This window comes from Microcebus murinus, chromosome X, assembly GCF_040939455.1.
Source record: "Microcebus murinus isolate Inina chromosome X, M.murinus_Inina_mat1.0, whole genome shotgun sequence".
NCBI lineage: Eukaryota > Metazoa > Chordata > Mammalia > Primates > Cheirogaleidae > Microcebus > Microcebus murinus.
In genome coordinates this window covers 60,733,227-60,805,315 of record NC_134136.1, presented here as the reverse complement: position 1 = coordinate 60,805,315, position 72,089 = coordinate 60,733,227, and the positions used below count along the sequence as shown (strand labels likewise).

The 72,089-nt window shown below is 40.3% G+C and overlaps 1 protein-coding gene across 1 annotated transcript; it reads left to right on the top strand.

Annotated features, from left to right (window-relative positions):
* The first annotated feature begins 49,722 nt into the window (after nt 1-49,722).
* On the top strand, nt 49,723-71,535 carry MOSPD1 (motile sperm domain containing 1). The gene is made up of 6 exons (XM_012764801.3): nt 49,723-49,855; nt 61,056-61,310; nt 61,424-61,499; nt 62,822-63,039; nt 68,096-68,257; nt 69,959-71,535. The coding sequence occupies exons 2-6, from the start codon at nt 61,157-61,159 to the stop codon at nt 69,988-69,990; spliced, it is 642 nt and encodes a 213-aa protein (XP_012620255.1). The 5' UTR covers nt 49,723-49,855; nt 61,056-61,156; the 3' UTR covers nt 69,991-71,535.
* The last annotated feature ends 554 nt before the right edge of the window (nt 71,536-72,089 follow it).

Genomic DNA, 72,089 nt, shown 5'->3' with positions numbered 1-72,089 from the left:
GCTTCAGGGAAAATTCAAACCATACTTTCCCCTAAACTCTAAGACACAACAATCGTCAACACAGAAGACTCCTGTGATCAAAACACCACCAAGCAGCAGACACCAGCTGGGTGTTTTCTAATTCAATTCCAACACTATTTACCTGGAGATACCATCAGATCCCACAGGGTGAGGGCTCAGTCCCCAAAACTGTCCCCTCCTTCAGATGACAGTCACAAGTCCAAGCCTCCAGAACTTCTGACTGACTAGCTTCAAGTTGGGGTTTTCTCTTTGGGTTCAGTTAATTTGCTGGAGTAGCTCACAGAACTCAGGGAAACGCATTTACCAATTTATTATAAAGGATTTTACAAAGGATACAGAGGCAGAGATGTATAGGGTGAGTTATGGAGAAAGGGGCACCAAGCTTCCATGCCCTCCCTGGGTGCACCGCCCTCCAGGAACCTCCATGTGTCCAGCTGTCTGGAAGCTCTCTGATTGCTATCTCTTGGGTTTCATGGAGGCTTCTTTAAGTAGGCATGATTGACAACTGTGTAAGAAATGTGATTGTACAAAAAGCACATGATTTAAACTGAGCAAGACCTGTCTGTTCAGATTCTTCCTGGCATGTCTGTGCAGCATTCCTTCCTCCAGAGTGTGGGACAGGACCCTCTCTGGAATGAGGGTCTTATGATCCACAATCAGATTAGAGTTCTGCCTTGGGCAGGTAAAAGGATATCAAGAGAAGGTCAGAAAGAGAGAGCCCATCTCCTGAGGCCTAAAGCACCCTAACATTATAACAAGGACTATGGGAATTATGAGCCAGGAACCATGGATGAAAACCAATATATATATCATAACACTATAGGATCCTTACTCCTTCTCACTTGCTTACCTTTGGGCAAGAGCAGTCACTACTGGATCACAGGAAATCTTCTCATATCTCCTAACCTGGTTTGTGTGGGCATTAATCCTTTATCTTCCAGAAATCCACATCCTTGTCAGCATCCTGTCCTCATTGCCAAAACTGTCAAGCACTGTGCAGGACCTAAGATTTTATTCTACTTACAAACTAACAAGTTAGCCTATTATTGTTTCATGGATGCTGGCAGAAGACATGAGACTACAGAATCAGAGACAAGGGACTGTATTATTCACTGTAAAAGTAGTCGCCAGAGTGTGTATGATCTTGTGGAAGTCCCCATACACCTCAAGTCCTGTGGGAGTGATGCAAAGGGCCCATCATGGGTGCCTGCATATGCAATTGACTCTGATATAGGAGAAGAACACTGAGCTTGGGGAATTCACTGCTTTTATGACAAGCAGACACGAGCCTGCTCTTGGTCTGCAGTGGGACAACTCACTCTTCAATACGGTTCACAGCAGACACAACCCTGAGGAATGGCCAGAGTAAAAAGAGTAGTTGGGGCCTTACTCAACAAGAATATGTAGGAATACACATGACCCATGGTGAATCTTCATGGTGAATCTCCCAGAAGAGAAAGACCAGGAAAAAATATTGTGAATCACCTTTCTAGCAAAGCACTTATATCCAGAATATAGAAAAAACTCTCAAAACACAACAGTACAAAACAACCCAATTTAAAAGTGAGCAAAAATCTCAAACAGATGCTTCACTAAAGAGAATATACTGGTGGAAATTAAGCACACAAAAAGATGTTTAACACCTTTCCATTAGGAAAATGCAAAGTCAAACCATGATTAGATACCACTACTATCATCGTGGCTAAAATTTAAAATAATACCAAGTGCTGGCAAGGATGTGGAAGAACCAGAACTCTCATATATTGCTGGTGGGAATGGAAAATGGTACAGCCACTCTGGAAAACAGTTTGGCAGTTTCTTACAGAGTTAAACATACACTTACCACAAGATTCAGCAATCCCACTCCTAGGTATTTACCCAATGAATTGAAAACTTATGTTCACACAAAAACCTGTGCACAAATACATATACCACCTCTATTCATAATTGTTAAAAACTAGAGGCAACCCAAATATTGTCCAACAAGTGAATGGATAAACAAACACTGGTATATCCATACAGTGGACTACGACTCAGCAATATTAATAAAAAGGAATGAACTATTGATATACTTAACAACTTGAATGAGCCTCAGAGGCATTCCGCTGAGTTAAAGAAGCCAGTCTGGAAAGGTTGCATGCTATATGATTCCATTTATATGGCGATCTTGAAAAGACAAAACTAGAGTGATGAAGACAAGGTCAGTGGTTGCCAGAGTGTAGCGGTGGGGAGGGGGTGTGACTATAAAGGGATTACAAAAGGAAGTCTTTTGGGGGGTGATGGAACTGTTCTGTAACCTGAATGTTAGAAATCATAATACTATATTCCCCATCTCAGAAAAAAATCCTGCCTTTCCCAGCTTCTCTTGCCACTAAGGTGTAGATATATGACTTAGGTTCTGCCAATCAGATGTGACCGTGCCAGGCTTCGGTTTAGAATTAAGCTAAATGTGGACAGAGGCAGGGCAGGGGGCATCCACTTTCTTGGTGTGTGGCAGCAGAGTCTGATTCCAGGATCGAAGCCAGTAGCAGCAGCTTCCTGTGGTGGTAGCAGATGAAGCATAGTTCTGAGTTCTCTCTGGCTACTCCACCAGAGCTGGTCCCAAAAGCCCAGCCTACAGTTTGTTCCATTAGCTTTTCCACAGATTCTGTAACATGTCTAATATTCTGTAATAAATTTCTGCTAATTTAAACTCGATAAGAGTGGATTCTGTTGTTTGAAAGTAAAAACACTAATGAACATATTTATGTATGACTAATGGTATTGCTCAATTCCCAACCCATGGCCTGGTTTTCAAACATACCATTTAATCATAATAACCAGTTATTAACCATGACAAGCAACAATTTCCAGAGGGGAACATCTGGATGTCCTTTTAAGATGGATAAAGAAGGAGCGATGAGTCTTTAAATGGCCTAAAACTCCCTAACAATTCTCTGGCACTTGAAGTGGTAAAATGTTGATTCCAAGTAGATTGGTTGATTGACTGCAATGAAGGCCACAGCAATTCCTCCCATCCTGGGATACGTGGCCCTTTGCACTGTGACCTTGCCTCTCATTCCTTCAAGAGATAGAATCTGTTTCTTCACTCCCATGAATCTGAGCTGTCCTTTGACTTGCTCTGACCTGTAGCATGTGATGGAGGGGACATTGCGGGAGATCTGAGCCTATTCAAGAAGGCTCTGAGGCTTTCACTCTTGTTCTCTTTAAACCCAGGTCAAGAAGGCTGGGAGTCTAAATTTTCTGGGAGCCTGAAAATCATAGAGGCCCCTGAGCCATACATCAACCAGAGTTCAAGGTGAGGCCAGACAGGATTTTTTTTTCTTTTTTTGTTTTTGTTTTTTCCCAAGGCTACCCTGCCTGGCAAACACTGACTTGTATGTGACTCTGACACACATGCCCAGTGGCTCCGGACCCTGGCACTCTAGGGTCCTGCATTGCTGGCAGCTGGGCAGTGACTCAGAGTTTTCCAGGAGGGCAAAGAAAAGCTCCTGAAGCCCATGTTCATACACGCGGTCCACAAGCCCCCCTCGGGGCAGCAGGGCGTGGGGGTGGGTCTGTGCCCTCTCCAACACATCTGCCAGGTTGCCTGTTGCCATTTTCTGGATTCTTGCTCCCTGGAAAAGCTATCTTGCCTGTCCACGCTCACCACCACTCTGTTGTATAAAGGCATCCTGAGTAGACAGGGCTGAGAGGGAGGAAAGAATACACATGGTGGTTTCCCCAGGCCCTGCTCTCCCTGAACTGCGCCATGGAACTCACATCCTACCAGAGGCAGCCCTGTCCATTTTGGCCCATGAGACCCCATCTGCTCTGTCTTGTGGCTGGCGTCAGTGTCACACCCCCCTCATGCTTCACGGTCTGCTACCAATGGTTACAGGTACACAGATTTCTACATGTTATGGTGTCATTCAGATGGCATGAAGAAGGCATGTCCCCGATGAAAGAGGTGAGGGCAAATGAATGCACTGGATGCATTAATGGGATGAGACTGGGGCCATGTTTCTCTCCTCATACAATTACTTTCATTGCTGTTGTTATGAAGTTGTTTTGCAGCAAGTTTTTCTTTTAATTTATAGGTGTGAAAAAGCATGTCCTCCTCAACAAATACTTCTAGACGCAATGCCAGTCTATGATGACAAATGCAGTCCTAAACATAATTAACATTGGAGGCACTGTCCAGAAGGTGTAGTTAACCCTTCAGGGCTATGTTATCTCCTGACTACTCAAGAATTCAAAGAAAAGCAGTGACAGGAGTCGTGAGGGAGGTATTTTGGAGGCTGGAGACATTCTCTGCTCATTACAAATTTCCCACAATGAGGTTACACCTTGCATTTAAAATCACATATTTTGAGGTTTATAGCCTCCCAACTATGGATCTGTATGAGGATGGAAGGAGTGTCCAAGGCTTTTGTTCAAGGACTTGGGTGACATCATTTCTGTCTGACCTTTCCCATCACAAGCAGTGACTTAACCTTGGTGTATGTGTGCGTGTATGTGTGTGTGTGTGTGTGTGTGTGTGTGTGTGTGTGTATGAGAGAGAGAGAGAGAGAGAGAGAGAGAGAATGTGCGCATACTGGGCCAACTGCACTGGCATCTGCTTTCATGTGGTGAGATAGGGAATAGACCTCCTACTAATGCAAGTCCACCTCAGCATTTCGGAGTTGCCAACCCAGAAAGAACAGTGTAGGAGTTGAGTGTGCCCTTTACAAGATGTAGGAAATCATCATTCCAGCAACCTTCTTGTCAGCTTCCCTTTACCTTACCCCACCCCAGTTGACAAAAGAAGAAACAGTAGCTAATAAGCATAATGGAGAAAACTGTTGAACTTATCAGTAGCCAATGAGCATGCCTCGTACTATCTATCATATGCTACCCTGTTTCTTTCCTCTCTGACACTTCCCCCAATCCCTAACTACTTGTTCAGCAGTTTACTTGGTTTTTGGCATGCCCTCACCTCCCTAGAACGTGACATGGAGGAGAGTGGGGACAATATCTGCCTGACTCCCTTCTGGATTCACAGTGCTTAGCACAGCACATGACAAATAATCCATGCTCAATAACTATTCCTTTAACATTTGATTGTTGAAGAGGTACTATTTAAAACAACTGTGCACTGGTGTTCTAGACCTATAATAAATAAACAAATAAATAAATAAATAAATATCGTGATACAATATGTTCCCTGTCAAATTCATAAAGATTTCAAAAGATATAAATAATGTCACAAATGAGAAGGCCACCACAGCCTTCTCTCACAATGCTGAGGAAAGTGTAGTTGTCCACCTCTTTCTGGAAAACAACTTGGCAATACATGTCCAAAACCTAAAAGGATTACATTGCTGTAGAGCCAGAAATTGCTCTTTCAGTCATTGCTGAGCCAAGCTAAGGAGTTCATCAACAGTGTGAAAAAGGAAAAAAAAAAAATAACTGAAATGAAGTATATTGTCCATATTTTTATAATAAACATTAGAAAATAATTCTGCGGAAGAATTTTAATACTTTGGAAGCTGGGTGTGGTGGCTCACACCTGTAATCCCAGTGACTCAGGAGGCTGACACATGAGCACCACTTGAGCCCAGGAGTTCAAGACCAGCCTAGGCAACAGAGAGTGAGACGCCATCAGAAAGAAAGGAAAGAGGGAAGGAAGGAAGGAAGGAAGGAAGGAAGGAAGGAAGGAAGGAAGGAAGGAAGGAAGGAAGGAAGGAAGGAAGGAAGGAAGGAAGGAAGGAAGGAAGGAAGGGAAAAAAAATTAATCAGGTTTGGTGGCATGTGTCTGTAGTCCCAGCCAGGTACTCAGGAGGCTGAGGCAGGAGGATCACTTGAGCCCAGGCATTCAAAACTTCAGTGAGCTATGACTGCACCACTACACTCCAGCCTGGGTGACAGAGACCCCTCCCCCCAAAAAATAATATTTACTACCTTGGAAAGATCTTCACATTTTTTTACAAAATAGAAATATGATAATATGTAGAGAAATATCACATTTAAAATTTTTTAATTTACATTTAGGTAGAAAAATAATGTAAACAAAATGCATAAATGTTCTGAATGGTTATCTGAGGTATGGGATATCAGGAGATTTTTATCTTCTTCTATTTGTTTATCTATATTTTTCGTATGTTCCACTTTTGTATTAATAAGAGGCGATTAGAATTTAATAAAGCAGCTTTGCCCCCTAGTGGAGCATTCATTAAGTGTTTGCCTTTAGTCTGAGGGAAGAATGTTGTCATACACTCAGATTGTAGAGCAAGCAGATAACACTGCAGGTTTTAGCCCAAGGCAGAACTTTCAAGAAGATTTACACGTCCTCCAGTAGGACAAGTGGTTATGTCTTAGAGGAGCATTCTTGTAGGACTCTAATTGCTACCTTTAACCATATGATGACGATATGCTCTCAGCAGCCTTAAGACACAGAAATAGCCACGGCTGGGAGAGGAAAACAGGTTCCAGGATCAGCTGGGATCTGTGACCGGCCTCTGCAATCAGTGGGCTAAAGAGGGCAGGCGATTGGAATTGGGGCAGAACCTCAGGGTTGGAGAAGAGGGGACTCACTGAGTTGAGAGTCAGCGGGCAGAATGGATTTAATGACTGCCTAACGGGGACCAGTGAGTGGCTGGGTGTGAAGAGGACCCAGGATGAGTGGGAGAAGGTGGTGCAACTGCCAAGAGGGCCAAAAAGAGCAGAATACAGGGAAGAGGAGCTCAGTCCTGGGCCAGCAGCTGCGGAATCAACCCTGGCAGCCAAAGCTTTCTTGTGGACATGTCCTACCTCATCACGATGTCAAGGACCATCCCACCCCACCCCAGGCTCTTCAGGGCCCAAGGTTTCCTCTTGAAAATCCCTGAAAGTCCTTAGAATTTTCCCTAAATAGTAGTTTCCCAGATGATTTCTATAATTCACTGAGTGTAACAGGGAAGAGTCCTCAGTGGGCCTACCACTGAGGCTGAGACTGGGGCTGTCCCTACCATAGGTTGCTGGCTAGTGAGGTTTGACCAAGGAGAGAAATATACGGTTAGACTCAGGGTTTAATGGCCTGGCAAGGACCCAGACAGCCAGAAGCAACATGCTGCTAGGATGGCTCCTAGAAGCTAGGGAATGAGGGGGTGGGGAAGACAAACAATGGCCTATGGTAAATGATGAGTGCATACCAGAACTGATATTGTGAAAGGATTCAGAAAGTTCAAAATGTCAGGGATGTGGAAATGTCACAATGGAATGATAATGTGAGGCCAGATAAACTGCCTGACCATGTTATCCTGGAGGCTCAGAAGACATTCCTTCACCAGGGATGCCTTGGTGAGCAGGCACACCAGCTTTTTTCATCCTGCAGGCCAGGATCAACAGTAGATGCTCCAGTGGAACTGGGCCCCCTAGTATCACACAGAAGCCAAGCAGTGATGTTTAACTAACCTAGGCAAGATTGAAGTAATTACTATATTGGGCCATGTTATAAGCTGAACCTCCCAAAATTCATATGATGAAGTCCTAACCTCCAGAACCTCAGAATATGACTCTATTGTAAGATAGGATCTTTAAAGAGGCAATCAAGTTAAGATGAGGTCATGTTGAATTAGGGTGGCCCCTAATCCATTATGACTAGTGTCCTTATAAAAAAAGGAGATTAGGCCAGGCACAGTGGCTCATGGCTGTAATCCTAGCACTCTGGGAGGCCAAGGCAGGAGGATTGCTTAAGATCAGGAGTTCAAAACCAGCCTGAGCAAGAGCGAGACCCCGACTCTACTAAAAATAGAAAGAAATTAATTGGGCCGGGCGCTGTGGCTCACGCCTGTAATCCTAGCTCTTGGGAGGCCGAGGCGGGCGGATTGCTCAAGGTCAGGAGTTCAAAACCAGCCTGAGCAAGAGCGAGACCCCGTCTCTACTATAAATAGAAAGAAATTAATTGGCCAACTGATATATATATAAAAAATTAGCCGGGCATGGTGGCGCATGCCTGTAGTCCCAGCTACCCGGGAGGCTGAGGCAGAAGGATCACTCGAGCCCAGGAGTTTGAGGTTGCTGTGAGCTAGGCTGACGCCATGGCACTCACTCTAGCCTGGGCAACAAAGCGAGACTCTGTCTCAAAAAAAAAAAAAACAAAAAAAAACAAAAAAAAACAAACAAAAAAAAAAAGAAATTAATTGGCCAACTAGAAATACATAGAAAAAATTAGCCGAGCATGGTGGTGCGTGCCTGTAGTCCTAGCTCCTTGGGAAGCCGAGGCAGGAAGATTGCTTGAGCCCATGAGTTTGAGGTTGCTTTGAGCTAAGCTGATACCACAGCACTCTAGCCTGGGCAACACAGTAATACACTGTCAAAAAAAAAAAAAAGAAAAGAAAAGAAAAGAAAAGAAAAGAAAAGAAAAGAAAAGAAAAGAAAAGAAAAGAAAAGAAAAGAAAAGAAAAGAAAAGAAAAGAAAAGAAAAGAAAAGAAAAGGAGATTAGTACACAGATAGAGACAGGGGGAAGGCCATGTGAAGACACAGGGAGAAAATAGCCATCTGCAAACCAAGGAGGGAGGCCTCAGAAGAAATCAACACTGCCGCTAACCTTGATCTTGGGCTTTTAGCCTCCAGGACTGTGAGAAAATAAAGTTCTGTTGTTTAAGCCCCCAGGTCTGTGGTATTTTGCTATGGTAGCCAGAGCAGACTAATAGAGGCTGCAAAGGTAGAGTAGCAACCAGAATGCTTTGATCTGCAGAAATCTGTAACAATGGCTGATAGACTTGGTGTTGTTAGGGACAAGAGAGATGGGCAGCCAACTAGGGTGATAGTTGACTTGTATACTCCCTAGAAATTTAAAGCTGGGGAGCAAAAAGGCTGAGGTTAGCCTCTGCAATAGAAAATCATGATCCTTCATGCAGTTTCCAGATCTAAGTCAGTTCACAAACCCAGACCCCTATAATTGAAGGGAAGGACGGGCACCCCTGAGGAAGAACTCTGCCAATGCTACCAAAAGTATTATATATATGAATATATATATATACATATATATATATATGTAATATTCCCCCAATGCTTCCCCCAAAGACACCAATGTCCAGTCACCTCCAGTTATACTGGGAAGAGGGTTAAACCAAGCTGATCATTCACCAAAGCCAGCACTCATAGGCAGTGGAGGATAGAAATATGAAGGTGGATATAGGACAATAGGATGTCAAAGTCAGAAAAGTCATCAGCAATGAGTATTCAGAAGCCAGACTTCAATTTTAGGCAGTAGGTCAAAGCAAGTTAATACTCAAGAGAGTAGAAGCAAACACAATTCTGGTCAATTTTGTTACCCAATTGTTAAAGTTCAACATATAATATGAATTCATGGATGCTAAAGGAATCTACAGATATTTGGGAACAGCCCTATCTTTTGGGGGCTGACACCAAAGGACAATTATCCCTTTCCACACCAATCCATTGGTTCTCATCAATACAGTCCCTGGACTGTACAAACTTGAGTTTTGACCTCATTTGCATTTCTTCCATTTTTACACTTTTTTGGAATGGTGCCATGTTCTAAGGTGACTCAACAAGCTAGAAAGTATCTTGATTTAATAAAGCTACCTTGTTAATTTAAAATGCAAGAAGCTGGAGAAAACAGATGTCTTGCATTAAGAGGATTCAGATTAGCCAATATTTTCATTCAAGAAAAAGAGATTATAGATAGTGGCTATGCCATTTTTTTTTCAAATTCTTATAAACCTAATGAGCTTTTATTGCATTTCCTAGCATCCACCTTTCTACACAGAAAATCCTAAGGCCTGGGGAATCCCTGATGAGACAATCTTAGCACTGCTTTCATAGCATCTGTGAAATTGGACTGGATTAAAGGATGGTGTTGCTCCTGGTTTTAAAATCTTCACAAATGAATGCTGAGTGTTTGCTGCTATTCATTATATAAATGCTCTTAAGTAAGGAATTTTAGCACTGACATTAACAAAATTCCTGTAACTACTTTAGTAAATCATAACCCATGCAGATACTTAGTAAGAAGTTTAGAGTAGATATTTCTTTCTTTGGTAGGACTACAGTAAACATCTGTATAGGATTATTGTTTTCTATGGAGAAAGAAGAGATTTTATTCTGTACATAAACTGAGTGGCACATGATTTTTTACATCTACCAACTTATGCCCTCATACTGAGGTGACGTTTGATAGAAAGCATTTATGTCAGATCTCAGGGCAATGCCCGGTTTACTGCAGTGGGACCAAACAGACTGTGAGGAGCTGATAAGTGGAGCTGGAGTCTTCCCACGAGGAGTGGGGACAGGGGGACGGACCCAGCTGTGCAGTCTGGCAGACAGATGCAACACAAGAATAACCTGGACAAGGAGTCAGCTTTAGATTTGGGAGTATGGTCAGAGTGGGCTGAAGAGTTCCAACTTGAAGTGACAAGAAGCGTTTTGACAGAATCTTAGAGCAGGAAACAAGCTAGAAACTCCTCAGGGTTATTCTGAGAAACCAAGTCCCTGGTAGCCAAAGGAAGAGGAAGGTCACCAAGTGGGAAAAATACAGGGGCCTAACACTTATACTGGATACCCTTGAGTCCCCACCGGAATCTCACTCCTATGAATACTGCATGATGATGCCTTCTCCCACCTCTCCCTGCCACATGCAAAGAAGGAAGGCAGGTGTAGAGGAAGGAACATAGCTTGCACAACCAAGCAGACCTGGGTTCAAATTGTGGTTCTGGCATTTATTTACCTGTATGACCTTGGACACAAACCTTTTCTGGTCTTCAATTCCCTCATCTATAAAATAAGAATATAAGACTACCTACCTTCTAATAGGATGTTTTTAGGATTAATGGAGGCAATGAATGTATAACAAGTTTATTGAGGTATCTCACTTCATTGGGGGTATTACATCAAATGGTTTTCTTTCTTTCATGTTTCCCAGTAAATATCTTCAACTGTACTATGCTCCTGATAGAGGCCTAGCACCACATTCTTCTAATGTGTGAAACTCTTTGCCCCATACTGTGGTACTTTTGGGCAAGATTATAGGCTCCATACTTACCTATCTTTCTGGGACAATTCTTGGGCTTGCAGGCATATGCCATATATATCTTACTTTTTCCTCAAACTCAGCAAATCAAGGGGCCTGTCCCTGGCCTCCTCTCCACCTGACAGTCCCCTAGGCCTCTCTCTCTCCCAAAGTCTCTGCCTCTATGCCCCAGCAGCATCAGGCACAGTGCCAGTGTGGTGGCTTTGCAACTTTCAGAGAAAGAATAAATATGAGTACCTATCTTAGTAAGAAGGTGGGTCACTTCCAACAACCCTTATTTTTATGAATGGTTTTCTTCAAGATTCCCCTCTCAGCCGGGCGTGGTGGCTCACGCCTGTAATCCTAGCACTCTGGGAGACTGAGGCAGGAGGATTACTCGAGGTCAGGAGTTCGAAACCAGCCTAAGCAAGTGTGAGACCCCGTCTCTACTATAAATAGAAATAAATTAATTGGCCAACTAATATATATTGAAAAAATGAGCTGAGCATGGTGGCGCATGCCTATAATCCCAGCTACTTGGGAGGCTGAGGCAGGAGGATTGCTTGAGCCCAGGAGTTTGAGGTTGCTGTGAGCTAGGCTGACACCATGGCACTCACTCTAGCCTGGGCAACAAAGCGAAACTCTGTCTCAAAAAAAAAAAAAAAATACAAGATTCCCCTCTCTTAGGTTAGAAGAAGGAAAACACTGCACAGCCCCAAACCAGACCTCTTATTTCAACTGGGTGGCTGGGGCACAAAGCTGGTTTTTCCATTGGAAGATCAGGGGGCTGGTGGCCAGGCCTAATAGTTGCTGGTCCTCTGAACTTAGAAGGTGGGGTACTAAGTGCCCTTTGCTTTAAGCTTTGGGCCTTTAGCTGGGGCTCCAAGAGAAAAGAGAAATTATAGTGATAGAAAATACATCAGTGGCTACTGGGGCTCAGAGCAGGAGTTAGGGAGTTGACTGCAAAGGGATATGCAGAAACTTTTGGGGGTGATGGAAGTGTTTCATGTCTTGTTTTGGTAGTGATTGTGCAATAAAACTCATTGAACTATGTACCTAAAAAAAAGATGACTTTTACTGTATCTGAACTATAACTTAATAAAAGAAAAAAAAAACAGAAAACGGGGGAAATATCTTTGGGCACTGTTTTAGTCCATTTGTGTGTGCTATAGCAGAATACCACAGACTGGATAATTTATAAAGGACAGCAATTTATTTCCTCATAGATCTGGAGGCTGGAAGTCCAAGGTCAAGGTGCCAGCATCTGGTCTGGTGAGGGCCTTCTTGTTGCAGCCTCACATGGTAGAAGGGAGAAGGGCAAGTTAGCAAGCCTTCCTGAATCCTCTCTCATAAGGACCTTAGTCCCATTCATGAGGGAGAAGCCCTCATGGCCTAAAAGGACCTCATAAAGGCCCTACCTCTTAATACTATCACATTGGCCATTAAGTTGAATTTTGGAGGGGACACATACAAACTATAGCAAGCACCTAACAATGTCCTATCACAAGGTAAAGTGCTTAGTGCCTGGCACAGTGTTCAAGAAATGGTAGCTTCTGGGCCAGGCACAGTGGCTCATGCCTGTAATCCTAGCACTCTAGGAGGCCGAGGTGAGTGGATCACTCAAGGTCAGGAGTTCGAGACCAGCCTGAGCAAGAGCGAGACCGCATCTCTACTAAAAATAGAAAGAAATTAATTGGCCAACTAAAAATATATAGAAAAAAAATTAGCTGGGCATGGTGGCGCATGCCTGTAGTCCTAGCTACTCGGGAGGCTGAGGCAGGAGGATGGCCTGAGCCTAGGAGTCTGAGGTTGCTGTGAGCTAGGCTGACGCCATGGCACTCTAGCCAGGGCAACAGAATGAGACAAAAAAAAAAAAAGAAAGAAAAGAAAAAAGAAAAGGAAAAGAAATGGTAGCTTCTGGCCCTGAGGTGGGCCAGCTCTGCTGTAGCTCTGCCAGCACTGTCACATCACAAAGCCATCTTTACCTCTCCTGGGCTGTCCTTCAAGACTCACTGCTTCTAGTTGCTTGTCCCTGTTACCTGCAGCTGCTAGTGAGGCGCCATGAATGTCCCCCCTGGTGAGGATGCTATTTCTGTGGGCCTCTGGCAAAAGGAGTGCCTACTTCAGCATTCCTGCTTGGGTTCCTGAAGGGTTAGAGCCAGAGTGGAGTTGAAGAAGCCTTCGGAGAGGCCTGAGTTACTGACCACTGAGAAGGCCTGCCCAGGACAGGGCAGATTGCCCTCAACACTGCCCGTCCTGGTGTCCTTAAAGAGAGGTGCGATCTCACTCTGAACCAAGACCCTCTTATTCTCATTGCAAGAAGCCTTGTACTTGGCACAGAAGATACAGTGAGATAAAGCGAGAGAAAGAGGCTTGTTTTTTGCTGACTCCTAACTCAGGACAGTGGCATGCAAGGCCTTACTTATGGAGTGTGCCTCCCTCTTTTCATCAGAAGCTTTTACGTGATTTATATAAATATTTCAAGCTCAGGAGGCTTGATACTTTGGAAAAGGAAGCCTTGTCCAAGGCTTTAGAGTAGCGGTTATAGAGTAAATGCATGACCATCTGGGGCAGGCAAGTGGTTTCGACAAGTCAGATGTCAACTGGGCTCAGACTATCACTTGAAGATCCAATGTAATTAGCCTAAATCCCTGTCCCACATCCATAAGCACCCCAACATCTATCTGGGCATTCTAGGGAGAATCTACCTTTCTCCTAACCACACGCCATTGGCTCTGAGTTCTCACTTGGGCTAAATTAGCTCAGTAAACAGATGTTCTCCCTATCTTACGTTTAGTGACACTTTTCCCCACACGGAGACAGTGGAGTATATAGAAGTTGGGAGCCCAGCCCAGGCTGCACATTGCCTCACCTGGAAAGCTTTGGAAACTCCCAACATCTAGGCTGCACCCCATGCTGATTGCATCAGAATTCCTGGAGGTAGAACTCAGGCATCAATAATTTTTAAAGTTCTCTAGGCCAGACGGGGTGGTTCACGCCTATAATCCTAGCACTCTGGGAGGCCGAGGCAGGCGCATTGCTCGAGATCAGGAGTTCGAAACCAGCCTGAGCAAGAGCGAGACCCCGTCTCTACTATAAATAGAAAGAAATTAATTGGCGAACTAATATATATAGAAAAAAATTAACCGGGCATGGTGGCACATGCCTGTAGTCCCAGCCACTCGGGGGAGGCTGAGGCAGAAGGGTCGCTTGAGCCCAGGAGTTTGAGGTTGCTGTGAGCTAGGCTGGTGCCACAGCACTCACTCTAGCCTGGGCAACAAAGCAAGACTCTGTCTCAAAAAAATAAAAAAATAAAAAAACAATAAAGTTCCCTAGGTGCCTATGTTGTGCAGTCAACGTTGAGAAGGAGTGCTTTCCAAGTTCGGGAAAAACTGAGTTTATTCCTGGCCCTGCCATTTACAGGCTGATGGACCTTGAATAAATGACCTATGTTTTTTTTAAATCTCCATTTTTCATTTCTAAAAGGGTTAGTATGAGGAGTCCATGAGTTAATCCAAGTAAAGTATGGTATGTGGCAGAGTAAACACCTAATAAATGGAAGCAGTTAATGTATTTTCATAAGACAGTCTATTGCCTTTATTAGTGATGGATGAAGAACAATTTCATACCCTTAAAACCACTAGCTCAGAGAGCTAGTGCTCTGAATGGAGGAATAAGAGAAGATAAATTCTAGTAACAAATATTTATTGAGATTCTAATTCATACTAAGTTTTGAGGAAACGAAAAGAAATGATGTGATCCATGCTCTCCAGGGACTTACAAATCTAGTTGTGGGGAGAACAGGTGTACGCACAAAGAAAGAGAACTTTCTTACAACCTTAACTTCATAGCCTTCATAATTTCTTCTTCATAACCTTAATTTATGCTACATACAATAAATAAATTCAAACTTTGTGCTGGAATGGCCAGGAGAGTTTTCACAGAGAAGGATGACCTTGGCTTTGACATATAGGTAGGATTAAAACTGGCAAAGACAAGTGGGGGAGCTTCTCAGGGAGAGAGAGGAAAGGGCTAAGTAGAGATCCAGCGGCTGGAATACAGGTGGGTGGAATGGTCTGACTGAAACAGAGGGTTTGGCACAGGAGCTAGTGGGGGATAAGAGTGTAAAGGCAGGTTTGAGAAGAACTTGAATCCCAGATTAAGGACTGTGGACTTTATCCTGTAGGTTCTTACAGTGGGGTTGTGTGTGGGCGTGTGTGTGGTGTGATGGAATCCTCTGAGCATTGATTGAAAAGCTATGTACACGGTAAGGGCCGGGGTCAAGGATACTAATTAACCACATCCCTTCCCTATGGGATCTGAACCAATAGAGAAAGATACACAGAATCAGCAGATGGGAATCAAAGCATGAACTTTGTTAATGTTAAAGCTGTGTTGGAGAATGTAGAATGGCCCCAAGGCCAAAATGGACTTTCCACTCCTTCCTCCTAAATTAGACAGAATTAGTCATCTAGTCAAAGGCAGGAGAAGCCCTGACCTGGTCACAGAAGCAGGAAATGGAGAGAATATTTTCTACTTGTACAAATAAATGGAGCAAGAGGCCAAATCTTTTATTTGCAGTGTCCTTGAACCTATTAACCCGGCCCAGAATTGAAACTAGTGGAAATCAGGCCATCATAAACATTAGTTATTCCTCCAGTAGGAAGAATCTAACAAGGGATAGAGAGGGAGTAGAAATGTCCCTCCCCTCTATGGAAACATGAGTACTAAGGTAATAAGAGTCTCTCTCAACAAAAACAATGGACACTCTTCAAAGAAAAATGATAATTTCAGGAAGTAAATGGACTCTCTAGAAGTTTGTGGACCCCAGAACAAATATCCTTGATGTAGAGAATACAATTACAAGGTTTTTTTTTTTCAGTAGAAAAATGAAGTAGCAGATTTATTCATGATAGCCAAAAATTAGAAGCAACCAAAAGTCCTTCAATTATTTATTTATTTATTTTTATTTTTTTATTTTTAGTTGTTATCTACCCCAACGGACCTTCAATTTTTTAAATAATGAAACAAACCATGGTACATCCATAACATGGGATACTAATCAGCAATGTACCCCCATAATATCCTGAAATAAAAAAAATAAGAAATAAAAAGGATGAAGTATTGATACAATAACCTGAATAAATCTCTAGAGAATTATGTTGAGTGAAAAAAGCCAATCTCAAAAGGTTATATACTATATGATTCCATTTACATAATATTCCTGAAATGACAAATTATAGAACTAGAGAACAGAGTTGTGGTTGCCAGCACTTAAGGACATTGGAGAAGGGAGGGAGATGGCTGTGGCTATAAAAGAGTAGCACAAAGGATCTTTGTGATGGAACTATTCTGTATCATGACCGTGGTAGTGGTCATATGTATCTACATATGGGATAAAATTGCACAGGACTAAATACACATACACATAAAACTGATGAAATCTGAATAAGATCAGGGGATTGTGCCAATGTCCATTTCCTGGTTGTGATAGCGTTCTCTAGTGACACAAGATGTGACCATCGGGGGAATTTAGATGAAGGATGTATGAGATCTCTCTGTTTTATTTCTTACAACTACAGGTGAATCTACAATTAACTCAAAGTAAAACATTTTTTAAAAGAGCAGATTTCACAGAGCATAACGTGAAGTATGATCCTTTTGTATTAATGCCTTCAAAAGAATATATACATATATATATTCTCCTGTATGCATACAAATTTCTAGAGGTGCACACATGATATGGTTAATAGTAGCTGTTTTGTAGGCCTGTGGCAAGAAGGAGACATACTTTTCACTGTACATCCTTTTATACTCCAAATTATTTTTAACAATATGCATATATTCTTTTTAATTTTAAAGAAAAATTAGTTGAAGAAAAGAAATTGTTGTAGACGCTGGAATCAGATGTGCCACTTTATCATCAAAGAACCAGCATCAGATTCTTCTTTCTTTGCTGCATTCTAAGGAGTGACTGATCTTTTTATTATTGGATAAGACTAATGGCCTGCTAAGCAGCCACAAGCTGGGACCCATCTTCGATGGACAGTTTTTCTGTAATCAATACCCTTTATGGTTAAAAGCAATAGTTCTCCTCTAGTTTAATTGAGAAAACATTAGGTGGCTCTATAGGGGATAATATATAAAAAGATCAATATATGTAAATATTTTTAAGAGTGTTCTATTTATTTCTCTTTAGTTTCTTAACACAAAAGAAATGCATTGCATAAGTAAACAGAAATAAAATTTTCTGGGAAACAATAAATTGGGAGGGAGAGCAGAATTCCCACCTAGTCACATCCCTAGTCAAGTCAAGAGCTGGTCTTCAGCTCCCATCTGGCTGTGATCTCAGACAAAATCCAGAAGAGAATGCTCCATGTGTTATGCCCAAGGACAGTGAATGCCACAGTCCTCTGCTCAGAGCTGGGCTAGACCCCAAGGCTCACTGAGCACAAAGTCTGTCCTATCTCCTTGTTACATCATTTTCACAATATCCTTGGGTGATGCCTATTCTTTTCACAGTGCTATAGGAAGGGCTCCAACACCAAAGAGCCAGGCCAGCCATTTGCAAAGAGCCATTTGCCATCAGACTAAGGAACTGACTGGGGAGAGTGTGAAAATGTTGATGTTTGCTCACTTGTACTCAGAGCCCAGATCAAAGCACTGATTTGATCTTATGGAAGCACTGACTTCTGGTGCAGCAGTGTAACTTCTATACTAGGAGGTAGGACTGCACTCAGGAAGGTCACTGTAAGAGCAGCAGACCCTAAGAACAGTACCCTAAGACCCAGTCTTGGATTAAAGGAATTTTATCCTATTTTAGTCTCTATTAGAAGAATTTTATTTTGTTTATTTATTTTTTATTTATTTTTTATTTTTTTGAGACAGAGTCTCGCTTTGTTGCCCAGACTAGAGTGAGTGCCATGGCATCAGCCTAGCTCACAGCAACCTCAAACTCCTGGGCTCAAGCAATCCTCCTGCCTCAGCCTCCCAAGTAGCTGGGACTACAGGCATGAGCCACCATGCCCAGCTAATTTTTTCTATATATATTAGTTGGCCAATTAATTTCTTTCTATTTATAGTAGAGATGGGGTCTCACTCTTGCTCAGGCTAGTTTCGAACTCCTGACCTCGAGCAATCCGCCCACCTTGGCCTCCCAGAGTGCTAGGATTACAGGCGTGAGCCACCGCGCCCGGCCTAGAAGAACTTGAGAAAATCAGATTTTGGCAGCAACAGTTAAGGACAGCCCCACTGCCCTCTGCACTTGTAATAAATAATGTCTTCCTCTTTGGGTCCCACTGTGCTACATTACGGTCCCATCTAGGGAGAAGGAGGAAGTAGCACAGAGTCTCTTCAAGAGGTTGTTAGGTTTATTCCAGGTGGAAACCCAAAAAGTTTATATAGGACGGAATGCGGTTAATGGAAAACTTAGGCTTGTAAAACAATAGCTGCGGGAGTCTGGAGAGTCCCCAGACATTGTAAATCTAACAGATAGCTGCGGCCAGCATTCCTCTCCCCCACCATAGGGATGAAGTGTATCCCTCTCTCTCTCCCTCCTGATAAGGTCAATGCCAGAGCTGCAGGATGGATGTGACTGGAGCAGGGGTCCTAGGAGCTGATTGTTTGAAAAAGAATTAATTACATGTGACTGTTCTGGCCCACTTACTTACTCCTCCCAGAGAAACCCTCTATAAAACCCAAGGCTTTCCCCTCCCTCTGCGTGGACACTTTTTTGCCTCCACCTATCAGCACCCAGATACTCAAAATCAACAGCATTTTGTTACACAAAATGTAGGCTCTGGACCTACAAAGGTCATTTGCCAAGATTAGAGGAAATATAAAATATGTTCTTTGCAGCAGCAAGAGATTCTTTCAGCCTTTAGTTCTTCATGCCATAAAGCCAGCTTTGCTTGAATGGAAAGGTCCACCTTGCTGGTTGGTCTGCTAAGAGCTGGAGAGAGGCCACATCCCTGCAATTGGCTGTGGATGGAGAAGCAGTGGGATGGCAGGCAGACAAGGTCACCAGACCAAACTGGCCCATGGCTGGTAGAAGGGGCAAGCCTCTGATTAGGTTCTAGAGGTGCAAATGGTCTATATGCCCCAGAAGCATCACAAGGAGGAAAATCATCCAAGAACAATAGATGGGCAAGTGAGAATCTGGCCAGACCTGCTGTTTCCTGCTGATCAAAAAAGGAAGGAATGAAAGTGACAGCCAGGAATCTGAATGGGTGCTGGGGGGGGGGGGAGGTAATCACAGGGGAGCCCCGGCAACAGCTGGAGGTCCCACTTAGAAGAGCGGCAGTAATTCAGCCGATTAGCTAAACCTATAATTTTAAAAGTCCTCTGACAGTGGGTGTGAAAATAAACCCCAGGATCACCTTGCTATAGGACCAGTGGAGGATGTACTGATTCCAGACACGCTGGGGCTCAGAGGGAACCCCAAGCCTCATGCGAGTCCTCTGGACCCTAAGATCTGAATGTGGGAGTGACACTTCCCTTGTCACATTTGGTGGTTTTCCATTTAAACACACATATTTGCTTTTAGTATTTTTTATGCTTTTTTCTTTCTGCCAAATATGTTCACATAAAAAAGGGTCTTTTTCTTCCCTTCTGCTTCTCCTGGACAAGATGAAAAAGACCTCAGTGAAATCCCAAAATTAGACATGGGAAAAACTTCTGTTCTCTCTGCTTACTCAGTGATGAGGACAAAATCGTCTGTGCCCTACAATGGAAGAAGGAGCTTGTTCGTGTGCAGCTAGCACATTGCTGCAGCCACAACACTACAGGCAGTGAGAACACCTGGAATGTGTCCTTTCTCTCCCAGCCACACTCCACAGTTTCCAACAGGCTTGGCTACTGCAGCCTCCTCATGGCAAATTGGCTGCAAGATGGCTGGAGAATAAGCAGGTGGGGAGGGGGCCTTCTGCAAATGATACTTTTGTGTCATCAGCCATGGGATCAGAGGGCCTTCTGTCCTGGGCTGTGCCTCTTGATGACCTAGGCCTGAAGGTCACAAGGACAGCACAATGAGGGATGATTTGCGTTCCTGGAAAAACTGTACCTCCAGCAACCTCACGTTTCACTCCATCTTCTGGTCTACTGCCTCTGTCAACAAGGATTGTCCCTGAAGGACATGCCTATGTTTGTTCAAAAATCCCTGACTTTACCACTGTACAATTCATTCATGTAACAAAAAACTACTTATATTCCCTAAATATATTGAAATAAATATATATATATATAAAATATTTTTAATTGAAGAAAAAGAAAGTTACAGAGCAATAATGTGGGGTTTTTTTGTGTGTGTGGGTTCTTTGTTTTTTTAGAGATGGGGGTCTTGCTCTGTTGCCCAGGCTGGAGTGCAGTGGCACAACCATAGCTCACTGCAGCCTTGAACTCCTGGGCTCAAGCAATCCCCCCACCTCAGCCACCCGAGTATCTGTGGCTATAGACACACAGCACCACACCCAGCTGATTTTTCTTATGCTTTGTAGAGACAGAGTCTCCCTATGTTGCCCAGGATGATCTCAAACTCCTGGACTCAAGTGGTCCTCCTTCCTCAGCCTCCCAAAATGCTAGGATTACCGGTGTGAGCCATTACAGCAAGCCAAATCTGTGTTGTTTTAAACCACTACCTTTGTGGTAATTTGAAACTAATATAAATGTTAATGAAGGTAAGCAGATACACTAGAATACTTATACTTTTTGTTAGGGTGGCCTTGAATCTCCCAATTTTCCAATAACAGCCTAGGATCAATCTTGAGCTCTCCCTATTCTTTGCTGTTTCTCTCCCTAACTAGCAGGTACCCTGTAGGGACCCTGTTTTCACAAACATCAGAAAAGAGCCAAAAGAAAGGAAACGTAGATCTTTCTCTTGACATTCAGTGGCTCTGCAGCCTTTAGAATTTGTTTCTGTAGCCTCAAGGAGTTCCCGAGAAGCTCCCAGACAGCAGGGAAGTAAACTCCAGGCCTTCTTTCCTGCCCAAAACCATATCTCAGGGGCAAAAATCACATCCCCCTGATAGGCCTGACTACATTTCCGAGATAACTTAGTCTCCAGGAACAGAATAAACAAGAAAGACAGAGGGGGGAGAGGGGGCATGGGCAATATATGTAACCTTAACACTTGTACCCCCATAATACGCTAAAATAAAAATAAATAAATAAATAAAAGAGTAAAGGAGCAGTTAAGAATTTAAAAAAAAAGAAAAACAGAAAGACAGACAACCTGACCTCTCCCAACTAACTGCCTGCTAATCACTTCACAACAATTACTATTTTTCCCTTTCTCCCCCTAAAAGCAGCAAGCCCTTTCTCCACCCTTGCTGCCTTTGAGCACCTACTAAGCTTTCCACCCTAACACTTTTCAAGGTACACTCTTCTTTAACAGAAAAGGAAACAAACTCATCAAATTCAAGAAATAAGTGGCGACCATAGATAAAAAGTTGTTTTTTTTTTTTTTATCACAAGTCTGGGGCCCAGAGGGAGAGAGCCGGTCTGAGTGGATGGGACTCTAGGCCCACCCAACCCTGTTACAGCTCAAGTAGTTTCACTTTGTCTGTTATTTATACTGGGGCTTTGGTGGCTGTATTAGTCAGGGCTCTCCAGAGAAACAAAACAATAGGGTATAAATATATAGACAAAGAGATTTATTATAATGAATCGGCTCACACAATTATAGAGTCTGGAAAGTCCCAAGATCTGTGGGATGAGTAGGCAACTGGGAGACCCAGATAAGCCAATGGCTTAGTTCCAGTTCAAAGGCCAACAGGCTTGAGACCCAGGAGAGTTGATATTTCAGTCCAAAGGCAGAAAAAAAGCTGATTTCACAGTTGGGAGATCTTCAGGCAGGAAGAATTCTCTCTTACTCAGAGAGCATCAGCCCTTTTGTTCTATTTAGGCCTTCAACTGTTGGATGAGGCCCACCCACATTATGAAGGGTAGTCTGCTTTACTCAGTCTACCCATCAATATTACTCGCATGCAAAAACACCCTCACAGACACACCTAGAATAACATTTGACCAAACATTCTTGACCCTGTGGCCCAATCAATTTGGCACACAAAATTAACCATCACAGTGCCTAAAAAATGTTTGAGCATCACTGATCTAGTAAACATCCTCCTTTGCACTGATGAGAAACGTGGAGCCAGAGATAGGAAGACCCTTGATCTTGTGATCTTCCTTACTGGATTTATTTTTGCTCATCCAGTTTAGGTACAAGGCTTCACTCCCTTCTGGAGGCTCCAAGGGAGAATCCATTTCCTTGCTTTGTCCTACTGCTAGAAGCCACTACATTCCTTGGCTCATGACCCTCTTCCTCTACCTTCAAAGGCGTAGGTTGAGCCTTTCTCACATCAAATCACTCTGACACAGACTCTCCTCCCTCTCTCTTTCACTTATAAGTACCCTTGTGATTACGTTGGGCCCACTTGGAGAGTCTGGGACACCCTCCCCATCTCAAAGCCAGCTGATTAGCAACTTAACTCCACCTACAACCTTAATTCCTTCTTGCCATGTAACATATTCACAGATGCTAGGAGTTTGGAAATGAACTTCTCTGGGAGTCCATTCTTCTGCCTACTGCAATTCTACTGCCAGGGACATCTCTCTTTTCACACTGCTGACTTGTTTCCAGGGCATTGGCTCCCTGGCTCAGGGTCACTTTCAGGTATCCAGGCCCTGTTACAATATGGTCTTCCTCTACTTAGCCAGCATTATCTTCTCAGCATTTCTTCTTTTATTGGTTGTCCTGCCTGGAAAATGGTCCTTGCTCTTTGGGCCCAGATTACCAAACCAAAACCAACCAACCAACCTGAGGTCAGCTTCTCATTACTGAATGGCACATTGAACCTAAATTCTAAATAGTTGCTATATCCTTCAGGGCCTTTGTACCTATTGTTCCCTCTACTTGGAATGCTCTTCCCCCAAATTTTCTTGTGGCTTCCTCACTTCCTTTAGGCTGTGCTGCACTGTTTCACAGGGCACCAAATCATAAATGGCATGTCTCTGCCCCACTCGATCTGTTTCTTTCTATTTCCTTATTCTGATTTATTTTTCTTCTTAGCATTTATCATCACCTCACATAGATCATATTTGAAAGCACTGTGTTTGTTTTTCTGTCTTCCACCATAGAATTTGCGCTCCCTGAGAATAGAACTTTGTTTTATTCACTGCTATATCCCCAGCATCTAGGACTAAGCCTGCCACTTACTAAGTGCTCAATAAATATTTGCTTGAATCAATCCCCTTCCCTCTGTCCCCATTGCCAGAAATTTAGTTTAGGTATTCATCATCATTGCTCATTTGGATAATTGAAATAAACTTCTAACTGGTCTCTAGGCTTCCTCTAACTGCCTATTCTGCAGTCAAAAATGATTTTTCAAAACCACAGATCCAATCATGACATTCTCTTGCTCAAGAAGACTTCAATGGCTCCTCATTTTCTTCAGGAAAAAATTACTTGGTACTAAAGCTATCCATAATTTGGTCCCCATCATTTGATCATGAAATAAGCCCTTCATGAACACCTATTCTATTGCAGGTATTGTTCCAGATTCCAGAGACATAACAGTGAATGAGGTACTGAAGTTGATAGGTGCAGACAGCAGAGTGGGTGGAGGGACAGAAGTCAAGATAGAAGAGCTGGGACAGAAGGACTCTCCATGCTTCCTAAGAAGAGCATTTGTCACCAGCACCCCCTCTGATAACTGTTTCTTTAACAGAGTATATAATTTACCTTGGGTGGGCCCCAGAAATTGGTACTGGGACAAAGGAGAGAGGCAGAGAGAGCCTGGGATTACTTCTAGTCTCCACAGCAGACTCAGAGGGGAAAAAGGAAAGGAAGCAGCATCCAAGGGTAAAATACAAAAAGAATAAAGTCCCCCTTGCTTTGGCAATGAAGATGTTAGAAGGATGACCTGAGCTGGCTTCTCTGCCCCGTCCCCAGAGGGAAGCCTGCTTATTGAGGGACTCATCTGCTTTTACAGAGGCTGCGGTCAGACAGTCCTCACAGGAAAGATGACCTTGGGGTAAATAGATCTATACAAAGGCAAAGCTATTTCTCCTATTTGTCAAAGTCCTCCAATCATAAACATAAGTGGCCAACCAAAGAACACCAAGTATTTGAGGGAAAATAACATAAAAGAATTCCAAGATGTACTCATGCACATCTAATTCTGAACATGAAAAAAGGATAAAAAATATTAAAAATAAATAATAAAATTAAAAAAAAAGAAGTCCAAGATGAACAAAGAAACAGCTGATCCTGAAGGAAACAGATAATGAAAGGATCAAAAATGACCTCCAGAAAGATTAGAGAATATATTGTATACATAAAACCAAAAGAGCAATCAGAAAATGATAAAATTCTTAGAAAAAATATAGTTAAGATTTGAAAATATAGCAAATATTAAGGATACAGCCCAAGAGTTAAATTGGAGTCTCAGGAAGGCATAGGAAGTATGAAATAAATTTTGTCTTTAACACGAAGCTTGTAAAAGGGAAAAATATTTATTTTCAAAGTGGCTTCCACGGTTGCTCAGAAAAATCTCTGCTTCTGCATTCAGTGTTGATGTGTTTTTGCAGGTAGTCTATATACTTACAACTTGTTTCCACATTTGGTGACACAAACATCTCTGTGAAAATGGCCTCTCTCAAATTTGGAAGAACTCTTTGAAAGATTTGCTCTTCATATCCTAGGCAGATTTAGACTTAGTAACTGATAAAATAAAAATTAGCCACTTATAAGAACTAGAATTATCCAAGTATTGAAGAAAATCTCGGGATATTTCAATTCATATCATTAAAGATGGCTGGAATCTTTTTTTTTCTTTTTTTTCTTTTTTTGAGGCAAGGTCTTGTTCTGTCACCCAGACTGGAATGTAGTGGCATGATCATAGCTCACTGAGACCTCAACCTTCTGGGCTCAAACAATCCTCCAGCCTCAAATCCTCCAGCCTCAGCCTCTCTGGTAGCTGGGACTACAGGTGCATGCCACCACACCTGGCTAGTTTTTCTTTCTTTCTTTTTTTTTGAGAAATGGGATCTCACTACATTGCCCCAGCTGGTATCAAACTCAACCTCAAGCAATCCTCCCACTTCAGCTTCCCAAAGTGCTGGGATTACAAGCCTTAGCCACTACACCCAGCCTGAGCTGGATGGAATATTAAAATGTCTCAATTTTAGGAAAAGAAAACTGAGAACCATGGAAAGGAGGTGGGTTGCCCTTGGTCACCCAAAGCATTAGGGAAGAAACTGGCCTCCAAATTTGTAGCCCATTGCAGAATGGAAATCAGTTTAAAGCTTGTGGACATCCAGATACTAATACCTGGAGGAAAAAAAAAGCTTGTGGACAAACTTTTACTAGAGTTTCTAAAGTTACTTCAGGCATGGCTTCTGTTGAACAGATTTCAACAGAAATATAGTAGAAAAAACTATAGGTACCTTAAAAAATAAGTTTTTAAAATATAACCTATAGAAATAGTTTTAGAGAAACACAAATAATTCAGCTCAACTGCTGCCAAGGTGACATCAAAGCTAAAGTGCTCTTGACCAGGATTTAAATGCCTGTTCTCAAATCTGCCCAATCCAAATGACATTCTAGAGTTTTTAGAAATGACTTCCCTAGAGATATGACCAATAGGAAATCATTTCCCAGTGACTATCACATTTTATGAATGATGTTTGTGCAGCTTCACCAATGTGGGCTCTAACTCTGAGTCTGTTATTGAATATTTAAGAGCTGTTAATTCTTTGGACAAGTGGCCTCTCTGAGTTGTTAGACTTTTAAGAAGTTGCAGCTATTATTATTATACTATTACCATTATTAGTATTATAAATTCCCACTTAAAATGGGGATAATTAAGTACCTGCCTCATAGGATTGTCAAGGTAATTAAATGAGATAACACATTTTACAATGCACTTGGCATTTTGACATGCAATCTGTAAGTGGTAGCTATTAGTAGTAGCAAATGCAGTGTTACATCTAATGTGAAGGTTAAGTTATAAAGTCAGCATGTCAAGCCCAAATTGCATTAAATTATTCTTGACAAGTCCTATGAATTTCCCATAAAGTACACTATCCATGCTGTTGCATATATCCTGTCCTGCTAATTTACTTCTATCTCATGGTCATTCTGTGGCATACACCTACGGAATGGAATGGCAAATGGAAATGCTTTTTCTATTTCTTTTATTTTCCTATATTGGGTAGAGAGCATGCACTCATAGTTAAATTTGCATAAATTAAACATAGTAGATGGAGCACCACTGTAACTGTGGGTTCTGCATCCATGGATTCAACCAACCACAGATCAAAAATATTTAAAAAATTGCCTGTGTACTGCACATGTATAGACATTTTTCTTGTCATTATTCCCTAAACAATACAGTATAACAACTATTTATATAGCATTTACATTGTATCAGGTATTATAAGTAATCTAAAGATGATTTAAAGTATGAGGGAGGATGTGCATAGGTTAAATGTAAATACTATGCCACTGTATATCAGGGATTTGTTTTTTCTTTTTTTTTTTTGAGACAGAGTCTCACTTTGTTGCCCAGGCTAGAGTGAGTGCTGTGGCATCAGCCTAGCTCACAGCAACCTCAAACTCCTGGGCTCAAGCGATCCTGCTGCCTCAGCCTCCTGAGTAGTTGGGACTACAGGCATGCACCACCATGCCCGGCTAATTTTTTCTATATATATTAGTTGGCCAATTAATTTCTTTCTACTTATAGTAGAGATGGGGTCTTGCTCTTGCTCAGATTGGTTTCGAACTCCTGAACTCAAACGATCCGCCTGCCTCCGCCTCCCAGAGTGCTAGGATTACAGGCGTGAGCCACCACACCCAACCGATATATCAGGGATTTGAACATCCGAGGATTTGGGTATCCACAGGTGTCCTGGAACCAGACCCTGTGGATACTGAGGGACAACTGTATTAAGAAGCAGTGTCATCTAGTGTGATCCTACCCTTTGCTACTTCCTTGTTCTCTGAGACAGAAGACTGAAAGTTTTAAAAGGCTGACCAGGGAATGCCTTCATATAGAAACCACAGAATTTTAAAGTTGGAAATGGTCTTGAAGGTGTTGATCAATGCACTGGGTGGCAAAATATCAGAGTTCCAGATGTGACTGTGCTACTTACAAGCCAGGTGAGCCACTTAACCCCTCTGCCTTTCATATGCTCACAGGTAAAATGATGGGAAGGTCTATGCTGCCTGACTTCCAAGGCTGTAGAGAAGATTCCAGGAAATAGTAATTATTACAATAAAGATGTTAAAAAACAAAATTTCAACAAATTGAGTTTTAAAGATCTAAATGACTTTTAGTAGTGATTCATGAATTGGGCAGCATCTCTTTGATAAAATAGAGGGAGTTCCAAAGAGCTGAGCACGGAGGTTGGCTTTTCAGGAGGAAAAGTGCTGAAGAAGCAGAAATAGGGAACAAAAAGCAGATTGTTCATTTCTTTCTTTCTTTCTTTTTATTTATTTATTTATTTATTTGAGACAGAGTCTCACTCTGTCTGTTGCCTGGGCTAGAGTGCTGTGATGTCAGCCTAGCTCACAGCAACCCCAAACTCATGGGCTCATGCTATCCTACTGCCTCAGCCTCCTGAGTAGCTGGGACTACAGGTGTGCACCACCATGCCCGGCTAATTTTTTTTCTATTTCTAGTTGTCTGGCTAATTTCTTTCTTTTTTTTTTTGTAGAGACAGTCTCGCTCTTGCTCAAGCTGGCCTCAAACTCTTGACCTCAAGCAATCCTCCCGCCTCAGCCTCCCAAAGTACTAGGATTACAAGTGTGAGCAGCCACGCCCAGCTCAGATTGTTCATTTCAAACTTGCTTTCCTTATAGTGTTAAAGCAGAAGGGACTTTCTTATCATGCCAGATCAGGTAAACTGCCCCTTCTGATTGGTTGCTATGAATATCTTGTTTTTTTGAAAAATTGGCCCATTTTATTTTCTTTTAATTTTAATTTTTTATAGAGACAAGGTCTTACTATGTCACCCTAGGCTGGTCTCAAACTCAATATGTAGTTGGGATTACAGGCCCATTCCATAGTGCCCAACTTAGCCTGTTTTGAAGTTCATTTTGATTACGTGGCACCTAGTGCTAGTGACTCCATTCTAATTTGGTCTGCTCAGTTAGGCCTAGTACAGGAGCATAGTCCAAAACAATGGGCTCCTATAATTTTTATTTAAGAATATAGTAATAACAGCTAATTCTTACTGAAGAATAAGTTATCTCATTTAATTTTTACAATACTCTTGAATAAGGTAGTTTCCATAATTATTCCCAATTTTCACATGGAGAACTTGAGACACTAGAAGGTGTGTCAAAGCACTTTGAAAACTCAAGCCCTAAACAAGTATGGAGAATGATTGGGATGAGGATGTTGAGGAATAGAAATACAAATGTGACCTTGGGCAGTCACATCCTCAAAATGGCGCTAGTTTTCTGATCTGTAAAATGAAAAGGTTGCACTCTTTCAAGGTACATCCAAAGCTTCAAGAGTCTAAATACAAAAGCTTACAGTATGGTCCTTCGTTTATGTACTAAAGATAAACTACTTCAAGAACAAATTCTAATGAATTCACTTGTCAAGCTCTCTACAGAAGCTCTATTAGGTTCACATGTTGAAGCCTGCATGACATTTCACCCATTGCCAAGTCACCCCTTTCTTTTATGTTTATTTGACAAGCATGAATGCTTCAAAGTGTTCTGAATATTTCCTCCTTACAACGTAATAAAAGGACCAAGGAACATTCCCAGTAAAGCCTGCTTAATACAGGATTATAATTTAATAATACATTGTGCCTCCTTTGGTCTGCCTGCCTGAAATATTTAATGTGCATTTTTTCTGTAAGGCAAACAGAGTATGTTTATTTTCCCATGTTTTAATTATAAATATAACAATAAATTTTTTTAGAAGGAAGGAAGGAAGGAGAGAGGGAGGGAGGGAGGGAGGGAGGGAGGGAAGGAAGGAAGGAAGGAAGGAAGGAAGGGAGGGAGGGAGGGAGGGAGGGAGGGAGGGAGGGAGGGAAAGAAGAGAAAGAAGAGAAAGAAAGAAAGAAAGAAAGAAAGAAAGAAAGAAAGAAAGAAAGAAAGAAAGAAAGAAAGAAAGAAAAAAGAGAGTGAGTCACCTATAAATCTCACTCTGATCCAATCCCAGTATTTTTCACTCGTGGGTGCTTCCTTTAGTCCTTCTTTAGCTACTTCCAATTTTTTTCACAGTTCATTCATTCATTCCACAGGTATTTATGAAGTTGTACCATGTACTAGGTGGTACTCATTGTTCTAGGGACTGGATATACAGCAGTAGGACAAAGGCTGAGCCTTGGTTATAAGCCCCATGTACACATACTTTTATTTCCCCTCACCTTTTTTTCTTGTTGGCTTAACATTATATCTTAAGCATTTTTCCATGTATCTACCCTGAAAGAATGTAGACAGAAAGAATAAAATAGGCTCTGTGGCCAGAGGGAATTAGTAAGTTAATAAAACATTGGTGCAGTGCTGCTAGGGGAGAGATTCGAAGATGATAATAATGACTATTTTTTGAGCAACTTATTTGTGATAAGCACTGTCTGGATGATATATATATATACATCATCTCATGTACATTAATCTTCACTACAGCTCTATGAGGTTGGAAATATTATTATCTTATTCCCATTTTGCATGTAAGGAAACTGAGCTTATAAATTGCAAAGCCTGCATTGCCCCCAACATTTCCCTTCACTCTTTGGATAGTGAGGAGCTTTGATTTCATTCCATTTCTTTCCTTTTGGGGAGGGGAAGGAGTGGACAATCACTCTGAACCACCTTCTGTCCAATTTCAGAACTATATCGAGGTTTGAAAGGAGATGGAAGTAAACAGAAATGAAGTGACATGTAATTTAGAGGAAGTGAAAGAAAATAAGAACTATTCCTTTCTCTCTTTCCTCATCTTAGGTCCTGCCAGTGCATCATTTTTCTTGGAGAAACAACTGAGAAAATGATACAATCTTTTATAAATAGCTTAAAACACAAACTACTAAGATGCAGTAACTAGACTGAATAGTCAAGAAATGCCAAAGACTCATTGTTTTATTGCATGCATGCACCAGTGGTTGAGGGGAGGCTAAGGTCACTTTAAATCCTTGAGATATCTCCAAGGTAATAACAGCAACAAAAACAAAATTCCAACAAGAATCCCAGGACAGTCGTGCAGCTCTTTACAGTGTTCAATGCCTTATACAGCAGTTTCTTGAGTATGAACAATGCATGGTCACTATCTATAAGAAAATAATTCTTTCAGACCCTCCGTGTTGATCTTTTATTATAATATTACTTAAATATATGATAACACAAAATAAGACATAAATTCCTTATGTTTATAGCAGTTAAACAGTTATAGAAGAAGAATGATTTTGCATATTAGATGCAAACAAAACTAAAATCAATACAACTCAAATCCCTAATATTAGTTTAATATAATGGATGGTGTTATTTGCTGAAACAAAATCACTTTCCCCAATGTGAATATTAGTATGTACATTATTAAAACACTTCCTCTGAATTAACTTTGATATTATCTGCCTTGGTTTGGAGCAAATACACCATTTATACATTAGGTCTACCTCTGTTCTTTTTGCTTGCATCCAAAACAATTAAAGCAGTACTGTGTGGTGGGTACTATTATGATTGTAAACAGAAATGCAAATTCTGATGTTGAAATCACAAGACAGAACTTGCTTATGAGGTGGTCATTCACTTAATGCAATTCTGGGAGACAACTTGAGGACCACAGGTTCAGAAACAATGATGATTAAGAGCATAAGCTTTTACACAGATATTGGTGCCAAAAAAAAAAAAAGAGCATAAGCTTTGTCACTGCTTGATAATGTCTAAAATATTAAAATAAATAAATAAAAATGATATAAAAAATAAATATAAAAGAAAAATTTTAAATATAAATGATTTGTTTAAAAAATAAAATAAACACAGTGAGATGTGCAACATTTGGGGGATGGTCACACTTGAAGCTCTGACTCAAGAGGGGAGGGGAGCATGGGCAATATATGTAACCTTAACATTTGTACCCCCGTAATATGCTGAAATAAAAAAAAATTAAAAAATTTTTAAAAAGAGAGCATAAGCTTTGGAATCTGAAAGATCTGAGTTTGTATCCTGGCTCTGGCTTTGCCACTTTTCTAGATGTGTGACCTTGGACAAGTTATTTAACCTCTCTGTTCCTCAGGTTTTCTTCTCTATAAAATGGGGATGATAATAATAGTACTTTAAATTTGCCAGCAGAAACAGGCACCACGATCCACTTTCTAGACATGCATGATGTTTAAGCCTAAAACTGTTGAGAAGCTAAAAGTCACTTGGTAGTACTTCAGAGTTCTTCTGTAAATCCAGAACTACATGGCATTGGGCAAGCTGAAAAAAGAAGTTTCTCTGGGCTCCCATCCTCTCCTCCCAATATCTGCATATGCCATCCCAGGTTCATATTTTAGGGTGGACCTAGAAAATGTGATTGAGCTTAAAAAGAGAAACGGTAAAACAGCAATGCCAGTAAGTAGGCAATTGAGAATCAGTTGAACCCATGCCACATGGCAGCTGTTTGTATATGAAGCCCACCAACAAAAGCTTGCTTTTTTTGCTTCCTGGCCTGGCATGAATCCCTTGATTCCTGAGGCCCCCAAGGTTGAAAATAGCCCAGCCACCTGCCAATGGTTGGTATATTTTTAGGACCAGCAGGATTGGAAACAGGGCTCTGTGTGCCTGGAACTTGAGCCAGACTGCTGGGTGGGTCTCTCACCTCCATTGGGTTGCTAGGTCCTGAGCTGCTGGATCTAATTCAGCAGCCAGTCACCAAGAGGAGAGAGAGCTGTGAGAGGAGCAGACTGGAACAGTGGAAGGAGGTGGGGTATGTTTGGGGAGGAGGGTGAATACAAAGGTCGTAGCTAGTGAATATTGGGTTAAAGGATATAGGAAAGTTGCATAAGTGGAGGACTCCACAAGCAGAAATCACAACACTAGCCCCTTTCTTTGTTTTTTTTTTTTAAGTGTAGTTAAAATTAATCTTATTATCTCCTATCAATCTCTCAAGAAAAATCCAATACGCTTGAAATTGTCCAAATACCAGGTATTTGCCAAATGATAACAGACGAATCCAAAGCTTTTGTTCTCTCCTTCCTCTTATCCCCACCCTACTTAAGAGAAAAATAAATTCTTCTCCTTGTATCACTGTGAGTTTCACTCTCTCCTGAATGATTTATCAAAGTTGTTCTTCCAAAACAACACAGCATCCCTTCTAAGTAGAACATACACACAGAGAGAGAATAGATGAATAGATGAGAGAGCAGAACAGGAGACTCTAACCTAACCTAGGAGCCAGAAAACATTTCACTGAGAAAATAATAGGATTTAAGCTAATTATACACAAATGCTTGTGGCAGTTTATTTATTTATGTATGTTTTTTTAAGAGACAGGTTCTCACTCTGTTGCTCAGGCTGGAGTACAGTGGTGCAATCATAGCTCACCGCAGCCTTGAACTCCTGGACTCAAGTGATTCTCCCACCTCAGCCTGGGAGTAGCTAGGACTACAGGTGCCTGCCACCACAACTGGCTATTTTTTTAAAAAAATTTTTGTAGAAATGGAGTCTCACTATGTCACTCAGGCTGGCCCTAAACTCCTAGGCTCAAGCAGTCCTTTTGCCTTGGCCTCCCAAAGTGCTGAGATTACAGGCATGAGCCACTGTGCCCATCCCCATAGAAGTTTTATTTGTAATAGCTGCAAACTGCAAACTGCACAAATGTCAATCAACTGGTGAATGGGTAAACAAACTGTGGTATAGCTCTACAGTTGACTACTACTGGACTACTACTCAGTAATAAAAGGGAATAAACTATTGATACAACAATATACATAAACCTCAAGAAAATTATGTTGAGTCAAAGGAGCCAGACCACAATAAAAATGGCATAGTGCATGACTACATTTACATAAAGCTCTAGGAGATGCAAACTAATCCATATCCACAAAAAGCAGATCAGCTTTTGCCTGCATGAGGGTGGGAGGGGGGAGCCAATGGGAGGGATGACAAAGTAGCACTAGGAAACTTTGGGGGGTGGTGGATATGTTCACTCTCTTGATTGTGGTAATGGTTTCATGGGTGTATACATATGTCAAAAGTTATCAAATTGTACACTTTAAATATATGCAGTTTGTCATATGTCCATTATACCACAATTAATATGTTTAAATTTTTTTTTAATTTAATTTGAGACATGAAGTATGAATAGTGGGAAACTGTGGTGCTGGCGTGGAGGAGGGCTGATGGGATTGGGGGAGAGCAGTCCGGGCAGAGAGAACAGTGTGCAAAGGTCCTGAGTGGGGTAAGAGCATAAGTCCTGTTTGGATAGAGTTGAGAGATCAAAGGGAAAAGTTGCAGGGGATGAGGTCAGAGAGATTGGCAGGGGCCAGATCAAGGTGTTTGGGATTATGTTAGTTTGTCAGGGTTGCCCAATAACAAGGTACCATAGACTGTGTGGCTTAAACAACAGAAATTTATTTTCTCACAGTCCTGGAGGCTAGAAGTCTGAGATCAAGACGTTAGCGTTGGTTTCTTCTGAGCCCTCTCTCCTTGGCTTGCAGATGGCCACCTTCTCCCTGTGTCTTTACATGGCCTTCCCTCTCTGTGTATCTCTGTCCTAATCTCTTCTTCTTATAAGGATACCAGTCAGATTGGATTAGGACCCACCCATATGACCTCATTTTACCTTCATTACCTTTCTTAAAGACCCTATGTCAAACAGAGTCACATTCTGGGGTACTGGGGGTTAGGACTTGAACATATATATTTGGTATGGGGAGGGTACAGGGGAACAATTCAATAGGAATATAGCTGTGTGTGAAACAAAGATCCATGGTCCAGGCCATGCATGCTGGCTCATGCCTGTAATCCCAGCACTTTGATTTGAAAGGCTGAGGAGAATCCTTTGAGGTCAGGAGTTTGAGATCAGCCTGGGCAATAGTGAGATCCTGCTCTACAAAAAAAAAAAAAAAAAAAAAAAAAATCCCATGGTCTCATGGAGCTTACATTCTAGAGGAGGTATACAGACAATAAACAATAAATTATATAGACTGTTAGAAGGTGGTAGATACTATGGGGGAAAAATGTAGGGCAGGATGTGGGGGTGGGAATTTGAGATGTGAGACAGAGGGAGGGCGGGAGATGAAAGGAAAGAGGAGGATCTACAGATTTGTCTCTATCCTAAGGGCAATGAAACACTATTGGCAGGTTTTAAACAGAGGTATGATATATTTGCTTTTGAAAAAGATCACTCAGACTGCTTATAGAAAACAGAATAGAGGGTGGGAGAGGCACATAGGAAGATTAGCAATAGTCCAGATGAAAGATAATACTGGCTTGAACTAGAGCTGTAGCAGGGGTATGGATGGTGTGGATCAGTCTAACATATGTTAAGGAAGTTGAATCAATAGGATTTGGTGATTTAATATAGAAGGGCAGGAAAGTTAACAAAACAAGGATGACTCCCAGGGTGCTGTCTTGCATTAAAAAGGGGATGATGGTCATTTACTGAGATGAGGAACTGGCAAGAGAGGACCTGGTTTGGGAGAGAAAATCATGAGTTTGATTTTGGATGTGGTGAGTGAAATGCATGTGTGACACCCAAGTAGAGCTATCCAGTGGCCACTTAGACATGAGGGGCTTGAGATATAGATCTGGGAACCAGCAACATATTGATGGGAGAAGCAAAGGGAGTGGATGAGATCAACACTGCCTGGCAAGACTACTTAGTTTCTCTCATCTGTTTCCTCTCCCACTTCCTACAGTGACAATTTCACACCTTTTCTACCCTCTTCAAAACTTCTACCACTCCTACTCAACCAACACACAAATACCCACCGGGACGACCACAACCACCATCATCAGCTGAGCCGCAGTTCACAACCTCTTCTCTTGAATCTTGCCTACTATTCTGTCTTATGTGTCTTTGGTTGCTCCCTGTTTACTTTCTCTACCCCACCATCATTTATACATGCTCCAGTCTCTCACATCTTATAAGATAAAATTTTCCTTGCTCCCACTTTCCCTCCAGCTATCTATCTTTTTTCCCTTCATTGTTAAACCTCTCCCAAGAGTTGTCTATTCTTACTGCCTCTATCTTTTCACTTCCCACTCATTTCCCAATCTATCTTAATCTGTATTCCACCCCCACCATTCCACTGAAATCTTTAAGGAAAGTGAGCAGGATGTTCACGTCTCTAAATCGAATGGGATTTGTTTAGATTCTCATCTTCCTTGAGATCTCAGGAGCATTTGTAGCCATTGACAACAGTGAAGAACAAAGGTTGATCTATTAAAGTGATAATCACACTTCATTAATTTATGAAAAAAAAGTCTGCCAAATACTCAATGCTGAATAACCATAGTTTGTCTGCCAGTTATTCTTCTTCTTCTTCTTCTTCTTTTTTTTTTTTTTTTTTTGTGAGACAGAGTCTCACTTTGTTGCCCAGGCTAGAGTGAGTGTTGTGGCGTCAGCCTAGCTCACAGCAACCTCAATCTCCTGGGCTCAAGCGATCCTACTGCCTCAGCCTCCCGAGTAGCTGGGACTACAGGCATGCACCACCATGCCGGGCTAACTTTTTCTATCTATGTTAGTTGCCCAATTAAATTCTTTCTATTTATAGTAGAGACGGGGTCCCACTCAGGCTGGTTTTGAACTCCTGACCTTGAGCAATCCGCCCGCCTCAGTCTCCCAGAGAGCTAGGATTACAGGCGTGAGCAACCACACCCGGCCTGTCTGCCAATTATTCTTTCGAGTAAAAATGGAGTTCCGTGAAAAAAGCAGTTAGTTCAGTTTGTAACTCAACTAAGCAAGTTGTTTTTATTTTTTAGATGACCATCATACTTTTGTAGGCAGAATGCCTTATACATACTTCTTATTTTGTCACACAGACTATTAATAAGACCTGTACTCTAAGGTTGAGATTTAATAAAATCAATATTTTTTGCTGCTTCATCAGGTAAAATTGGATTTTATTTCTTTCTTCAAATATGTGGTGATGAAAAGTACAATGACTGTTAGTACAGTCTGATGCCACTGCCTTGATGTATGTGCCAGTGTATCAGCAGTTTTACCCACCATTGCTTTCGCACCATCATTGAAAATGTCCACATACTAAAAACAAACAAACGAACAAACAAAAACCACAAAAAACAATAAAATAATGACTATTACTATGCAAATAGTTTCGACTATGTAGAACCTTGGAGAGGGACCTCCATGGATCACAATTTGAAAATCATCATTTTAGATTAATCAGGATTTATTCCAAAGCTGGCGAATAGTCACATTCCCTGAGAGATGGATAGTGGACAAAAATGGGGTTCTGTTTGCATCAAAGATGAACAGAATCAGTGTTGATAACCTGCCAAATGTCTCTTCGTTGAAAACAAAACAGGTGTAGTGGGGTAATTAAGGGGAAAATGGCAAAATTGGAGATTTGATCAGAAAATGGAATTTTGAATTACAGTAAGTTTCTGCTGGGTGGCTGTGTGGAGGAGACAGTCATTGGAAACAAGGAGGTCAAGTGATAGAATGATCAGGGTAGTGGGTGGGTTGACCATGAGGGACACTGAAGTCCCCCAGGATGATGACAGCAGCACTTGCAATAGAGAGGAAGACTAAAAGGCAGTTGCTAAAGTCTACAGTGAGTCCAGAAGAGTGGCCAGGAGGAGTTCAGTAGACAACAGGACCAAGATGGGGAAGCATTAGCATAGCCAAACAGTATGGAACTCCAAGGAAGGAATAAAGGCTTGAAAGTGTTGTTCCCCAATGTGGGGGACACTAACCCACTCTTAGACCATGGAATGTTGGGTATAGACAGACTAGTCACCATTGAACAGGGCTGCAAAGAAAATGGTGCTTTTGGCAGAAAATCAGATTTCCTTTGAGGTAAGGAGGTGGTAAAAAATGCCAAGAAAAGTTGTTGAGGATATAAAGGTGTGTGATAGTTATGTAGCAGCCATTCTAGAAAAGACACGATGGGAGTTTTTGGTTGCTAAGAGAAGAATAGAGCTTTGAGTAACAGAAGAAGCGGAGTATTATGACAAGAAGCATAATTGGGAGATGGGAGGGGGGTAATATATAACCAGAGGGGCTTAAGCTACCTTAGATTTAGTCCTGACTTCCACTGGAAGGGACAGACTCAGCCCTCCAGAATTCAGCTAAGGTTTGGGGTGGGGGAAAGGACATGAGATTATCATGTCCTGAGGATACTGGGGATGGGATGAGGTGGGTGGGTGGGAGTTGATGGTCTTGTATTTTATCAGACTGCAGAACACTTCAGGTATTTCTTTTTTTTTTTTTTTTCTGAGACAGAGTCTTGCTTTTTTGCCAAGGCTAAAGTGAGTGCCGTGGCGTCAGCCTAGCTCACAGCAACCTCAAACTCCTGGGCTCAAGCAATCCTCCTGCCTCAGCCTCCCAAGTAGCTGGGACTACAGGCATGCACCACCATGCCTGGCTAATTTTTTCTATATGTATTGGCCAATTAATTTCTTTCTATTTATAGTAGAGATGGGGTCTTGCTCTTGCTCAGGCTGGTTTCAAACTCCTGACCTTGAGCAATCAGCCCGCCTTGGCCTCCCAGAGTGCTAGGATTACAGGTCAGAGCCACCACGCCCGGCCTTCAGGTATATTTTTTCAGAACAAAGTAACACCTACCTCAATGAAGTGTGCAAATTCACATCTCTTAAGAGATAGAAAATTCTTGCAGCTTTGAAATGAACTTATCTAGTTTCTAACAATCACATTTAAGTTATTTAAAATTGTAGGGGCAATTACTGCAAATCACTATTAAGTGCTGTAAACAAAACAAAAATGTTTAAAAAAGACTATGGGGTTGTTGTCATCAATAGGACCAGGATTGTCCTTGATTAATAGGAAGCACCAGGATTGTCCTTGGTTTAAATATTGTAAGATACTGCCCCATGCAAAGTAAGGGATTTATTCCCTATACCTAAATAATGTCTACAGTTTTAATCTGAAGAAAGTCCCTTGCTTTCTCATGCTGTCTTTTAGGCAATATGACTTCTATTGTGGCCAACTTTACCTAAAATGCTGTAGCTCTAGCAGATGACTAAAGGTGAGGAAGTAGTTTGAGTAGCTAACAGGTAAACTGCCATGGCAGTTTTTTCTTGCCTATTTTCAGAAGCTTGTTAATGTGGCTACAAGATCATCACAGGTCCCAAAACTCATTGGTCCTTTATAATCACAAGGGGACAGACAATCATTGGCTCTCTATCACCGCTAAGAATATACAGTTAAGCAAGCTTAAGCATCCCAGATTTAAAGTCCCACTAGCCAAAGTGTATTTTGGTGGTGACATAAACATTTGCAACTTAGTTTTTATTGGTTAAATACGTTCTTACTTATTTATTTATTGCTTTAAGACTAGGAGATTTTTGGGGTGTGATGTAACCAGATTAAACTAGAACTGGCTTCTTAAAATGTAGTTTAGGTATTTTAAATGTTAGATTTCATTTACATAGTAAAGTTACTAATTCTAAATATATATCTAGACACTGATTTTACTCCAAATGCCAACATGAAAAATATATTTTGTGGAGTTATACATAGAGCCTCAACATTGATATAGTCATCCATATTTTACAAATAAAAAAACTGGGGTACTCAGACTTTTGGGGGGAGGGGGGATATGGGCATTTATTGAAACCTTAAAATCTGTACCCCCATAATATGCCAAAATAAAAAAAAAATTAAAAAAAAAAAAAACTGGGGTTACAAGAGGCAAATTTGCCCAAGGCCACACACAGTAAGTGTCAAAGTTGAGGTTTTAACCCAAATCTGAAAACCTCTTATCCATGCTCTTAACCACTGCACTACAGTATAGTACACCTGCTTCTTGCAGTGGACACTTGGGAAAATACTTACAACTGGATTATAGAGCTGGTCACTTTTGAAGTACAAAATCACATGAGCTGAAGAGGAGTATAATTATATACAAGCTACATCTTAAGTATGTGTTGCTGCAAGATCTCCCTGCCATGGCTTACTCATCCCAATCATTGAAATCATGTGTGCCTCTGGGAGGAAACATTCCCAGATGTGCTGTGGCATACGTGCTTAAAACATGTTTTGTTTTATTTTTTTTCAGGTTATTATAGTAGTTCAGTCTGCCTTCCAAGTTTGCCCACGAAGAAAGTAGATAAGTAGTTGAGTGTGATAAGTTATACATCTTAAATGCTTAATGAAATTTTAGTGCTGCTCTTTGGCATTTTCCCTTTGCAACGGGGTGTCCCAAAAGTCTTAGTGCAATTTTAAGCTTTAAATATAAATATATTTTACTGAACACTATAAGATTACTAGCTAGAAAATTCCAGATGAGCTTGGTGGGCCTGCCATTTATGACAGAGTCAATAAATTTGTAGAGTCAAATTTGTGGAGACAGGAACTAAGCATGAAGGGTAGGGTCACAGGAAGCACAAACTTTGGAAAGGAACAGAGTCAAGGGTAGATGTTACTGAAAGTTTGGCACTTGTCCCTGAGGCCACATCAGAAGAACAAGGACAAGTGGTTTAAGGAGAAGGAAAGAGGAGTTTATTAACTTGCTGGCAAAGGAAGGAGTTGGCAGATTCCAATCTCAAAGCACCAACATACTGTTTTTGAGCAAAAGTACAGAGCTTTTAAAGGTCCTGATTAATCCCCTAATGCCATCTTCAGCTAAAACAATCTCCCGACTTCTGCTAGGACAATTCCCTTGAGCCATCTCCTGTGGCACAAAGAACAAAGGACACCCTTCTGCCTCTCCGGACCACTGGCCTGAGGCAGGGATGTAGGGTTTATTTATTTATTTATTTATTTAGACAGAGTCTCTGTCACCCAAGCTAGAGTTCCGTGGCATCAGCATAGTTCACAGCAACCTCAAACTCCTGGGCTCAAGCAATCCTTCTGCCTCAGCTTCCTGAGTAGCTGGGACTACAGCTACGTGCCATGACTCCTGGATAATTTTTTTTCTATTTTTAGTAGAGACAGAATCTCGCTCTTTCTCAGGCTGGTCTAGAACTCTTGACCTTAAGCAAATCCTCCCACCTCAGCCTCCCAAAGTGCTAGGATTACAGGCATGAGCCACATGCCCAGCCCCTAGGATGTAGGTTTTAGTTCTCAGAAAATGGTGAGGGGGTTTTGAAAAGACAGAAAACATTTTTACCCCTCTTCATGCCATTTTCTCTGCTACATAGAGACAGTAAGATAGTAGAAAGCTACTCAGGGTGAGATATGGGACCTTCCCCACAACCCTTAAAAATTGCACTAAAGTTACCAAATTTAGAAAATGCTAGGCCGGGCGCGGTGGCTCACGCCTGTAATCCTAGCACTCTGGGAGGCTGAGGCGGGATGATCTCTCAAGGTCAGGAGTTTCAACCAGCCTGAGCAAGAGCGAGACCCCGTCTCTACTAAAATTAGAAAGAAATTAGCCAGACAACTAAAAATATATAGAAAAAATTAGCCGGGCATGGTGGCGCATGCCTGTAGTCCCAGCTACTCAGGAGGCTGAGGCAGAAGGATCCCTTGAGCCCAGGAGTTTGAGGTTGCCGTTAGCTAGGCTGATGTCATGGCACTCTAGCCCAGGCAACAGAGTGAGAGTCTGTCTCAAAAAAAAAAAGAAAAAAAAAAGAGAAAATGCTGAGTGTATCTGGATTTCTCATAGAAAATAGCAAAACCAAGAGGAGCTATGACTTAGTGAGCCTGTAGGCAGAGCCAAAGTTGTTTTTTTTACCTTCTGTTGTGGTAATCAGGGCACCTGTAGTCTTTGCACCTGTCAGGTTACAACACTGTTACACAAGGTTCTCTATTCACCATGCTAGAGAAAGTTGACCAAGATAAGGAAACAGTCTTAGGCGTAGTATTAAGGAAAAAGCAAAAGTCAGGAATTCTTTGTGAATATAGAAGATGACTGTGGAACTAGGCATCTAGGCAGTGTGGTTTACTGGAAGAAGCAGAGAGTCACAAGCTGTGGAAACTGGAGTAAATTGCTTAAAATCTATGAACGCAGATCCTTCATCTGTAAAACCCTCCTTCATAGGGTGGCCTGGGTAAAGGAAATAATGCATGTTTGCAAAGAGACTAGAACATAGAAGGCATTCAATAGATGTTAGCATTATAAAGAATCTAGGGCTTGATGAAGAAAGAAAGAAAGGCCACGGCCACTGAGACTAGTCAACTTTGTTGCAAAAATTCAAGGGGCTATTGATAATGGGGATGCTGTGGGTATGAGGGTACAGGTGCTAAATGGGATATCTTTGTACCCTCCACTTAATTTTGCTGTGAGCCTAAAACTGCTCTAAAACAATAAAGTCTTTAAGAAAAAATCAAGAGTGGTCCATACTACCTAATGATGTTGTAGTCCAGATACTGGCTTGGGTCATCCCCCTGCCCCATTTCAGCTCATATCTCAAGCACCCTCCAGGGATTTCCAGGCTGTACTTCACAATTGGTATCCCCATGTTCTTGGGCATTCATGCATGCCATTTTTGTTCTGTCCTGCATCAAAATCGTTTTGTGTCCCTGAGGCAAACCCCAGCTCCTGGAGCATGGAAAATGCTCCCACGATTTAAAGAACAAAACAAAATCACTCATACATAGTGTTGACATCTAACAGGCAATTCAATGTGTGTCCTTGCCTAACTGGTAATTTAGTAATTTTTATTTAAATTAATATGGGTCCTAGGGTGGAGGGGATAAGAAATATAGGACAGTTTCTCTGTAGTTCAATTCTATAAGTTTGGACAAGGAATCAGGATAGAAGAAAGCCTAATTCCAGGAAGCTGGACAGAAATTTTGGGCCAGGCCTACCACAGATTCGTTCTAGCCCAGCAATATCATTGTACATAGTGAATTTCAAGGCCCGGGAAGAAGAAAGGATTTGCGTGAGGTCATATAGCTAGTTAGAGATACAATGGAAATTGGTTTCTACGTTTGCAAAAAATGCTCTAGGCAATTAAAAGTCTCTATTCTCTGCTCTGCCACCAAATGACTGCAATTATGATTCTTATTCGTTAAGTTTTTCAGAATGAGCTATGGAAAGAATGAATAGGAGAGGAGCTCTGGGCAAAGGCTAACAAAATGGACTAGCCAAGCAATATGTCTGAACAATCTAGATTGAAAAGTATGGCCTTTAATATCTTTTTATGGCTGGATTGATCATGTGTCAGGATTGTCAGTGGATGAGAATGCAGCTGAAGCCTTTTATTTATTTATTTATTTGAGACAGTGTCTCACTCTGTTGCCCAGGCTAGAATGCTGTGGCATCAGCCTAGTTCACAGCAACCTTAAACTCCTGGGCTCAAGTGATCCTACTGCCTCAGCTTCCTGAGTAGCTGGGACTACAGGCATGTGCCACCATGCCCAGCTAATTTTTATATATATTTTTAGTTGTCCAATTAATTTCTTTCTATTTTTAGTAGAGACGGGGTCTCACTCTTGCGCAGGCTGGTTTCAAACTCCTGACCTTGAGTGATCCACCGGCCTCAGCCTCCCAGAGTGCTAGAATTACAGGCATGAGGCTGAAGCCTTTTTGGTGTTCAATTGTGTTTCAGCCATACCTTTTTGTCCTCAGTCCTTGCCTCAAGGTAATAGGAGAACTAGGCAACATTCCCCACTCCTCTTATAAGGCCCAGAAACTAACCAGAGCTCAAAAGTAGCCCATCTATATAAAGGCTATGAACAGTACGATCTCACTTGGGGGTCCCAGTCCCAAAATTCTCAATGCCAATGCCTAGCAGATTCTGCATCTTTCCTCAAGTAGCTAACATAGACTTTATAAAAAGGAAGACCTTTTACTCTTCAACAAATATTTCCTGACTGCTGTGCATGGCATGGCTATGACATTAGGATACATAGTAGAACCGTGGCTGCCCTCAGTAAGTTTCCAGTCAACTAAGTGAGGCAGACAGTAAACAGACAGTTTCACAGCTTAGCTCAGAATAAGCACCACAATATATTTAGCACAATGCAAGGCCCAGGAGGCTCAAAGGTGGATAAGAACAAGTCTTGCCCTAAACACCTAAGAAACAAATAGGGAAACAATGACAGCACAGTATTTAACTGCTATGAAGGAAGTGTGCCCTGGGGAGCTGGGAGAACTCTGGAGCGAGGGATCTAATGGGACCATTGGTCAGTCAAAGCCACTGTGGCACTAAGAAAGTTCTGGAACATCACCAATTAGTTGAGGCAGTAAAGGCCCCTTTGGCTTCAGCTGGTAAATGAGATTAGCTACAAGTCACATAGCCCTTCAAGCCAGGTTTTAGGAGCTTGGGGAAAGGACAAGGACATTTGAGAGCAAGGTTTTGCCTATACTAGCCGAAGACACAATTGAGACTGAAGTTTTTCCTGTTTTTGTAAAGCAAGCATAAAAATTAGGTTTATTAAGGAGGGAAAGATAGGATTATAGAGCAAAAGCAAGATACAAGTTTACAGAGCGTGATACATAGGCCACAGATGACAACCAGACCCACTGTTGCAGCAAAGGGAGAGCAAAAGGAAGGGTACAAAAGGGCGTGACTGAAGTTTTTCTGCCCTGCTAGAGCTTCCTTCCGAGTTTTGCTCCATAGTTTTTTGGGGGTTTTTTTTGTTTGTTTGTTTGTTTTTTGAGACAGAGTCTCACTCTGTTGCCTGGGCTAGAGTGCTGTGGCATCAGCCTAGCTCACAGCAACCTCAAACTCCTGGGCTCAGGCAATCCTGCTGCTTCAGCCTCCCGAGTAACTGGGACTACAGGCATGTGTCACTGTGCCCGGCTAATTTTTTTCTATATATTTTTAGTTGTCTGGCTAATTTCTTTCTATTTTGAATAGAGACAGGGTCTCGCTCCTGCTCAGGCTGGTTTTGAACTCAATCTGCCCGCCTTGGCCTCCCAGAGTGCTAGGATTACGCCTGTACACGCCAGGTAATTCTTATCTTTAGGTAAATTTGGGAAACCATGCAGGGGTGGGGAACCTGCAGCCGTGGGGCCATATGTGACCTTCTGGATCCTTGAGTGCAGCCTTTTGACTGAATCCAAGTTTTACAGAACAAAATCTTTTAATAAAGGGATTTGTTCTGTGAAGTTTGGATCCAGTCGAGGGGCCACACTTGGGGATCTGAAGCGCCACATGTGGCCGTGGGATTGCAGGTTCCCCACCCCTGTGTGGAAAGCTCAAACACGCATACTTAAATAATAGAGTGTCAAGATTTTTAAAAATGCAATAATAAAATAGACCTTATATTTGAAGAATACCTTATAGTTTACAATATCACATATACCATATACCTTGCCACATTAGAACCTCCTAAGAGCCTGGTAAACTGGGTAGGCCAAGGATTCTTGTCCTCATTTTAGGAATGAGAAAACCCTGCCCGAGTGGGGCTTGTGATATAATTGGAGAGAAAGAAAATGCATCCTTAGTGATGCAAGAACACCACAAAGCAAGATGCCAACTTTCACAAAAGAATACCTTATAACACAGACAATTTACAAAGGCTGAAGGGATGTGGCACCCAAGGGTAGCCTGAGGCCAATAGGAGTCAAAAGCCTCCCAAAGCCAGGAGATATGTCTGCATTTGGAAACTCAGCTATTTTCTATGGCACCATACAATTTTTCTACACTGGATTCTCACATGAACTGTACCAGTTACATTTTCCACAACCACATATTATACCACAAACCAGTCTGACTTGCAAGGGAAGTACAAACCTTGGTCCTTTTGCAATGCCCTGCTGCCTAACCAGTTTGTATTTGCAAAAGTGACACGTGGCCAGGTCAGGATGGAGATGTTCTGGCACAGGAAAGATGGTTGTTGTATGAGGCCTTGCCTAGGATCCTTTCTGGGCCTACTTAGGGCTTTGGATACAGTAGGTAGAAAGGATTTCATTTCATCAAATTGTATTAATATCGTTTTTGGATCAGGTGTTGTGCTGACAGCTGTGTGCTGGTTCTGAGGAATTCATAGTCTAGGTAGGAGAGAAAGGAAGACATATACATTACTAGTGATTACCTAAGTCAAAAAAAATTGCAAGGCAGAATAAGCAACATTCTATGGTGATGGAGCAGGAGTTAATAGTTTTCATGGAAGATCCTGGAAGGCTGGTGGAGGAAGAGGCATTTCTATTAGGCCTTGAAAGATAGATAGGTATTCCAAAGACAGAGAATGGCATTATAAACTGAAGGAATCTATGAGCAAAGGTATCAGAGGCCTGAGTCTAAGGGAGATCTACTGGCAGCCTATTGCCTAGGCTGCTTAGCCTAAGGCAATTGGGGAGAATTATTTGGCCCTTTTTCTTATGTACAGGGGATCTTCCTTTCTGAACATTATTAAAATTTAGGTCTGAAAATTCTTTCTTTAATGATATTCCACAGGGCCTATGGAAGTTACTGACAGTATGGCCTCCTTTCAAGGGGGAGTATTTGGGGCAACCAGTGCTGTTGAGTTGTTCCAGGTCCTGCTATCTTCCATGGATGGCCAAGTTTGTTGGGCTAGAGTACTGGGCACATCAGAAGAGGATTGCGGAGATCCTGAGCAAAGAGAACAAAGCTGGAGGCATCCTACTTCCTGATTTCAAAATATACTACAAAGCCGTAGTAACCAAAAGAGCATGGTACAGACATAAAAAAGACACATAGACCAATGGAACAGAATAAAGAACCCAGAAATAAATCCAAGTATTTACAGCCACTTCATTTTCAAGATAGGTGCCAAGAACATACACTGGGGAGAGGATAGTCTCTTTAATAAATGGTGCTGGGAAAACCAGATAACCATAAGCAGAAGTATGAAACTAGATCCCTATCTCTTACTATATACAAAAACAAAATAAAAATGGATCAAAGACTTAAATCTAAGATCTGAAACTATGAAACTACTAGAAGAAAACATTGAGTTGATACCAGTGGAAATGGAGAGAAAACAAACAAAAGACATTGGAGAAATGCTTCAGGACATCTGGGCAAAGATTTCTGGGATTAGACCTGCAAAGCACAGACAACAAAAGCAAAAGTAGGCTGGGTGCAGTGGCTCACACCTGTAATTCTAGCACTCTGGGAGGCTGAGGCGGGAGGATAGCTTGAGCTCAGGAGTTAGAGACCAGCCTGAGCAAGAGCAAGTCCCCGGCTCTACTAAATATAGGAAAAAATTAGCTGGGTGTGGTGGTGTGCATCTATAGTCCTAGCTACTCAGGAGGCTGAGGCAGGAGGATTGCTTGAGCCCAGGAGTTTGAGGTTGCTGTGAGCTAGGCTGATGCCACGGCACTCACCTGGGCAACAGAGTGAGACTCTGCCTCAAAAAAGAAAAAAAAAATGTTAAAAACAAAAGAAAAAGTACACTAATGGGATTATATCAAGTTTAAAAGCTTCTGCACAGCAAAGGAAACAATCAACGAAGTGAAGAGACAACTTACAGAGTGGGAGGAAATATTTGCAAACTATCCATCTGATAAGGGATTAACAACCAGAATATATAAGGAACTCAACACAGTACAAAAAACAAAACCAAAACAAATAATCTGATTTAAAAATGGCAAAAGACCTGAATATATATTTCTCAAAAGAAGACATTCAAATGGCCAACAGGTATATGAAAATATGCTCAACATCATTAGTCACTTGAGAAATGCAAATCAAAACCACAATGAGGTATCAGCTCACCCCTGTCAAAATGGCTTTTTGTCGAAAAGACAAAAATTAACAGATGCTGGCAAGGATGAAAAGAAAGAGAAACATTCATACATCATTCATGGGAATGGAAATTAGTACAGCCACAATGGAAAGCAGTATGAAGGCTCCAAAAAAATAAAAATAGGTATACCATGTGATCCAGCCATCCCACTACTGAGTATATGTCCGAAAGAAAGGAAATCAATATATTGAAGAAATATCTGTACTCCCATGTTTATTACTGTACTATTGACAATTGCTAAGATATGGAATCAACCTAGGTGCCTATCAACAGATAACTAGATAAAGCAAATGTGATATGTGTATACACACGTCCCCCACCCCCCCCACACAATGGAATATCATTCAACCATGAAAAGAGAATGAAATCTTCTAATTTGCAGCAACATAGATGAAACTGGAGGTCATTATGTTAACTGAAATAAGCTAGGCACAGAAAGACAAACATCAAATGTTCTCACTCATATGTAGGAGCAACAAAAGTGGATCTCATGAAGATGGAGAGTAGATTGGTGGTTACCAGAGGCTGGGAAGGGTAGAGGCAAAGGGAGAATGAAGAGAGGTTGATTAATGGGTACAGAAATACAGTTAGATGGAATAAAGAATTAAGATCCGAGAGCTACCATGTAAAGATCTAGCGTTCAGTAGGGGACTATAGTTAACAAAATGGGTGGTCTCTGGGTTATGGATGAGATATCTTCCTGAGAATGTCTTTAGGTTGGATTTGTATGTAACTCAGATCCCTGATGAACAGCACATATACAGTAATAATAATAATACTATAATGGCTCATATGTGGTAATAGTAATACAATGTAAAACTGTAATAATAATACCCCTGTACTGTAATAATAAGTTATAGAAACTATTGTGCTCTTTCTTATAATTCAAACAAAACATAAAAACTAAGTCCTACAAAAAGTTTAGATAGGATATAGTAGAAATTTCAAAAAAGAATATTAAAGATAAACACTCCCCTAATGTTGGTTGCCTCAACGTCTTGCTCACTGGCAGGGACATTTTTGAGGCAAGAAGGCAGCTGACATTAATCGGAAGATGATGATAGAGATGGTGCTAGAGAGGATGGAGTGAGTGCTGGAGAAGCAGGATTGGATTCTGTTGCTCGAGGAGAGGTTTTTGCCACTGAAACCGGTTTCTTGAAAAAGGTATCTAGGGTTGTTTGCACAGCCTTTTTCTTTCTTTCATCATAAATGGACTTGTAGCAGCTGATGTTCTCACTAATGGCACGGTAAAACTTTGAAAACTGCTCAATGTTAGGATCGTGCTCCTCAAGTTTAGCAAATCCTGATTCAATGAGAGGAAAGGCTTCAGCTAATTCTTTTGTCATGAACTTTCTTGATTTTGGATCTATTGATTTTTTGTGTTCTTGTGTTTCTATCAGCTGCTTCTCTGTCTATCTATGAGACCAGCTGCTAGTGTAAAGATGCTGCCCCAAAGAACTGCTAATGCCATGCGGGTTTGTTTATGTGCACGGCCTGAATTCCCTTCATTTATACAGAACACCATAAGCCAGGTCATCCATAACCCAGGGAGTCCTTGTAATTTGTTGTATATTTCAAAATAGCTAGAAGAGAAGAATTCAAATATTCCCAGCATAAAGAAAAAATAAATGTTTGGGGTGATGGGTACCCCAATTACCCTGATTTGATTATTACAATTATACGAATGTATCAAAATATCATGTGAATCCTAAAAATATGTACAGCTATTATTCATCAATTTAAAAAAGAGGATTGCAGAGGACTTTTTTTTTTTTTTTTTTAGGACATGAAGTCTTACTTTTGTTTGTTTATTTGTTTTTTTGAGACAGTCTCACTCTGAAGCCTGGGCTAGAGTGCCATGGCATCAGCCTAGCTCACAGCAACCTCAAACTCCTGGGCTCAAGCAATCCTTCTGCCTCAGCCTCCTGAGTAGCTGGGACTACAGGCATGTGCCACCGTGCCCAGCTAATTTTTTCTATATATTTTTAGTTGTCTGGCTACTTTCTTTCTATTTTGAGTAGAGATGGGGTCTCGCTTTTGCTCAGGCTGGTCTCAAACTCCTGACCTTGAGCGATCCTCCCGCCTTGGCCTCCCAGAGTGCTAGGATTACAGGTGTGAGCCACCGCGTCCAGCCGTGTCTCCCGTGTCTCCCACTTTTGCCCAGATGAGTTCAGTGGCATGATCATAGCTCACTGCAACTTCTAACTCCTGGGCTCAAGTGATCCTCCTGCCTCAGCCTCCAGAGTAGCTGGGACTATAGGTCTGCACCACCACGCACAGCTAATGTTTTACATTTTTGTAGAGACAGGATAGCGCTATATTGCAGGCTGGTCTCAAACTTTTGTGTTCAAGGAGTCCTCCTCCCAAAGTGCTAGGATTACAGTTGTGAGCCATTGGGTGGGCCCAGAGGACCTTGTACATCATGCTAAGGGGTTGTAGGTACTGCTGAGACTGAAAGGTTTGAAGCAGATGTCACATATATACATCTTAGATAATCTGATCCTTCTGGCTGCTGTCTGGGAGATGGTTAGATTGAAGTAAGAGTGGAAGGAGAGAGTCCAACAGGAGGCTACTTCAGAGGTATTAATACAAGCAAAAAGTCATGAGGTCTAAACAGGGTCTGTAATGCTGAGGATAAAGTGGAGAAAGAAGTGGTCACTAAGACATGTCTCAGAAGTGGAATCAACCAGCCCTGGGTACCTCATTGGGTGAGTGTATGTAAGGGAGTGAGGGCAGGAGGCCAGGGTGACTGCCTAACAGGTGCAGAGAGACGGCCCTCTGTGTCTCCACTCTGCTCAAGGGGTGGTGGGAAGGGAGAGCCAGGTCAGAAGCCAGAGAAATAAGAAGTTTGGAGCACAAAGGAGGGAACCCCAAGAGACCAAGTGGCCAATTCCGAAGCCCTGCCCCGGGCCCCGCCCCCGCCCCGCCCCCGGCTCCACCTCTTCTTCCTCTCCCCTCCCCCCAGTCGCGGCTCATCCTCCAGGGCGGAGAGAGGTGGCATTTGAGTCCTCCGGTATCCCAGCAGGCAGTGCAGCCTAGAGACGCTGACAAAGGAGCAGAAGAGCAGTAGCAGCTGCTTTCCGAGGAGCCGGTGTTTCCGAGGTGAGAGTCCCCCACTGTCCCGTCACCCACTTCCTCCGACTTGGGAAACGTGGAAGTTACGTGGCCGAGCGCCCCCGCCGAAAGAATGACCCATACCCAAAGCCCGAGCTTGGCTCTGACTGACAGCGCGGCTCCGTGGCGCCGGGATGCCGGTGGGCGGTGGGGAGAAGGTGGAGGGGGTCTTTTCTGCCCCATCTCTGACTGTCAGTGGCCCCGCTGCCCGCGACTCCCGGCCCCAGGGTCTGGCCAGCCGGCGTGTCGCTCGCTCCTGCCCCGGCAAAGGCAGGCTCCGGAGCCTCCCTGTGCCTGCCCGGCGGAGTTCGATTGCCCCAGGGATGCGGCTCCTGGGACAACTCTTCGGCGGAGGTAGTGTGGAGGGCTGGGGGAGGGAGGTTGACTCCCTGTTCGGGGTGACACCGACCTCGCCCTTCCTCCAGCCCAGCCGGTGCCCCTGGCGAGCAACTGGAAGGAAATCAGCAGGGCTGGACCCAAGCGTCCCGGGATGGCTTCAGCTCTGCTGTCTCTGCCTGGAGGGAGATGAAAGTAGGGTGGAGAGACAGGGAGGGACAGCGAACGCCTTCCTGGAATAATGGGGGAGGGGGCAGGGGTACGTGGCCTGAATCCTTCCCCCTCCCTGGACCTCCGCACGGATCCTGACGGTTGCACCAGCTGCTCGGCTGTAAACAGGCTCACATGACCGGTTTCACATGGAGCCGGCCGGTGTGGGGACGAGGGTTGGAAGGCTGGGCCCCAATCTGGTGGAGCTGAAGTCCCTGGACAGACCGTTTTATCCTCCCTCCCCAGCCCTCCTGCCCTTAATCAATGTTCTGTGGTTTTCCCCTTGGGGAAAGTAACTGACATATGCCCTCTCTGGGCTGAAGTAGCATTTCTGCTCCAGTAGAATTGAAGAGATCTCACGTCGGGGAACAAAAGGGCAAATATTAAGTAAAAACTGTCCCAGATTTTTGACCTTTGAGGGAAATGAGAAGAGGACAGAAACCTGAAAAATTGGGTCCTTTGGATCGTGCCTAAAAAGCAGTCGTGTGCTTTTGGAAGGCATTGTGTTCTTAATGTGAATTCCAGACAGTAGGGGAAAAGTCTACTTTTTCAAGCAAGGCACACATGGGATTTAATACATTCTTGATGATGATCTTGTCCACACTTCCTCCTGAGTACTGGAAAATGTCTTTGCCTAGAAAATGTCGTATGCAGAATACTGAATAGGGAGTAGACACCAACTTTTACATTACACATATATTTGGTATAAAGTAGTGGGAAGTTTGGAAAACAGGAAACAGGGCCAAATGTGTCTTTCAAGTTGTTCACGTCTACATACCCAAATAGACCTCGAGATCAAAGTAGTTTCTGAAGCATTTCTAGAACTCTCAAACACCAGGACATTTGAAGTTCAGGAATGTTTCAAATCTGAGGGGTAGTTGTGATGGATTCCCTATACATGTAATATATAATTAAATATAATGGACAGCATTCAGTGGAAAGCTATCCCTTTATAAGCAAAGATAGAAAATAGAACAAATAGCTTATAAAATAATGAATGTTTCTTAAATTGTTCACCCACATTTTCTTCCCAAATGTTTTATTTTTATTTTGTTAATTTTTTGTATTTTTAATTTTTTTTCTCAGAGGGCTTTTACATTTAACCCCATTTTCTGAAAGCATAAGACAAGAAATTACAAGAAAAACTCATTTCCTAATAACCCAATAAAGTAAATCATTTGCTACTGTTCTTTTTCTGTTCTTACAAAGGAGCAAATTACCAATGTTACTCTGAATGTTGTTTTGCCACCTTGTAGCATTCTGGAGAATCTTGCCCTACAATGAATATTTTAAGTGATTGACTCTTTGAGGCCCCTAATTTCTTCATATGTAATATGAAGGTTTTCTTTTATTCTCCAGGGTCCCCTATAGATTTCAAATTCCATAAAAGGGTACATTTTTTGATTGGGAACTATTCTTTGACAAAATAGGTTGGTCAAATAAGCCCAGATATCCAGAGTCATAATAGAAATACGAATTGCACCCTGCAAAATTCTCACTAGGTAAATTAACTGTATAGGTTGACCTGTACCTCTCTCTTCATCAGGAAATTGAAGATGGCCTTGGCTAAATCCTGCCTCCAAAATTAGAAATAACAGCTCTACTTGACTTTCTTGACCTTCAGGGCATAGTACAAAGTCTGATTCTTTCACTCATTCCAGCTTGTTCCTAAACTAAGCAGACCATGTGATTAGTGATTAAATTAGAATAAAAAAGGAAGGCTGTAGCAGCATCTCACTTTTGCAGTAGCTTGGTTAGATCTCCAGAATGAATGTCTGGTTTTCATTTTGTCTGGGTTCAAAATTTAATTTTGTCTGCACATCCAGAAATTATCACTCATTCTCAGGGATTGATTCACACTAACCAAACTCACAAAAGATTTCTGTTAACATGAATGCCAATTGACTAACTTACAGTGAGAAGTAGAACTGCCAAGCAAACCAGAAGACCCGTATGAACCAAGGCACCCTTTGCTCTTGACTATGTGGAAACACTAGAACTTGCTCTTGACCTCCCTTTTTTCTAGAGGCTCTGCAGTCTACTTTTTTCAAACCTAAAGGTTGATCTATATATTTGACAAGAGTACAAATTTCTTTTATATAAAAACCATTTATTTCAGTCACACCTTTGCATGGATATATCCTAGTCACCTGATTGAACTTGGGTCACCTCTAAAACATCTCTAAAATCTGTTTCTTCTCCATTCCTACTGCCTTAGTCTAGGCCTTCATCTCTTTATGCCATATTCATTCAATGGTTGTTTGTTTTTTATTGTAACTACTGAGGAGTCAGGTGTTGTGCTTGATTGGTCAATGGCACCCACTCTCCTACTTCAAATCTTACTGGGTCAGCTCTCTGCCTGAAATTCTACAGAGGTTTCCCATTGCCTGAAGCAGTTTCCAAAATTTAGTGTGGATCAGAATTATCTAGAGGACTTGTTAAAACACAGATGGCTGGGCCCCAATCCCGGAATTTCTGATTCAGTAAGTCTAGGGTGAGAATTAAGAATTTGCATTTCTAACAAGCTCTCAGGTGAAGCAGCTGCTGCTGCCCCTGCACTGCATTTTGAGAACAACCAGCATGGGGAATCAAGTCTAAACCCCCAAACTTGGCTTAGAAAATCTTTTACATTCTGACTCTAACTTACCTTTCCAGCCTCAGCTCTTGCCACTCCCCCCATACATGCTATTTTTTAACTATATACAATGCCAAAGCTCATTTTAAGCATGCCTTTCCTACTACAAACTCCTATTCGTTAAGGCAGATAACTTTCCTTAGGCTCCCAGAATGCTTGTATGTACCAGCAATTTAATACTTCTCACATTTAATTACTGCTATATATCTTTTTTCCTTGCTAGAATGAGTTTTTGGAGGGCTCAGACAATGTTTTCATCTTTTCTCCATATTCCCTAGTACAGTGCCTGGTATATAATAAGTGCTCAGCAAATGTTTGTTGAATGAATTTGCGATTCTAAAATTTCTGAGTGATACATGTAGCAACATATATATTTCATGTAATGAATCAATGTGGATTTTGGTTTGAGAATGCACACCTTGAAATAACTGAAGATGTTTTCTTGTACTGCCCATTATAAAAAGAAAAAAAAAAGAAATAACTGAAGACATATTGGGATGTTGTAACATGGAAATAACATTAAATATAACCAGGTTGAAAATAACACATTTTTAAAAAATGAAGTGTTTTCAAAAAGACATTACTGTAGGGTATTCTTTTTTTTTTATCTTAAAACATACACTACTCAACTTTTACATCTTGAATATGGAATAGCCTGTCACTACCTATCATTTTTAGGTAGCAGTCAATCCCATTAGTAAGATAGCAAATGATACCAAAAACCTAGAAAATACATGAAAACAAAATTGCCAGTTATTGAGCAATGCACATTAAATATAAAATGAACATTATAACATCATTTATTATGATTTTAAGGACATACCAGCCATTAAAAACCCTAATAGACAATACTGTAAATTCAAAGAGGTAGAGAGCTGAGTTTATGAAATAGGAGAGAAAGAGGTTTTAATACAAGTGAGATTAATGAAAAGGAATTTATTATTCTTAACTATTTAGAATTTAGTTGGCCATTGGCAAGGACTGCACCAAGTATGGTGAAAGGAGATAGTCTCTGTGCCCAGATAAAAGGGAGTAAACGGCAAGAGATAGAGACAGGTAGTTAAGTAGCTTGGTACGTTGTGGCCAAGCAGATGGGTCACTAGTTTCTGGGGAAGGTTCTACGTTGAATCACCCTTAGCTGTCCTCAAACTTTGGACCACTTCAGAACAGGAATCCCCAATGACTACTTACTTCGTTTGATTCTTCTTGAAGCCTCCTCTTTCCAGAAAAAGGTGTGTGAAGGGTGCAAATGAGAATATGCTGTGAATGTGGTTTCTGTGCTCCTTAACAGTCTCTAAGTTTTGAATCTGTGGTGATAAAATTGAATTGATAAAATTGAAACTCCCCTGTTTATGTCAAAGCCTTATTTATTATTTTTTCCTCCTCTGGTCAATGCAAAGTGAGGAAAACAGAGAAAATAATCAACACTTTGGGGTACTGGTCTCCCTGGACTGATGGTAGAAAGCGTATGTGAAGATTTTAGTGTTTATGCTTCTTTTTGTGGGAGAGTAGTTTGCAAACTGGTCACAAGGTGGTGTGCACACATAGGTTTTCTTTCAAATTTTCATTCAGGATTGATTTTCTGTGCCTTTGATACAGGGGAGGAGGCCAAGGCAGTTTCCTGTATCACCAGCTCCCTGCTGCACTGTCTGCCTGTAAGGTCAGGAGTATGTTGGAGCCTCAGATTTCCAAACTGCTGCTGGCCTGCAGCTCTGAAGAGCCAGGGGAAATGAGAGGGAAACAGGAGGAGGGAAGGGGGGAGGAGAGGCAGCTGGGAGTGCTGATTCTCTCTGCTCTCCTCTTACCCCAACCCATGGCAAGCAGCCACCTAAGATTTACTGTTCCTCTAATTAGGATCCTTTGCCTGTCTTTTATGGACAAAATGTGTTCAGCTATGGGGGGGGGCATGTTCCTGGATGGAGGAGACGGTTATTAGTAGACACCTGTAGGATAACAGATAAGCTCCCTATCTGCTAAATGCCCAGCACTGAGCTTGAGTCGATGAGGGGTGCAAAAACAAACAAAACCACCCTACAAAAACCAATATGGTATTATACCTGAAATCTGATTGAGGAGTCAGTGCACACAAAACAAATGTCAAAATGTTTAACCTGTACAGTAGGTACATTAAAAATACCATAAAATTGGTGAGATCCATGTAGATCAGAGTAGTAGAGGAACAGTGCAAGGAGGGAGAATTTGAACTAGGTTTTGAAGAATGAGTAAAATTTTGCTGTCCAGAGAGGAAGAATGGGGCAAACCATGGTTATTAATGCCTTAATGAATAGTTACTGACAGCCATAGCTGTTTTATAATCAGGAAAAGAAAGTGTGTGCAACTCAGTAAGTGAAATTTGTCTTTTGATTTTTCTTTATAAAACTGAAAATGAAATACAGGCGATACAGACTTGATTGTAACTTGAATTTTGGATCATCCTTTGAGAACTCTGATCTTGAAAAGCAGAGAAATTTTCTAGAGACGAGGGCATGTGTGGTAGTCAGCATGAGGAGGGGAGAAGGACTTTTGAATTAAGACACAGAGGAGATGATGACTATAAGGAAGTGTGAGCCTGGGCACCAGAGTTCTGTCACCAATACCCTGTGCAACCTTGGGTAAGTCTCTTAACCATCCTCCTGGGCCTGCTTTCCTCATCTGTCAAATGAGAAAGATTGAGAGCTAACATTCTTTGACTTGGTGTACACTTGACTTTTGGAAAGCAACTTCATAAACCGATTTGCAGTAAGGTTTTACCAGCTTAGTATATAATCTCTCCCCAGGATTTTTGCACTTTATCATTTTGTAATATGGACTCAAGCAAAGAGAAAGTGTTAGTCTCCAGAAAACCATCAATTAAAGGCCGGTGTTATGCTTCATTATGTTTGTTGGCAGAGTTGCTAATATTGCTCTGGTGGCCTGGTGTTAATTCTTCCCTAATTTCCACTGGTTGGAGTTCAGGAAGTAACTTATATCCTAGCCAAGATAACTGATAAGTGGGAACAGGGATGTGAAAAGAAATAATAGTAAACTGCTCAAAAATGATTAAACACATGTTTAATAGTGACAAGGTGCTGGGCACAGTGGCTCATGTCTGTAATCCTAGCAGGTGGGAGTATAACTTGAGGCTAGGAGTTTGAGACCAGCCTGGGCAACATAGTGAGACCCTAATTTAAAAAGTAACCAGATGTGGTGGCACACACCTGTAGTCCTAGCTACTTGGGAAGCTGAGGTAGGAGTATCCCTTGAGGCCAGGAATTTGAGGTTCCAGTGAGCTATGTATGCCACTGCACTCCAGCCTGGGTGACAGAGTGAGACATTGTTTAAAACAAATAGTGACAAATATTAAAGCAGAAAAAAAAAAGACGCTAAGAACCTAAAAAAAAGTAAAAAAAAAATAAAAATAGTGAGAAGGAGATAGCTTATTCATGTTTCATGGGGAAATGTATACATATTAAGCTCAAAAAGAGACCTTAAAAATTAAAAGAATAAGAATTTCTATGTCATTATTCAAAGTTAGCAAAATTTCTACTCTGACCTGTGCCAACTAACCTTTCCTTGAAGTTAGAACCAAGAGTTTAGCACTTGTCTGTATGGTTAATTTTGAGTTCCCAGTCAGATTTATGAATCATTTCATACTCTTTTATAATATATAGTTTTACATTAGAGTTGCACATGTTCTTAAGTTTGCAAGTCATCTTAAATAAACCTTTGTTTTTCTCATTATGAGTTTCTATTTTGTATAAAATTATTTAAAATAATCGAAATTATTCTATTTAACATAGTTTAAGGTTTTCAGTATGTTATTAGAGGATCATAAATTAGAAAATGGAGTAACAGATTTTTCACACATTGTTTCTAAATTCTCTCTTGTGTTTCAAAATTGGCACCTTTTTCAAATTAGGCCCTAGTAGAGTTGTTGTTGTGTAATTTGATTTTTTATTTTTTGAAAAGTATACATAGGGTTCAGAATTCAAAAGACATAAAAAGATATGCAGACAAAACTTCCTCCCTTCCCTAGACACTCAGGAACGGATATGGGTATCCTTCCAAAGATTTCATCCATAGACAGTAGGTTTACATATTCATTTTTCTCCCTTTTCATACAAATGGTAGCATATGCTACACACTGCACTGCTCCTTGCTTTTCTTAGTAAACACTACGTCTTGAAGATCAGTCCATGTCCAACTACACAAAGAGCTTTGTCTTTCTTTTTGACAGATATCTGGTATCCCAGCAAATGGATAGACCACACTTTATTTAATGAATCCCCTATTAATGGACGGTTGGACTGTTTCCAGTCTTTTGCTACTAACAACAACAACTAGCTCTTATTCAGTGCCAAGCTCTGTTCTGTGTGTTTCACATAAATCATTTTATTTAATCCTCGGTGCTATAAAGAAAACCTTTCACATACATGATTTCACATAAGGGGAATATATATACTAGATAATTCCCTAGAAGTAGAATCTCTGGATCTGAGAATGTGTGCATTTGATTTTGGCAGGTATAGTGGTTATGCCAATTCACATCCCCACTAGCAATGTAAGAATGTGCCTGATTTCTCCCACCATGTGCTATCAAAATTTTAATTTTTGCTAATCTGATAGGTCAAAAGTTTTATTGCAGTATGGCTTTAGTTTGCATTTCCCTTGTGAATGAGGATAAACATCCTCTGGTAAGTTTAAGAACAATTTTTATATTCCTTTTCTATGAAATATTTGCTCATTTTTTAAGTTTAATTTTTGACAATAATTGTATGTACTTTTACATTGAGTTTTCTTTTCTTAATTTGTAGATCCTCTACCTAGTAGGGAAATTAGACATTGCCTGTGATGTGATTTGCAAATGTTCTTACATAGTTTTTTGCCATGCAGAATTTTAAAAGTTATGTAGTTGAATTTATCAGTATTTTTTGGTTTCTGGTTTTATGTCATTGTTAGATAGCCTGAGATTATTTTTAAAAAATTCCTATGGTTTCTTCTAGTGCTTTTATGGTTTTATTTATTTTTACATTTAAAGTTTTGATCTGTTTGGAATTTACCCTGATATAAGGAGTAAAGGATAAATCCAACTTTATTTTTTTCTGGATGGATACCTGGTTTAACCAACATTTATTGATTAACCTATCCCCCACAAATTAGAGATACCACTTTTTATTCTAAGCTAAATTCTCATGTTGATAATTTTAGAATGAGATGGGGCATATTATTTAGTGATATCAAACTTGATTGTTTTCTTCCTAATAGCCAAGCTTCCTAAGAAAGTAATTATAGAGCTTATTATTTTCTATGGAAAAAAATTATATGCTAAACTTCTGAGGGCACTTTATCCAAATAGAAATGTGTATGGCTTTGAGCAAAAGAAAGAAATTAAAACCACAAAATTAGAATTATTTAATCAGATGCTTTTCAGAATAATCTTAGTTTTATTTTATTGAAACAGACAGTTTGGTATAGTGGAAAAAATACTGGATGAGGAGGCTGGAGGCTTTCCAACCTTGTTTTTTTATCTGTCTGGTCTCTTTATAATTAAACAATAACAACAAACACTTAGAACATTGCCTGGCTTATAGAAAGTCCTATCCAGGAATTTTACATACAGTATATTAATCTATTTAGTCTATGTAATTAATAAAAAGTTTGTCATCTGTTATGAATTATACAAATGTTACATATCATTACTAATAAAAATGTTGATAGGCCCTTTCAGCTCAGTCAAAAAAAAAAAGCCCCCCAGATCCAACACTTATGAATTACACGCATGCTATAAAGTATGGCTATAAAGCCAAATGATTATCTGAGACAGCCATGGAACTAAGTGCCTTTTCTTTTACCTTCACATTTCTATGCCTTGTGTATGCTGTTCCTTTGGTCTGAATGCCCACCCTCCAACACATAACCATGTACCCTTCTTTTCTTTAAAGACCACCTTAAATTCATCTCCTGGCCCCTCTCTCCCAGGTAGAATTACTTGTGTAGTCTTCTGATTCCCTAGCATTTCATATACCATGGAATGCATTATAATAGAGCTTGCCTCAGTATTTTTATTGTCAATTACACTTGAACTTCTTGAGGGCAAGGCCTGTACATTATTTATCTTTGTATCTCTGCTCAGCTTCTGACGTAGTTCCTGGCATATAATAGATGTCTAGCTGAAAGAAAAGAATGAAAATGTGCATACATGATTATACAGATCCTATTTGATAGAAGTTGGAAAGGCCACTAACAGAATCAGAGCATAATGAGTCCTGAAAGCTAGTAAAACCAAATAATTTATTCATTTGTTTTATTTCTCTTTGAATGTATGAGACCCTGAACTTCAAACTATTCAGTGGTTTACAGCCTATTTTAAAGATGTGATCTACAGGACAAAAATCAGATATTTTCTCTAATTATATGTTTCAGCTTTTGCATTTTATTTTTAAAAGCCACACTTAGGGTGCTTGCTAAATAAGAATATTGGTTAAAGTAAGATTGGGAAATACAGAAACATCACACTTATCAGTCAGACAGACTTACGTCAGCTACAGCTATCTGGAACATATTCAAGAACCCCAGAGGGAATCCAAAAAGGCCTCTGAAGTTGGAAGAAAATAGCTCGCACAAAACATGTGTACTTGATGTAGGAGGGGAGGCACATTGCCACTGGCATGCCAAAGCATACTTACTACTGAGTTTGGATTTTCATAGAAAACTCCAAGGATTGCTTTGCAAATGTGGCTATTCGTCCTCTTTTCAAGGCATTTTAGCTTGTCTGGGGTTTTAGTAGAAAAACGATTAACTCTCCCACCCATGCTGCCAAGACGGCACTAAATAAAGCATTGTTGACGTGAGTGTAAAAGTGATTCTCATGTTTTTCTCCTAGAAATCGTGGAAACTTTGTGTTTTATTTTTTAGTCTCTAAGAATTCTAATTGACTCATGTAAAATCAGTTGTCATGATACTTAATTTATTCTACTTTTTAAAAAACCTGAGGTTTGGCTAGGCATGGTGGTTCATGCCTGTAGTTCCAGCACTTTAAGAGACCAAGGCAGGAGGATCCCTTGAGCCTAGGACTTTGAGACTAGCCTGGGCAAAGCAAGACCCCATCTCTTAAAACATTTTTTTTTTTTTTTGAGACAGAGTCTCACTCTGTTGCCCGGGCTAGAGTGCCATGGCGTCAGCCTAGATCACAGCAACCTCAAATTTGTGGGCTCAAGCAATCCTCCTGTCTCAGCCTCTTAAAACATTTTTTTAAAAATCAGCTGGGCATGATGGCACATGCCTATACTCCCAGCTATTTGTGAGGCTGAGACAGGAGAGGATTGCTTAAGCCCAGGAGTTGTAGGTTGTAGTGACTATGATGATGCCACTACATTCTAGCCTGGACAACACAGTGAGACCCTGTCTCTTGAAAAAACAATCTGGCTAGGCTTGGCGGCTCGCACCTGTAATCCTAGCATTTTGGGAGGCTAACGTAGGACAATTGCCTGAGGCCAGGAGTTCAAGACCAACCTAAGCAAGAGACCCTGACTCTACAAAAAATAGAAAAAATTAGCTGGGCGTGGTGATGCATGCCTGCAGTCCCAGCCACTCGGAAGGCTGAGGTAGGATTGCTTGAGCCCAGGAGTTTGAGGTTGCTGTGAGCTATGATGATGTCACTGACTCTAGCCTGGGTTACAGAATGATACCTTGTCTCAAAATATATATATATATGGGGTTTAAAAGGACTGATGTCCCGTCGGATCTCACCTCTTTGAAAGAGGATGATTAATTTGAGAAATACTTCTTTATTCCTTTGAGTATTTATATAATTTATCATAGGTTGAGATTCTGAATGTGAAAGGAACATGTTTAAACTTCTTGGATAATTTGGTAAAAGTTAAATAAGTTAAAGAAGAGGTCAAAAGGCATGTGTAAATAATTTGGGGGCCTATTTTAATGCATGTTAAACATGCTTTTTGTGGAGGGACTATAGAATAATGAAAATAGGTATCATTCAGTTTTCTTTCTTTCTCCTTCTATTTCTAGATTGCCAAAATGCTTTGGAGTTTTTAACTGAATCTAAGAAAAGTCCAAAATAGATTTGAGACTGTAAAGACAGAAGCTACAGCAAGGGGGATTCAGTGTCAATGCATCAACAAAAAAGACAACCAGAGTTAGTGGAAGGAAATCTTCCTGTTTTTGTGTTTCCCACGGAGCTAATATTTTATGCAGATGATCAGTCAACACATAAGCAAGTGTTGACTCTGTACAATCCCTATGAGTTTGCCTTAAAGTTCAAAGGTGAGTCTCCCAGGTCTATTTTATGGATTTTTAAATGGTCCCTAGTAATTTTATACTTGTAGAAACTAATTTTTTAAAAAAGTACTAATGGCCATTGTGACTTTTTCTTTCAGTTTTGTGTACTACTCCAAATAAGTATGTTGTCGTTGATGCTGCAGGTGCAGTAAAGCCCCAGTGTTGTGTGGATATGTAAGTCAAGATCACTTCCTGGTAACACATTTTAAGTGTGTTAATAATCTTTCGTGTTGGAGCTAAAGTATGTGTTAGTTTTATGAATATTTTCTCATTGTTGTGGTTTTAGTCATAGCAGGGATGTTTATGAAGGTAAAGTTCTGACTTATTCTTTTAAATTTCTCCATCTATAATAGGGAATTTAGCTTTTTTGGATCATCTTGCTATTATAGTGATATTTGGAAAACTAATAGTACTATAGTCTAAGAACAATAGTAATATAAATGCATCTGAAATGGCTCAGCTAATAAGGCTGGAATTTGCTCTATATAAACAGGAAGCAAGTATGTAACTACTCATCTGTAAAAGGTTATCTGAGCTCTTACAGATAATTTCATTTTAGAGTATCAGAAAAAAATGATTGTTTGTTCAAGCTGTTCATGTTTAATTTTCACTTTAGAACTAGGGATGACCAGATGGATCCATTGACCAGCCTTAATTTAAGCTATCAAATACACTGTATTTGTTTAAATCTTCTGCGAGAATGAGCAGAATTCTTTTTTTGAATACATTTTCATCAGTTCAAAGCCATAAAATGATTTATCTTTGAGAACATGTTTTTGCACATCTTTTGATTTTCATTCAGTACATAACATGCAAGGACTATTCCAAAGAAATGTAGTCTCTTGCCAAATAAATGTTACCTTTGACCTAATTGTTTTGTGTTCCCTAGTAAGAATGAAGTGAAATAAATGGAATTGCAAAAAAAAAAAACCCATAAAAATTATAGTGCTTTGTACTCTTTTCTCTTTAGAGAAATACAGAAGTATATTCTTAGCCTTCTGTTGCATTGGTCATGGTGGATTACTTACTTATTCAATTGCTTATTTTTACCTGCATGCATGGAATTCAATTTTAAGTCTAGGGTGAGGTTTGTTACATGAGCAATAAATAAGTGGCAATAGAAATTTATGAGATGTCTGTGGGGAAGAAACAATTTCATATATTCCTATTTGGTAAATATTGCTGTATACAGATACCCAGAAAAAAAAAATCATAGCTAAGGAGAGTTTTCTTTACCTATCATTCTTATACTTAAGACTTTTATTCTATGTTTTGGAGTATGTGCTTTCATCACATATTTCAGAATTACCTATTTTGTTTAGGATTATACTGTGATTTCTTTCTTTTTTTTTAGTATCTTAACAAATTTCTGTTTTTGACTATTTGGTTATAGTCAGTTAATATTGTTTTACTGTATTGAAATATCTTGCTCCATTCTGTTTGACAGGCCCCAGAAATCTAAACAGCATTTGCTATTTTTTTTTTGCTGTTTTCAGTGTGGTTCGTCATAGAGATGTTCGATCCTGTCACTATGGTGTAATAGATAAATTCCGTCTCCAAGTTTCCGAGCAAAGCCAGAGGAAAGCTTTGGGAAGGAAAGAGGTGGTTGCTACTCTTCTTCCATCTGCAAAAGAACAACAAAAGGAAGAAGAGGATAAAAGAATAAAGGAACATTTAACTGAAGGTTTATTTTTTGAGCAGTCGTTTCAACCAGGTAGTTTTGGGTTGTCTTTAAAGACCTTTTGAGGTCTTACACATTTTTTTAGCTATTTATTTATAATAATTATTTTAAATGGGAGAGGTAAGAAGAATTACTAGAAAAATAATCTGCCACTTTAAACCTAGTCAACTACTTTAAAACTGAACCTGGAGAATCGGGTGCCCGAAATAGAGCAAGAAGCCTAGAGCTGGACTTTCAGAGGGGAGAATGTCTCTCACTGGACTAGGCTGCAAGGAGAGGGCAAATGTTGCTGTAGCCTTTTACATATATCTAGATTTAAATCTATAAATATAAATCTGAGACTGTATGCACCATACTTCATGATGCTAGTACCATTTGGCAATTCTATACTTTTGTTTCTATGACTTTCCTATATCCTTTCTCATTTAATTAGTTCAAAGGAGGAGAGAGATTGTGTTTGGCAATAGGCCAAGCTTAGTGCACTGTTCATATTATTTTGAAAAAAAAATCTCATTAAAGTTGAAGTTAATTAAACTAAGTAGATTATAATATCCCCTGTGGGCTATTAATTGAATCCCTCTCCAGTCCTCATTTCCTTCCAGCTTAGATATTCAAAAGTGTTATGATATATTCTTTCAACATTGACACTATCCTCATATTCAACTCTTTGGATGTTATTCCCCTTTTCCTCTTAACTTCTCATTATCTCCTCCAAACCTGTTACAAGAGGAGGAAGATAAAATTTTCCATAGAAAAACACGGAAGCTTTTTGATAATGATATATGAATGTGATAGCAGCTGTCCTTGAAATTGCAACATGATATATGAGGGATTTTTAAAAAATCTACTTGTCATTACATTAATCCATAGATCCATATCAATTTGTTCATTTTAGAATGGTTGTTTCTTTTATTTATTTTTTAATCTCCTAAATGTTCTCCAGGATAGAATGTTTATTTCAATAAGATAGAGAGTAGTGCCTCTTTAATTTACTGTTGCCAACTATCTCTTCTCGGGCCATGTAGGGAGGGCTCAGATTTTCTGGTGATAGCAGGACTGGGGACTAGGCAGTAGTTAGAAGACTCTTTTCTTCTCAGCAACTATTGCTGAGTGACAGGACCAGCTTTTCCTCTTTTGAAGCTGAAAGAGAACCTCTGTCAAATGTCACCTTGTCAGATCAATATTATAAAGTTTACTTATTTATGAAATGCAAGTTTCCCCTTTTAAAATGATTCCTCTAGAACAAGAAAGGCCATTTAATGAGTTTGTTTTTTGATGTTAAATTCATAATTTAAAGTGGTCATTGGAGCTCAGTTTTATATTTAACAGACTGGTAAAATAATAAGGGCAAAAATAATAAGAGTTAAGATTTAGGGGTGTATATGGCTGTGTGTCTATCTGTATATATACGGAGAACTTTATTACTTTTATTTTTTTAATTTATTAGAATTCAGGAAAAATCAATAATTACAGTATGTATTAATCATTTTTATAACGAACCTTGGTATCTAAAGTATATTAGAGAATTTTTCTAATTGTAAAATTGGAGTAGGTAGATGAATGAGGATGGGTGATATTGGCATAACAACGCGGTAGTCTCTTTTTTTTGGGGGGGGATCTCTAAGCCATTACTGTCAGGAAGCTCAATGAAAATAGGCATCTTATTTTTGTCTTGTTCCTATTGTGTCCTCAGCACCTAGCACAGGGCCTGGCACAGAGTAAGTTACACAGCAAATGTGTGAATGAGCTGAATTGGGAAAGCTGGACTTCAGGTCTGGTGAGGGTCTATGGAATTGGTTTTCTTAGGCTTACCAGATTTCTATGGCTGTCTCCCCTCTGTAGAGGAAGGACAATACCATAGCAGAGCCCCATTCACAGTTCTGGCCAACATGTCCTGTTTATGGGTATTTACCGCAGTGTGTCTAATAATCTGCCAGTAATTTGAGTAAAGTTTTCTTCTTTACTAGAGCATAATGATGACTGATTTAGTCTCTGTTGACAAAGTCATATTTTTAACTTCGCCTGTCTATTACATTTATAGTGATTTGTGTGTGGTCTCCAGGATGTAGGATACTCAGGTTTTTCATTAAGTTTCTCTGAACTAAAACGTTAAAATAAATTGAGATTGTTTTCTGGGAGACTTATCAATGTCATTATATTTGAAAGTCTTTATTTAGCTTAGAAAACAGTTCAGCAAAATCATGTCATTAGAAGCATTAGAAATGCAATAGTGTTGTGAGACTCACCATTAGCTGGAAAATGGTTGATGGCTACATTATAAAAAATTTGGATTTTAAAATGTATTGAAAAGTCAGTAAAAATGAGAAATATTTTCTTAAGTTTGTTGTATAAAAGACATGTGGCAGTAACATTCAAGAAAGAAAAAAGCACCTATAATTCCATGCACTTACTAAATCTTATATAAGTGTTCTGTGTTATTTTCCAGACCTTGCCTATGTGTAGAAATTCAATTTTATATTTTGTGGATTGTTTCACTTAACAAAAATCTAACTGTTAAATTAAGAGAAACCCACAAAATATACTTTCATAAAATACTAAGAGCCCAGGTTATTGAAAAGGCATTTAAAAAGATACAGCTGAATCTTAGTAGGTTTATCTTAATTACATTATTCACAAACTGCTATGACTGTGCTGTTTGAATCTGTGCCCTCTGGCTTAAGAAAATTATGCTCTTTATTATTGTTTATAATAATAAAAAATTGAAAATGACCTAAAAGCCCATCAACCGGGAATTGATTAAATCATAAATATTTATAAGATGGCGTGCCAGGCAGGCATTTACAAGGATCTGATAGAATGATGGATATTTATATATTGTCATAGAAAAAGCTTCAAATGTATTTCTAAGTGAGGGGAAAAAACAGTTATATAACAGTATGTATAAAATGGCCTCATTTATGTGAAAGAATTCTTTTACATGTTTATATGGGCATTTATGAAATCTGAAAGGATATATACCAAGCTGTAACAGTGTTATCTCTAAGAGGATGGGATTACGGAGGAACCTTTATGTTTTCTATTTCTTTATAACATTTTTTTACAACAGTCATCTAGTACCAGGGGAGAAAAGCTCTTTCCATTTTCAAAAATTTCAAGCTTTTATGCAAATGTTTTTGAAATTTCTCTAAATACTAAAAATTCTTTGAAATTGTCTTTATTGTGGGTTTACAATGAACAGTGTAGTTGTAATAAATGTTTTCTTTAAATTCATCCTTGCAACATATTAATATATAAATATAAGGTTACTTCATTTATTAGCTAAAATAAGACTTTAGATTTTTTTTAGATATTTATGCTATTATTTCATCCCAAGCAATAATCACTATAAAATCTGAATTTGTTTTCACCTATCTGGCTTTAGCAAAGTTCAATTAAACTCCATACAACAGCTAAGGTATTAATAATTTAGAAAAGCTCTATTTAATAATAGAATGAACAGGATTATTTCATTAATAAAACACAAAAATTGTGTTGCTGTTGACTATTGCTTTTAATGAAAGGATGGGTTTGGGAAACACTACATAATAGAAAATGCTGTTATTTGGTTTCTTAAAAGTACAGATATATGTATGGTACATAGGCAGCCAGAACTGTAGACTTGCAGGCCTGACAACAAAATTTTATCATAAGAACATTTAACATGAGATCTACCTTAAAATTTCAAGTGTATAATACAGTATTAGTTGACTACAGGGACAATGTTGTAGAGCAGATTTCTAGAACTTACCCATCTTGCATAACTGAGACTTATGCCCATGATTAACAAGCTGCATTATCCTCCTTCCCCAGCCCCTGGCCATCACCATTTTAATCTGATTCTATGAGTTTGAGTATTTTATTATTATTTTTTTCTTTATTTTTACTCCTGGACTTCCCTGACAGATTTTTTCTTTTTTTTGAGACAGAGTCTCTGTCTCCCTGAGTAGAGTGCTGTGGCATTAGCCTAGCTCACAGCAACCTCAAATTCCTGGGCTCAAGTGATCCTCCTCCATCAACCTCCTGAGTAGCTGCGACTATAGGCGCGTGCCACCACGCCTGGCTAATTATTTCTATTTTTCTATTTTTAGTAGAGATGTGGTCTTGCTCTTACTCAGGCTGGTCTCGAACTCCTGACCTCAAGCAGTCCTCCCGCCTCTGCTCCCCTGAGTGCTAGGATTACAGGCGTGAGCCACCACGCCCAGCCAAGTTTGAGTATTTTAGATTGCACCTATCAGTGAGATCACGCAGTTACTTGTTCTTCTGTGACTGATTTATTTCCCTTAGCATATTTGCCACATATTGTTTCTGCTGCTTTTTTCTTTGCTATAAATGGGAGAGCAGAGGGCAAACACTTCCACAGGCAGCTTTATAATGTTCCAATAGTGCTGTTTTTTTGGTGCCCTAATATTTTCAAAATTGGTAGCAGGATGCAGTTATTCTGTCCAAACCTATCTAGAGACAGCCCTAAGATATTTCCAGCAGATAGTAATGCTCTTATGTAGTGGGCTCAAATGGAGTACAAACAAGGAATCCACTGAGGTACAAGATGAAAATATCAGAACTTTTACTTATATTTTAGCACATTTTACAAAAATTCCATTTGGATCACTTGAGCCCAGGAGTTTGAGGTTGCTGTGAGCTAGGCTGACGCCATGGCACACTAGCCGGGGCAACAGAGTGAGACTCTGTCTCAAAAAAAAAAAAATCTATTTATATGTTTTATATAAATTGTAATAGTATAGAACTCATGCATATAATTTATAAATATACATGCATTGATGATACATGTTCAAATACTTTCCACTGACTAGGGTGGAATGGGGGTGGTGGTGACCACTTTGCTTTTCCGTAGGAACTGGCTGCCTCCCAATGCCATCCCAACATTCTATCCTATAATGACTCAGAGAAGTTAAGTCATGGGCTTCCAGATTAGTCTAGCAGATAAGTACCCAAGGAATGGGATCAATGGGGAAAGAGTCAGAGAACTTAGACAACATCAGAATCCTGGTGAGTGGTGGCCAGTTTATGTGAAGGAACTTTCGTCTTAACATTTTTAGAAGCAAGCTCAGAGATTTTTGTCTTTTTACAGAAAACAGCACTGTCTCCTCAGGACCTAGTTTACTAACTATCTTCCTGGGAGTGGTGTGCATTGCAGCCCTGATGCTGCCAACGCTGGGGGATATGGAATCGCTGGTGCCTCTCTACCTCCACTTAAGTGTGAATCAAAAGTTAGTGGCTGCTTATATCTTAGGTAAGGGTTTTAAAGATGCATTTGGGGCATATGTGTAGGGCTTTATGTTGGGGGGCTTGATTTTTTTTTTTTTAAGGACAAACAGATGAAAGATTGCCTCAAGTGCATGTTGAAGTCAGGTGCACTTGAACATTTAATTTTTGGCTCACATTTAGTTCTTTTCAGCTTATTTATCTAGTACTGAATACTGTGTTCAATTATTTTCCTTCTGCTGACTTAAAATGGTATAAAATATGTATAAAATATAAAAGGCATATATTCTGTGATACAGCATTTCTACTTTTAGGAATTGCTCCTAGGAAACACTTAGATAAAATGAATATAGTGATAATGATAAAGAATGCTGCTTTTTTAAATATCATGAACTTTTCTTTTTAAGCCAGTTCCGTTATTTCCTGTTCAATCATTCTTTCAGTCATCCTGGCTTGAAATATTATAGTTAATTATTTCAATTGAACAAACAATTATTCACTACCTTCCATGTTTTAAGGATTAGGGTCTGGTGATGAATGACTCTTAACTCACATTTTCCTCTCACCTCTGCTTAGATGCCAACTCTTTTCTGTATTCCCTCTCAGTATTCCCTAGTGTGTGTACTCACGCTTTCTCTCTTGCTCTCTCTCGCACTCTCTCTTTTCTATTTTAAAATTGTCTTCTAAATTCTCTCCCTACTTTCTGTGTTCCTTCTCTCCCTATTTCTTCCTCCCATTTTTTCCCCCAAAACCATCCGTCACATTACTGTCAGATTGATTTCTGTTCTGTTTTGGTTTCATAATCACCTTCTTCTGCAAAGCCTTCAGGGGCTCCCTACAGTCCACAGGATGAAGTATACTCCATAGTTTGGTATTTGAGACTCTCTACTATTTGAGCTAATCTTGTCTAGCTGCTTCCCTCTATACATCCTCGCATGGAGCCTGTTAGATTATTCTTTAATTTCAGAAAAGCTCCTCTAGAGTCCTGGTCCTTCACCTGGAATGCCTTCTCATCTTCTAAGGCTTATCTCAGCTTTTACCATTGGGCTCAACTTTTCTGACTGCTCCATTCTTTCCTACATGATCATTCTCCGACTCTGTACTTCTTTGTCACACTTTCCTTACCATTCACTTAGGACTGAGCATCTTCTTCTTCTTCTTCTTCTTCTTCTTCTTCTTCTTCTTCTTCTTCTTCCTTCTTCCTTCTTCCTCTTCTTCCTCTTCTTCTTCTTCTTGTTTTATATGTGGAGTCTCTTCAAAAGAGACAAGCAAAGCAAGACTACTACTCTTTTGTCTCTTTGTGGCCCTAAGGCCCTGGGATGCAGATAGACTCTCGGTGTTTCTATTGACAAAGTCTGTTGGCTTTGTCCACACTTTCAAATGGCATGACTGCTATTATTATGGCAGATGTGACTGGATAAAGTAAGAGGAATGTTTGATGGATAGATTAGCTATGGCCAGACATTAGTGATTTAATTAAATCTATCCAGTGACTGGCCATTGCTGTAAATTGGATTTCTTCTGTATAATATCAACTAAATTCAAATTGACTTTGAGTTCTTGGTAGGGTGCCTGCCTATGTGCTATGTTTCATTTGCTCATTTTCTTTTCTCTCTCTTTTTTTTTTCCTGGCTCCTCATTTGCTCATTGAGGTCCAAACAATTGCTTATTGAATGGAAGATTGTATAAAATGCATATCTTTAACTGTTCTCCATTTTTCTTCTTTCAGGTCTTATTACAATGGCTATACTTAGAACATGAGCAAGGATTTCAGTTGGCTTCTGAAAGTAAATTTATCTTGAAAATATGAATGTGGACTGCCTTTTATCTCTTTCACTCCATTAACATGCTACAAACTATTAAATGATTTTAAATGATTGCAAATGTATAATATATTTTAAATTACTCTATAATTTTATTTGAAGGACTCCAGCACATTATGTTACAGACAGCAAGGATGCTTCTGAGTGACACCTAGGAAATTATTTGAAGAAATTCCTTTTATATTTATGCCAGTTGTATGAAAGGCTTTAATTAAAACACTTGTTATTTTCTCATCTTTTTTTCTAATTTACTTTGATTGTTAAGGGTCGTGTGTCCTTCAAAGTTAAAGACCTAAAAGAGCAAACTGACCAGCCTAAAAATAAAATTACATTTATTTTCTACCTAAGAACATCACTGTTACTATGTAAATTATACCTTGCCCTCTATCATTATAAACAGTTGCCATGGTGTTTCTAAAATAAGAGTTTTATAGTTAATGTGTGGAGGATTAAAAAAAAAAAGGTACTAAGGGATCATGCTTACCCAGGGTTCCACAGTAGACAGGACATGTTTAATTCATCTCGTGAACTACAGAATGGGTTGTGGTCCAGATACCAAGTATATGGGTTTTTTAAAAATCCTCAGAGAAGTAGAGTGACATTTCTATTTGGTCTAAGAGTTCTAAAGGAAGATAGGCATTTGTTTAGTTGGTTCACCTTGGCTTTACCTCTGGTTAATGCTTTATGTTAATAGGGGAAAAATCCCTTTATCTTGTGTCCCAAGCTCCTTGCCTGCCTGCCTGTGACTTGCCCAGACTGGGATTACCAGATACCAGGTGATTTATGTGGAGATGATTTTTCACCTTTAAACTGTAAGCCAAGTATAGAAAACCCTTGATAGCTGTGTCTATTTTATATCAGTCACTGAGACATTTTTTAAGTTTTTATTTATTATTAAAACAACTTTGCCAAAAAAGTCCCCTAAGCACAACTATTTACATTTCTTTATAGCCTCTTCTGATCTCTAACATATATATGCAGTTTTAACTGTTATTGTCATAGTAACTGATATTTTGTCTTAGGATTTTTATCTGAAAGCACAATGCATTATTAAGAGTCTCTTGAAAATCATTCAGATCTTTTTATAGGATGAATTTATGCACTGCTACTGTAGTATTCTCAAGGATTATATGTAAACATAAATGTATGCCTGAGGTTGGTTTTTGTAGGAAACAGTACTCTGCTTCTAAAAACTTTTATGTCTAGTCTTTCATAGAAAATCCTCATTGTTTAACCATTTGGGGAGCATAAATCATTAAATGGATCATGTCTGTACATTGTGTAATGACTGAAAAGCACATAAATGTAATCTTTGAACTTTGTAAAAAAAAATTATGTTTGGAGGCTATCCTTGTTTCTCTGTCCATCTCAAGTCCTCTGTGTGCGCACGTGTGCAAGTGCACACGCGTGTATGTATGTGTGTGATAACACATTGTAAAGAACAGAAATTACTTTAAAAAAATAAAAGAAAATGGAGACCTGAGTTTCACATTGATTTAAACATTTTATTTGGGTAACCTCTAAGGAGCTCAACATTTTAGCTCTGTTTCCAAAAGTTGTCTCTTATTCCTGTAGTTAAGTTGAAATATATCAGTTAGAAATGTCTTGTTTCTTAATTTACCAAGGGAGTTAATTCATTTTTTAATTTTAACTTTTTGAATAGGTAACAATCATATGCTTCAAAAATCAAACACTATAAAAAGGCATACAGTGAAAAATCATTCCTCACCATCCCTGTCCACCCCAGCCCCTTATAAGTGACTAATTTTATTAATTTAAATATACTTCCAGTGTTTTTTCATGCAAAAACATTAACAGATTGAGTATCCATTATCTGAAATGCTTGGGGCCAGAAGTGTTTTGGGTTTCAGATTTGGGGATGGAGACACAAAGTTCATTTATGTTTCATATACATCTTATACACATAGCCCGAAGGTAGTTTTGTTTTTCCCTTGAGGACACTGAGTAAACTTGCGCACCTGCCTTTTGACTGCAACCTATTACCTGAAGTCATGTGCGGAATTTCCACTTGTGGTG

What these genes read in the sequence shown, in the direction of transcription:
- MOSPD1 (XM_012764801.3), top strand. Translation starts at nt 61,157, where the DNA reads ATGCATCAACAAAAAAGACAACCAGAGTTAGTGGAAGGAAATCTTCCT. An exon ending in GTTTGCCTTAAAGTTCAAAG is followed by an intron (nt 61,311 to 61,423) that starts GTGAGTCTCCCA and finishes TTTTTCTTTCAG; the next exon opens with TTTTGTGTACTACTCCAAAT. An exon ending in CCCCAGTGTTGTGTGGATAT is followed by an intron (nt 61,500 to 62,821) that starts GTAAGTCAAGAT and finishes TGCTGTTTTCAG; the next exon opens with TGTGGTTCGTCATAGAGATG.